The 72,089-nt window shown below is 45.6% G+C and overlaps 1 protein-coding gene across 1 annotated transcript; it reads left to right on the top strand.

Moving 5' to 3' along the window:
• The first annotated feature begins 45,437 nt into the window (after positions 1-45,437).
• On the top strand, positions 45,438-69,804 carry LOC143809970 (uncharacterized). The gene is made up of 4 exons (XM_077292915.1): positions 45,438-45,829; positions 66,426-66,571; positions 66,648-66,788; positions 68,915-69,804. Exons 1-4 carry the CDS (start codon positions 45,779-45,781, stop codon positions 69,303-69,305), a joined length of 729 nt encoding a protein of 242 aa, XP_077149030.1. The 5' UTR covers positions 45,438-45,778; the 3' UTR covers positions 69,306-69,804.
• Positions 69,805-72,089: the final 2,285 nt, after the last annotated feature.

Raw genomic sequence — 72,089 nt, 5'->3', positions numbered from 1 at the left:
GGCGGGACCAGTTTTGGGTCATATGGGCGGAGTTTTCGGGTGTTTGATTCACCCTTTCCTTACCCGCTGGCTGCATGCTGGCCGCAATATTGGATTGAAGTTCATTCTCTGTCCTCCGGAGTACACGCCAGCGTAAGGCAATATTGCCCTGAAAACCCCGCCCATATGACCCAAAACTGGTCCCGCCAAATTCAGGTGACAGGTTCCCTTTAATCACCATCATGATACAATAATCAAGCTATTTAAATAGAAAATAAAATATATTTATTGGAATACAATTTTAGAACACAAAAAAACTTTAATAAATTGTAAATATGCAATAAACTATGTAGTAAGTGGGGAAAAATGTTTTCAACAAAAATGTACTTAATAACATTTGTGCAGTATATGAATTTATTTTGAGAAATAGTATCGCCTCCATCAGATCCTCCTTCATAGATGACCTCAAATCTGATCTAATTATTTTAAGGCATAAGAACAACCTCTCCACACTAACTTGGGTTGGTGGCAAAGCAGTAACCACATGGGCAACAACTCTAAGAATTCAAGGCTATAAAGTTATTACCTCATTCACAGTCAGTTTTGAGGAATGGTTGAAATCTTCTACTTGTTTGAGAGCAAGCAAAAAATGTTGCTGAAATATGGTCAATCTGATTTCTATGGAAGTGCAATCTTTTTCCTTGTGGCGACGCTTTGCCTTCTCCATGTTGTCCAAATACTTTTCAAAATTAAACTCCTATGGTAGTTATAGCACAGGCAAGACCCAAGTCCTCTTGCTCTTGGCAGTCCTGTAGCCCACTGATCCTAACTGCTACTTCAGACAGAGCTTCTTTTCCTTTAGTAAGCTGTTGATCATCCAGCAATATACGATGACTCGAGTCCACATAAACAGCTGCCAGAAGAATGTTATTTTCTAATAGCAGTGTCGTAGTAACATAGTAACATAGTTATTAAGGTTGAAGGAAGACTTTAAGTCCATCTAGTTCAACCCATAGCCTAACCTAACATGCCCTAACATGTTGATCCAGAGGAAGGCAAAAAAAAACCATGTGGCAAGAGTAAGCTCCACATTGGGGAAAAAAATTCCTTCCCGACTCCACATACGGCAATCAGTTCCCTGGATCAACGCCCTATCAAGGAATCTAGTATATATATAACCTATACAGCCGTAATCAATAAGCACCAATATATCTTGTAGCTGAGGGTAAAAATCCGTCCCTAAACACCCCAAGGGTGCCCAACCAAGAGGACAACTCCAGTTAGATAGAACCAAAGAAGAAAGGAGTACAGATGTCCAAAAAACCATATTTAAAACCAATTATAAACTTTATTACACAGACTCAATACTAAACAAATCCATGATAATCATAAATATATATGCAGTAAGCAATATATATGCACAGAGGTGTCAAGGGGAATAACACGGTAGGCCAGGTTACAGATGAGTCACAAAAGTTCATCCCCAGGGAAGAAAGCAAATAAATGTAAACATAGCGGCACATGGAACACAGTATTGAATTAAATATCAGGTAGTCCCCAAATAACAGGAAGATAGTGCCAAAAAACCTGGCCTACCGTGTTATTCCCCTTGATACCTCTGTGCATATATATTGCTTACTGCATATGCAGCGCCCCAGAGTCCTGGTCGTTGCAGTATTGTGGCTCCGCCGCTAAGGGGGGCTATGGTACGTCTGATGGCTCTGAAGGAGTTCATCTGACCAGGTATCACATACACCAATACATTTCACAGTCGGGCCTCCAGGGGGAGCTAAGGGTGCTATTTATTAGGCCACTCCTCACCGTGTGGGTAAACTGGGGGTCAGGCAGGAAGTTAGTGGAGAAAGCTGACTGGGTTGGAACCAGGCAACACCTTGTGGCAGAGGGTGTTGTGGGGAAGATTCAGTAGGGTCCCTGTCAGGTTTGGGACCCTGACAGAGGCCTGGCAACAAGAAAGAACGTCACGGGACCGTGCCTGCTCAGCATAGTGGCGGTGCCCTAAGAAAGGATCAGAAGCGAGATATATTGTGCTGAGTGAGAAACGAGATCAAAGCAAGAAGGAGAATACCAGTAGGAGTCGTGCTGTAAGACCGAGGCAACATCCTACTGAGGCGCACAACCGGCGGCCGGAAAGCCGAGGAAGTATTCATATATCTAGCTCCAAGCAATACTTCAAACCAACGGCAGGACAGTCAGTCACAGGCGGGCTGTCTCACCTAAATCACCTATGCAGACTTAGGGGGCAACCTGTGGAGAGGGGCGACTCTAGGGTCCCGGAAGAGCTCTGAGCCTACCCGTCATACGGGTGCGTCCCAACCATAACACCGGGAGGGACGGAGGATTAGCAGAACATCATCTAATTGAGTTGTTGTGAGGGAACACGAGAAACAGACACAACAGTTGTGGGGACTATCCCGTAAGCACAGCAGGGGAGGACCAGAACACATAGCGCTAGCAGGAAGGCACAGATTTCCACCTGCAAGGAGAACTCTGGAGGTGCCATCGGACCGGCCGGACTTGCGCAGCCTGGTGAACCGTATTCCGGACTGAGGACCCAGAGACCTTCAGTAAAGAGGTAAAGAGACTGCAACCTGGTGTCCTCGTTATTTACTGCACCGCACCACCACCACTATCTACATCTATCACTGTACGCCCCTCAGCAGGGTCACGGACCGGGTCTAACCACCGTGACAACCCCAGAGCAGAGACTCAGAGGCCTGGTACCGGGTACCCCTCGGCCCTGCGGCTGTGGAGGCGCTACACATATATATTTATGATTATTATGGATTTGTTTAGTATTGAGTCTGTGTAATAAAGTTTATAATTGGTTTTAAATATGGTTTTTTGGACATCTGTACTCCTTTCTTCTTTGGTTCTATATATATAACCTGTAACATTATACTTTTCAAGAAAGGTATCCAGTCCCCTCTTAAATTTAAGTAATGAATCACTCATTACAACATCATACGGCAGAGAGTTCCATAGTCTCACTGCTCTTACAGTAAAGAATCCGCGTCTGTTATTATGCTTAAACCTTCTTTCCTCCAGACGTAGAGGATGCCCCCTTGTCCCCTGTCTCAGGTCTATGATTACAAAGATCATCAGAAAGGTCTCTGTACTGTCCCCTCATATACAGTACAGACCAAAAGTTTAGACACACCTTCTCATTTAAAGATTTTTCTGTATTTTCATGACTATGAAAATTGTACATTCACACTGAAGGCATAAAAACTATGAATTAACACATGTGGAATAATACACTTAACAAAAAAGTGTGAAACAACTGAAATTATGTCTTATATTCTAGGTTCTTCCAAGTAGCCACCTTTTGCTTTGATGACTGCTTTGCACACTCTTGGCATTCTCTTGATGAGCTTCAAGAGGTAGTCACTGGGAATGGTTTTCACTTCACAGGTGTGCCCTGTCAGGTTTAATAAGTGGGATTTCTTGCCTTATAAATGGTGTTGGGACCATTAGTTGTGTTGTGCAGAAGTCTGGTGGATACACAGCTGATAGTCCTACTGAATAGACTGTGGATTTTTTTCTCTCCTACAACAGTAGTGTTTCAGAGTGAGATTTCTGGTACCTAAAAAAGGGAGATCAAATGCAGTTATAGGCTTCTCATGTTTGTTCTTTTTTGAGTTCATAATCTTACAGAACTTTTTCCACTAAGGCCTGGAGAAACTGGCTGGTGTGATGAACTTTAGTATCTTTTACTGCCAGTGTCTTGGTAATAATTTTCTTGTTGTCACAAACAAATTGAACATTGATAGCAAAATAGTTCACTCTGTGACATGTGCAGGCATCCATTTTAAGAAATATAAAACGTCTCTTAGGAGTCTTTTTAAAATCTTAATTTTGGTTAAGGGCTTCTTCAATTTTCTGATACTTCTCTTTCCAGAGAAACACCAAGTTTGTGGACCATTTCGCCATTAACAGCAGTAAAAGCAGGTCGTGCGAATAATGATAATGGTACACTGTCGTTCACAACAAGTTCTATGAGCTGTCTTTTAAACATCTGCTGCCATTGTTATTTGTTACAGTAACTTTGCCACTTACAAAATATCTTGTAACTGATGTTTGAGACGCTTTTTCCTCCTCCTTTGCATAGCGTGAAGTGCTGACAATGTTTTTTTTGTGTTGCTGTGATATTTCTCAGTCACAACTTTGACAATTTCTGCGTGTAGGTATTGTAAATGTCTTTTAAGATTGGAAGCTCTCGTAGAAGCATTTTTATTACTGCCTGAGTATGCACTGATTTTGAGCTCACAGTATTAGTATTCATCTGTCATACACTGACACACAAAATATTTTTCATCTTGAGTCAACGTGAAATGCTCAAATGTAGCTGACTTCATAGGATGTTTGTTAGGCATTTTGTAATCATATAAATTCGCTTTCAAAATAATTTTGTCTTATGAAAAAAATAAGGTATATTATGATGCCTGCAAGAATAGAGAATCATGTCTAATTTTGGATAGAAATAAACAAACTTTGCATAAATCAACAGTACAGATGATAACAAATAAAAAGTTTGTAATATTTTGTTATTAGATAGCTTTACTCTGAACTTTGAATCTCAGGCATTTCTCAGGCTACAGCTCAGTAAATGTTTCACATCATGATTACAAGTTTGTGCTGAATCATACCCCAGAAAGAAACTGAAACTGCTAGCAGATCTGACAAGAGGAAGAGCATCAGGACAGCTAACCTGTCCAAACATGATCTCATAGGAAAAGCAAACTAAAACATATTAGATATGCTTCAAGAAGCACTTGTCTTAATCCTGTTTACACTAGCAGTTCTTGAGATGTGTTCAGGGCTCCAGGCATTCCTTATTAGTGCCTTTTTGCTCTGACCTGTAGAGGATGAGCTTTACTGCTGAGCATTTACATAAAGTGCAGCACAGATTCATCTCATACTTAAAGCCGAGATCCTTAGATCAGAAATAGAACAAGCATTTATAGGACATTTCATAACTTTTCCGAGTTATGGAAATACTACATTTAACCCCGTAAGCCCCGAGGGTGATTTGCACGTTAATGACCGGGCCAATTTTTACAATTCTGACCACTGTCCCTTTATGAGTTTATAACTCTGGAACGCTTCAACAGATCTTGGCGATTCTGACACTGTTTTCTTGTGACATATTGTACTTCATGATAGTGGTACAATTTATTTAATATAACTTGCGTTTATATGTGAAAAAAATGGAAATTTGGCGAAAATTTCGCAATTTTCCAACTTTGAATTTTTATGCCCTTAAATCACAGAGATATGTCACGCATAATACTTAATAAGTAACATTTCCCACATGTCTACTTTACATCAGCACAATTTTGGAACCAAAATTTTTTTTGTTAGGGAGTTATAAGGGTTCTAAAAACTGCACCCCTCAAGGTGCTCAAAACCACATTCAAGAAGTTTGTTAACCCTTCAGGTGTTTCACAGGAATTTTTGGAATGTTTAAAAAAAAATGAACATTTAACTTTTTTTCACAAAAAATTTACTTTAGCTCCAATTTGTTTTATTTTACCAAGGGTAACAGGAGAAAATGTACCCCAAAAGTTGTTGTACAATTTGACCTGAGTACGCTGATACCCCATATGTGGGTGTAAACCATTGTTTGGGCGCATGGCAGAGCTCGGAAGGGAAGGAGCGCCATTTGACTTTTCAATGTAAAATTGACTGGAATTAAGATGGGACGCCATGTTGCGTTTGGAGAGCCCCTGATGTTCCTAAACATTGAAACCCCCCACAAGTGACACCATTTTGGAAAGTAGAACCCTTAAGGAACTTATCTAGATGTGTGGTGAGCATTTTGACCCAACAAGTGCTTCACAGAAGTTTATAATGCAGAGCCGTAAAAATAAAAAATCATATCTTTTCACAAAAATGATCTTTTCGCCCCCAATTTTTTATTTTCCCAATGGGAAGAGAAGAAATTGGACCCCAAAAGTTGTTGTGCAATTTGTCCTGAGTACGCTGATACCCCATATGTTGGGGTAAATGACTGTTTGGGCGCATGGCAGAGCTCGGAAGGGAAGGAGTGGCGTTTGACTTTTCAATGCAAAATTGACTGGAATTGAGATGGGACACCATGTCGCGTTTGGAGAGCCCCTGATGTGCCTAAACAATAAAAACCCCCACAAGTGACACCATTTTGGAAAGTAGACCCCCTAAGGAACTTATCTAGATGTGTTTTGAGAGCTTTGAACCCTCAAGTGTTTCACTACAGTTTATAACGCAGAGCCGTGAAAATAAAAATTCTTTTTTTTTTTTCACAAATATGATTTATTAGCCCCCAGTTTTGTATTTTTCCAAGGGTAACAGGAGAAATTGGACCCCAAAAGTTGTTGTCCAATTTGTCCTGAGTACGCTGATACCCCATATGTGAGGGAACCACTGTTTGGGCGCATGGCAGAGCTCAGAAGGGAAGGAGCGCCATTTGGAATGCAGACTTAGATGGATTGGTCTGCAGGCGTCACGTTGCATTTGTAGAGCCCCTGATTTACCCAAACAGTAGAAACCCCCCACAAGTGACCCCATATTGGAAATTAGACATCCCAAGGAACTTATCTAGATGTGTTGTGAGAACTTTGAACCCCCAAGTGTTTCACTACAGTTTACAACGCAGAGCCGTGAAAATAAAAAATCCTTTTTTTCCCACAAAAATGATTTTTAGCCCCCCAAATTTTTATTTTCCCAAGGATAACAAGAGAACTTGGACCCCAAAAGTTGTTGTCCAATTTGTCCCGAGTACGCTGATACCCCATATGTTGGGGTAAATCCCTGTTTGGGCGCATGGGAGAGCTCGGAAGGGAAGGAGCACTGTTTTACTTTTTCAACGCAGAATTGGCTGGAATTGAGATCGGACGCCATGTCGCGTTTGGAGAGCCCCTGATGTGCCTGAACAGTGGAAACTCCCCAATTCTACCTGAAACCCTAATCCAAACACACCCCTAACCCTAATCCCAATGGTAACCCTAACCACACCCCTAACCCTGACACACCCCTAACCCTAATCCCAACCGTAAATGTAATCCAAACCCTAACCCTCATTTTAGCCCCAACCTTAACCCTAACTTTAGCCCCAACCCTAACCTAACTTTAGCCCCAACCCTAACCCTAACTTTAGCTCCAACCCTAGCCCTAACCCTAGCCCAAACCCTAGCCCTAACCCTAACCCTAATGTTGTGAATTCCGTCTGGGTTCCCTCTGGTGGCCTTTAGCGATACTGCGGGTCTGGAGCTGGGCCCAGCTGCCTCATTTCCTGCTATGCTGGTTCCTATTTAACTCCACCTGGACCTTTACTTGTTGCCTGCTGTCGTTGTATTCAGTACTGGTTCTGACCTCTCCTGGATTTTCCTGGTGACCTGTCTATTTCTGAGAAGCTAAGTCTTGCTAGTTCTTTTTGCTCATTGTTTCCTTGAATATGTTTCTCAGTATATGATTTGTTCAGTCCAGCTTGCTTATATGTGATTTTTCGCTTGCTGGTAGCTCTGGGGAGCAGAAGTGCGCCCCTCACATCGTGAGTCGGTGTGGGGGTTCTTGTACTTTCTGCGTGGATAGTTTTTGATAGTTTTTGTACCGACCGCACAGATCCCTGCTATCTTCTGTCTATTTAGTGTTAGCGGGCCTCATTTGCTTAAACCTGTTTTTCATTCCTACGTTTGTATTTTCCCCTTAACTCACCGTTATTATTTGTGGGGGGCTGTCTAAACTTTGGGGTTATTTCTCTGAGGCAAGTGAGGCTTTGCTTTCTCTCTAGGGGTAGCTAGTTTCTCAGGCTGTGAAGAGGCGTCTAGGTTTTTAGGTAACGCTCCACGGCTGCCTTTAGAGTGTGTGGATAGGATCAGGATTGCGGTCGGTATAGTTCCCACATTCCCGGAGCTTGTCCTACTATTCAGGTTTACCTATCAGGTCAGTTTGGTGATCCTACCACCGGATCATAACAGTACAGCAGGCCCGTAAAGAATTAATGCATCGCAAAAGAGGGATAAGAGAAATCCTGAGTTCATTTTTTTTTTTTCCTCTGCAGTGTGTCTAGCCTCTCTCCTCCCCTTAATCTCTGGGTGGTTCAGAATTCAGCTGCAGCTATGGACCTTCAGAGTCTGTCTTCTAGTGTGGATCATCTCACTGCTAGGGTACAAGGCATTCAGGATTATGTATTCCGCAGTCCTATGTCAGAGCCTAAGATACCTATTCCTGAGCTGTTCTCCGGAGACAGATCTAGGTTTTTGAACTTTAAAAATAATTGCAAATTATTCCTTTCTCTGAGACCTCGTTCCTCTGGTGATCCGGTTCAGCAAGTTAAAATTATTATTTCTTTGTTGCGTGGTGACCCTCAAGATTGGGCATTCTCTCTGGCGCCGGGAGATCCTGCATTGCAAAATGTGGATGCGTTTTTTCTGGCGCTTGGAGTGCTTTATGAGGAACCTAATCTGGTAGAACAAGCAGAAAAGGTTTTGCTGGCTCTCTCCCAGGGTCAGGATGAAGCAGAGGTTTTCTGTCAGAAGTTTAGGAAATGGTCTGTGCTCACTCAATGGAATGAGTGTGCCCTGGCAGCGATTTTCAGAAAGGGTCTTTCTGAAGCCATTAAGGATGTTATGGTGGGGTTCCCCACGCCTGCGGGTCTGAATGAGTCAATGTCTTTGGCCATTCAGATTGATCGGCGCTTACGGGAGCGCAAACCAGTGCACCATCTGGTGGTATTTTCTGAGCAGAAGCCTGAGTCTATGCAATGTGACAGGATTCTGACCAGAATTGAACGGCAAAATCACAGACGTCAGAATGGGTTGTGCTTTTACTGTGGTGATTCTGCTCATGTTATCTCAGATTGTTCTAAGCGCATAAAAAACTTTGCTAAGTCTGTTACCATTGGTACTGTACAGCCTAAATTCATTTTGTCTGTTACTTTGATTTGCTCTCTGTCATCCTACTCAGTTATGGCTTTTGTAGATTCAGGTGCTGCCCTGAATTTGATGGATTTGTCTTTTGCCAGGCGCTGTGGTTTTATCTTGGAGCCTTTGCAGTTCCCTATTCCACTGAAGGGAATTGATGCCACGCCATTGGCCAAGAATAAACCTCAGTACTGGGCTCAAGTGACCATGTGCATGACTCCTGCACATCAGGAGGTGATTCGCTTTCTTGTGTTACATAATTTGCATGATGTTGTCGTGTTAGGTCTGCCATGGCTGCAGGCTCATAATCCAGTCCTGGATTGGAAAGCAATGTCTGTGTCAAGTTGGGGGTGCGGGGTTCTTTTTTGTGGCCAAGAAGGATGGCTCTCTGAGACCCTGTATAGATTATCGCCTTCTAAATAACATCACGGTCAAATTTCAGTATCCTTTGCCACTGTTGTCCGATCTGTTTGCTCGGATTAGGGGGGCCAGTTGGTTCACCAAGATAGATCTTCGTGGAGCGTATAATCTTGTGCGTATAAAGCAGGGCGATGAATGGAAAACAGCATTCAATACGCCCGAAGGCCATTTTGAGTACTTGGTGATGCCTTTTGGGCTTTCTAATGCCTCTTCTGTGTTCCAGTCCTTCATGCACGACATCTTCCGAGAATATCTGGATAGGTTTATGATTGTGTACCTGGATGATATTTTGGTCTTTTCTGATGATTGGGAGTCTCATGTGAAGCAGGTCAGGACGGTATTTCAGGTCCTGCGAGCCAATGCCTTGTTTGTGAAGGGCTCTAAATGTCTCTTCGGAGTCCAGAAGGTTTCCTATTTGGGCTTTATTTTTTCTCCTTCTACCATTGAGGTGGATCCAGTCAAGGTCCAGGCTATTTATGACTGGACTCAACCTACATCGGTAAAGAGTCTTCAGAAGTTCTTGGGTTTTGCTAATTTTTACCATCGCTTCATCACTCATTTTTCCAGTGTGGTTAAGCCTTTGACGGATTTAACCAAGAAGGGTTCTGATGTGACGAATTGGTCTCCTGCGGCCGTGGAGGCCTTTCAGGAGCTCAAACGTCGGTTCTCTTCGGCTCCTGTCTTGCGTCAGCCGGATGTCTCTCTGCCCTTCCAGGTCGAGGTTGATGCTTCTGAGATTGGAGCTGGGGCTGTCTTGTCACAGAGAAGCTCTGATGGCTCTGTGATGAGGCCATGTGCTTTCTTTTCAAGAAAGTTTTCGCCTGCCGAGCGGAATTATGATGTTGGTAATCGGGAGTTGTTGGCAATGAAATGGGCATTTGAGGAGTGGCGACATTGGCTAGAGGGAGCCAAACATCGTGTGGTGGTCTTGACGGATCACAAGAATTTGACTTATCTCGAGTCTGCTAAACGGCGAAATCCTAGACAGGCTCGATGGTCGCTGTTTTTCTCCCGTTTCGATTTCGTGGTTTCATACCTTCCGGGTTCAAAGAACGTGAAGGCTGATGCTCTTTCTAGGAGCTTTGTGCCTGACTCTCCGGGAGTTTCTGAACCGGCTGGTGTCCTCAGAGAGGGGGTGATTTTGTCTGCCATCTCCCCTGATTTACGACGGGTACTGCAGGAAGTTCAGGCCAATAGACCTGACCGTTGTCCACCGGAGAGACTGTTTGTCCCGGATAGATGGACCAGTAGAGTCATTTCCGAGGTTCATTCTTCGGTGTTGGCGGGTCATCCTGGGATTTTTGGTACCAGGGATTTGGTGGCTAGGTCCTTTTGGTGGCCTTCCTTGTCGCGGGATGTGCGTTCCTTTGTGCAGTCCTGTGGGATTTGTGCTCGGGCCAAGCCTTGCTGTTCTCATGCCAGTGGACTGCTTTTGCCTTTACCTGTCCCGAAGAGGCCCTGGACGCATATTTCCATGGATTTTATTTCGGATCTTCCAGTCTCTCAGAAGATGTCTGTTATCTGAGTGGTTTGTGATCGTTTTTCTAAAATGGTCCATTTGGTGCCCTTGCCTAAGCTGCCTTCCTCCTCCGATTTGGTTCCACTGTTTTTTCAGAATGTGGTTCGTTTGCATGGTATTCCTGAGAATATTGTGTCTGACAGAGGATCCCAGTTTGTGTCCAGATTTTGGCGGTCCTTTTGTGCTAAGATGGGCATTGAATTATCTTTTTCATCGGCCTTCCATCCTCAGACGAATGGCCAAACCGAACGAACTAATCAGACCTTGGAGACTTATCTGAGATGTTTTGTTTCTGCGGATCAGGATGATTGGGTGACTTTTTTGCCATTGGCTGAGTTCGCCCTCAATAATCGGGCTAGTTCTGCTACTTTGGTTTCGCCTTTTTATTGCAATTCTGGTTTTCATCCTCGTTTTTCCTCAGGTCAGGTTGAGCCTTCTGACTGTCCTGAGGTGGATTCTGTGGTGGATAGGTTGCAGCAGATTTGGAACCATGTGGTGGACAATTTGACGTTGTCACAAGAGAAGGCTCAGCGCTTTGCTAACCGCCGTCGCTGTGTGGGTCCCCGACTTCGTGTGGGGGATTTGGTATGGTTGTCTTCTCGTTATGTTCCGATGAAGGTTTCCTCTCCTAAGTTCAAGCCTCGTTTCATCGGTCCTTATAAGATTTTGGAAATCCTGAACCCTGTGTCATTTCGTTTGGACCTCCCAGCATCATTTGCCATTCACAATGTGTTCCATAGGTCATTGTTGTGGAGATATGTGGTGCCTGTGGTTCCTTCTGTTGACCCTCCTGCTCCGGTCTTGGTCGAGGGAGAATTAGAGTATGTGGTGGAGAAGATCTTGGATTCTCGTGTTTCGAGACGGAAGCTTCAGTACTTTGTTAAATGGAAGGGCTATGGTCAGGAGGATAATTCCTGGGTTGTCGCCTCTGATGTCCATGCGGCCGATTTGGTTCGTGCCTTTCATTCGGCTTGTCCTGATCGGTCTGGGGGCTCTGGTGAGGGTTCGGTGACCCCTCCACAAGGGGGGGGGGGTACTGTTGTGAATTCCGTCTCGGTTCCCTCTGGTGGCCTTTAGCGATACTGCGGGTCTGGAGCTGGGCCCAGCTGCCTCACTTCCTGCTATGCTGGTTCCTATTTAACTCCACCTGGACCTTTACTTGTTGCCTGCTGTCGTTGTATTCAGTACTGGTTCTGACCTCTCCTGGATTTTCCTAGTGACCTGTCTATTTCTGAGAAGCTAAGTCTTGCTAGTTCTTTTTGCTCATTGTTTCCTTGAATATGTTTCTCAGTTGTTTCTCAGTATATGATTTGTTCAGTCCAGCTTGCTTATATGTGATTTTTCGCTTGCTGGTAGCTCTGGGGAGCAGAAGTGCGCCCCTCACATCGTGAGTCGGTGTGGGGGTTCTTGTACTTTCTGCGTGGATAGTTTTTGATAGTTTTTGTACCGACCGCACAGATCCCTGCTATCTTCTGTCTATTTAGTGTTAGCGGGCCTCATTTGCTTAAACCTGTTTTTCATTCCTACGTTTGTATTTTCCCCTTAACTCACCGTTATTATTTGTGGGGGGCTGTCTAAACTTTGGGGTTATTTCTCTGAGGCAAGTGAGGCTTTGCTTTCTCTCTAGGGGTAGCTAGTTTCTCAGGCTGTGAAGAGGCGTCTAGGTTTTTAGGTAACGCTCCACGACTGCCTTTAGTGTGTGTGGATAGGATCAGGAATGCGGTCGGTATAGTTCCCACATTCCCGGAGCTTGTCCTACTATTCAGGTTTACCTATCAGGTCAGTTTGGTGATCCTACCACCGGATCATAACACCCTAGCCCTAATCCTAATGGGAAAATGGAAATAAATGCATTTTTTTAATTTTATTATTTTTCCCTAACTAAGGGGGTGATGAAGGGGGGTTTGATTTACTTTTATAGAGTTTTTTTATATCGGATTTTTATGATTGGCAGCTGTCACACACTAAAAGATGCTTTTTATAGCAAAAAAGTTTTTGCGTCTCCACATTTTGAGACCTATAATTTTTCCATATTTTGGTCCACAGAGTCATGTGAGATCTTGTTTTTTGCGGGACGAGTTGACGTTTTTATTAGTAACATTTTTGGGCACATGACATTTTTTGATCGCTTTTTATTCCGATTTTTGTGAGGCAGAATGACCAAAAACCAGCTATTCATGAATTTCTTTTGGGGGAGGCATTTATACCGTTCCATGTTTGGTAAAATTGATAAAGCAGTTTTATTCGTTGGTTCAGTACGATTACAGCGATATCTCATTTATATCTTTTTTTATGTTTTGGCGCTTTTATACGATAAAAGCTATTTTATAGAAAAAATAATTATTTTGGCATTGCTTTATTCTGAGGACTATAAGTTTTTTATTTTTTTGCTTATGATGCTGTATGGCGGCTTATTTTTTGCGGGACAAGATTACATTTTCAGCGGTACCATGGTTATTTATATCCATCTTTTTGATCGCGTGTTATTCCACTTTTTGTTCAGCGGTATGATAATAAAACGTTGTTTTTTGGCTCGTTTTTTTTTTTTTCTTACGGTGTTCACTGAAGGGGTTAACTAGTGGGACAGTTTTATAGGTTGGGTCGTTACGAACGCGGCGATACTAAATATGTGTACTTTTATTGTTTTTTTTTATTTAGATAAAGAAACGTATTTATGGGAATAATTTTTTTTTTTCTTTATTTAGCAATTTATTTATTTTTTTTACACATGTGGAATTTTTTTTTTTACTTTTTTACTTTGACCCAGGGGGGGGGGGACATCACAGATCGCTGATCTGACAGTTTGCACAGCACTCTGTCAGATCAGCGATCTGACTGACAGGGCTGCAGGCTTACCAGCGCCTGCTTTGGACCCGGAAGTACTCCCTGCAGTACCCGGATGCAGCCCCGTGGCCATTTTGGATCCGGGGACTGCAGGGAGGAGACGCTCGGTACAAGGTGAGTACATCGCCTTGTACCGATCGTCTCAGGGAAGCACGCAGGGAGCCCCCTCCCTGCGCGATGCTTACCTGTACCGCCGGTACACTGCGATCATGTTTGATCGCAGTGTGCCGGGGGTTAATGTGCCGGGGGCAGTCCGTGACCACTCCTGGCACATAGTGCCGGATGTCAGCTGCGATAGTCAGCTGACACCCGGCCGCGATCGGCCGCGCTCCCCCCGTGAGCATGGCCGATCGCATATGACGTACTATCCCGTCACTGGGAATTAAGTCCCAGGTCACCTTGACGGGATAGTACGTCATATGGGATTAAGGGGTTAAATACTGTACCCAATTTATTATATATTTTAGGAGTCTGAATCTGTCCATTTTATACTGACTCTGACTCCATCAAAATGAACAACAAGTCTGACTCCACGACTCTGACTCCAACTCCACAGCCCTGCTTATTGCTGGGGCATATAAGAATACATTCCAAAATATTTAGCAACTCTTAATCTTTGTCCCAAAAATTGCCCATAATCATTTAGTAGTGTTTGCTGTCAATAAATCCTGGGAAATCCACGTTCAACAAAGACAGAAAAAACACCCTTTGTTTCTGGCCTTCAGTAATTTTGCAATTGCTCTAAAAGTGGCAATGTGTCCTTCCTTATCCCTTGACTTGATTAAGCAGTGCAACCAAACAATAAATCCAGGGATTTGGTGCAGCCCACATCCCCCCATCTAACTCTAAATATTGCAAAGTTTTATATCTGATTCATTAAGTCCTAGGGTATTTTTCCTCCGTCTTACGCATTGTATTTAGTGCCTAAGAATATGCAGCATTTTACAGTACTAGCATAATCAATGACATTTCTGAAATCTCATATATGTGCTGTCTTTTTTTATTCCCTGTGTATTTTCAGCCATGCAGTGATTTTTACAAGGTAGAGAATATTAATTATTTCAGCACGTTTGCAATAGAAAAGGCAAGTAAAAATACTTAAAAAAACATGGCAAAAACAAGCATATTGTATGCAGAAGTGCAGCATGTGAACATACTTTAATAATACAAGCAACAGTCTAGTAGGCTACTGCGCGACATCAAGGTAACTCATGTACTAATATCGGTATCGGGTTCTTTCAGCTGATATGAAACCCAGAAAGTTCCCCAAAATCACCAGACATATAGTTGCAATCCGTGGCGGACACTGACAGCTTTGGGCCCCTGTGCAAGAAATGTGTCTGGGCCCCCCTCCCTGCCCAGCGTCATACATCCCAAGTTTTGAAGATGGGAAAAAGTGTGCGGTGCGCAACATGTTAGGCCGTGCCTCTGGCCACACCCATTCATAACTAGTCACACCCATATCCACGCCCCAACCACATCCATTTAGCACTGCTGATCACACTGTTTTATAAAGAATAATTATAAACAAAAAAATATGGCCACACAGTGCTCCATACTGTATATTGGCTGCACATGATGCTCCATACTGTATATTGACCGCACATGATGCTCCATACTGTATAATGGCCGCACATGATGCTTCATACTGTATATTGACCGCACATGATGCTCCATACTGTATAATGACTGCACATGATGCTCCATACTGTATAATGACCGCACATGATGCTCCATACTGTATAATGACTGCACATGATGCTCCATACTGTATAATGACTGCACATGATGCTCCATACTGTATAATGGCCGCACATGATGCTCCATACTGTATAATGACTGCACATGATGCTCCATATTGTATAATGGCCCCACATGATGCTCCATAGTGTTTAAAAGTTTAAAATGGGGCCCCAAATGCTAGCATATTGCACATCATACAGAAGCATTTTGGTTGTATTTACCTGTGCTGATCTCAGGCCGCTAAACGAGTGTGATTGACAATACTGAAGTCATGGACGCTTGTTTCCCTGCCTCTTTCCACCATCTGAGAAAGAATGAAGGGGACAGAACGATCACTAATAGATCACTACAGATCACCATACAGCATCATGTTATCAGCAGCATATCTACAGTTTACACCAGGCGATGTGCTGCTGAGAACAAGGATTTTTATTCCAGCATAAACAATCCAATCACCCAATGAATATGCAGCATTTTGCTTGTTTAGTATAATACACCCCATAGTCCTCCATATAGTATTATACACTTCCCATAGTCCTCCATATAGTATTATACACTTCCCATAGTCCTCCATATAGTATACAGCACTGACCACAGTAGTATACAGCACTGACCACAGTAGTGTACAGCAGAGCCCACAGTAGTGTACAGCAGAGCCCACAGTAGTGTACAGCACAGGCCACAGTAGTGTACAGCACAGGCCACAGTAGTGTACAGCAGAGCCCACAGTAGTATACAGCAGAGCCCACAGTAGTATACAGCAGAGCCCACAGTAGTATACAGCAGAGACCACAGTAGTATACAGCAGAGCCCACAGTAACAGCACAGGGCTCAGTAGTATACAGCAGAGCCCACAGTAGTATACAGCAGAGCCCACAGTAGTATACAGCAGAGCCCACAGTAACAGCAGAGGGCTCAGTAGTATACAGCACTGCCCACAGTAGTATACAGCAGAGCCCACAGTAGTATAAAGCACAGCCCACAGTAACAGCACAGGGCTCAGTAGTATACAGCACTGCCCACAGTAGTATACAGCAGAGCCCACAATAGTATACAGCATGCTCATCCCCCCTTCCCTCCCCTCCTCTCCTCTCCTGAGAATAGCCCCACAGTCCAGTAAAAAAAAACAAAAAACACAAGCTCCTCACCTCTCCACACGTGCCCGCGCTGCTCCCTGCTCCTGTGTCAGTGGCTGCCGCTGCTCTGCCTGGGACACAGTGAGTGCGCGCGCACCCGCTGTGTCACAGGCAGAGCGGGGAATGATGGGAGAGGGGGCGTCGTCAGGTGACGCTCTCTCCTCCATCATTGCATTGAACTGTACCGGCAGACGCCGGTATAGTTCAATGCGGCGGGGGAGTCGGCGCTGGCGGCAGGCGGGCCCCCCTGCCTCACAGGGGCCCCATAGCGGCTGCGTGACTTGCCGCTAGCTGGGGGCCCCTGGGGGAGTGGGGGCCCCAGGCAGCTGCCTGGTCTGCCTGCCTCTAACGCCGGCCCTGCCTGCAAGGGCCCCCCTCCACTTCCGGGCCCCGGTGCGACTGCACCGGTTGAACCGACGATAGGTCCGCCCCTGGTTGCAATACAGTAAAACACAATTTCTCATGATCACCTTTTAATTTCTTGTTTCAGAGTATGTAAATTTCATCAGATCTGCCAAGGCTCTCCATGCCTCTGCTAAGTGCCTGCAGTGCTTTGTTATAATTTTTGGACAAAAGGATTCTGATAAAAGCCCATTAGCTCCAAGTAGTAGAAGTACTTCTAAAAAGAAGCATACAGGAGCTGCACCTAAGAAAGAGAAAAAGGTACAGTGTCTTGCGAAAGGATTCACATCCTTGGCTTTTTACCTATTTCAGTACTTTACAACCAGTGTTTAAATATTTCCGTAATCCGATTTGTGTGTGATACATCAGCACTAAATAGTCTAAATTGGTGAAGTAAGAAAAATATAGATATAAATTAAATTAACGGGATCAAACTAAAATTTGGCATGTGCATATCTATTCACCCCTTTTGCTATGAAGCCCCTAAAAAGTTCTGGTGCCAGCAATTACATGCAGAAGTCACATGCTTAGCGAAATGAAGTCCACCGGTGTGTCACATGGTCTGTCAGTATATACACGCCTTTTCTGAAAGGCCACAGAGGCTACAACATCATTAAGCAAGAGGTACCACTAACCAAACAACACCGTGAAGACCAAGGAGATCTCCATACAAGTCAGGGACAAAGTTGTTGAAAAGTACTGTGAGCAGGTAGCGGGATGCAGTAACAGACAGGAGGCAGAGCAAGAGTTAACGTTGATTTTTTTTATTTGAACGGGAATACTCCACGCAGGGAGGAGAAAGGAGAGACAGGGGTATGGCAAATGATATGAGCACAATAGGTGTGCTGAGGGAGGTAACAATGGCAATAAGTATAGCAACTGTTCATTAAAGGTTAACTTATAAGTCCGACGGCTTCCTGACTGCAGAGTACTAGGTTCAAACAGTGGTGCCAACACTGTTAGCACGTGATGAATCCAGTGTCACCCTGCAGGCATCTATGATCCGGTTCCTCGCCGTGACAGTGTGTCTTCGACGTCTTGAGCGGAGTTGTGGGTCCAGGATTCAGGTTACAGAGTGAAGTGCAGTCTCTAACATTGCTGGAGCTGGACAAAGCTTGGCAGAAGTATGTGGGGGAGAGAGAGAACAGTTCTCAGTGAGTCACCCAGTCTTTCTTAGGCAGCACGCACGCGGTATTTACTGACCCGTAGTGTTGGGTACCTTCAGCAGCAGGAGCCAACGGCAGTTCCGGTCCCAGCACAAGAGAGGTACCCCAGTCCGGTACTTCTTCTTACAGTACAAGTTAGGATTGAGTTATTAAAAAAAACAATCTCTGATGATTCCCCGAAGCACCATCAAATTAATTATCATCAAATGTAAAAAACATGGTACCACAACAATTCTGCCAAGAGGGGACTGCCCACCAAAACTTTATAGAAGAGTGGGCAGAAAAAAGCCTTTATTTACACACAAAAATTGTAGGGCTTGCTTTGAGTTTGCCAAAAGACATGTGGGAGACTCCCCAAATGTATGGAGGCAGTTGCTGTGGTCAGATTAAACCAAGATCAACTTTTTGACCACCAAGGTAAACGCTATGTCTGGTGCCAAACCAATATAGCTCATCACACCAAGAACACCATTCTCACAGTGATACATCGTGGTGGCAGCATCATGATGTGGGGATGTTTTTGGCAGCAGGGACAGGGGAAATGATCTAACTCGAAGGGAAGATGGATGGTGCAAAATACAGGTATATTCTAGAGCAAAACATGTTTCAGTCTGTCAGTGATTTGAGACTGTCTTGTTGGAAGGTGAACCTCCGTTCCAATGACCCAAAGCATACTACTAAAGCAACACTCGAGTGTTTTAAGGGGAAACATGTAAATCTTGTAGAGTGGCCTACTAAAAGTCCAGACCTTAATTTAATTGAGAATCTATGGTCAGACTTGAAGATTGCTGTTCACCAGTTCAAACGATCTATCTTAAAGGAGCTAGCTGAGGCAGTTTTACCTTGAGGAATGGGCAAAAATCCCAGTGACAAGATGTGGAAAGCTCAGAGACTTATACAAAGCGACTTGCAGCTGTAATTGCCGGAAAAGGAGGCTCTACAAAGTACTGACTTTAGAGGGGTGAATAGTTATGCACACTGAAGTTTTCAGCTATTTTGTCCTATTTGTTGTTACCATCACTAATAATAATAATTTTTATTGATATAGCGCTAACATATTCCACAGCACTTTACAATTAAAAGGGGAAATGTACAGACAATAAAAAGAATAAATGTAACATATTTCAACAGTTACAGAAGGAGTGAGGGCTCTGTTCACAAGTATAAAACGAAAACCAAGTGTTCACAGTTATAGACATGTTCTTTACATGAGCTGATGCAAACCAAACCCTAAACAAAAATGAAAGCTGTGAAATTACAGGTTGTTAGGTAGCAAAACACAAAAAATGCCAAGGGGGTGAATACTTTCACAAGCCACTGTATATAGTTCCAAAACTCTTTCTTTTAATCCCTTCACGGCATGTTAGGTCTTCCCCTTGGATGTGTGCTCCGGCACTGAGCCCACATCTTTTCTGGCACATCTCAGCTGATTTGAATAGCTGACATTTGCCCTTAACAGCCGCTAATGGAATCATGATCATCCCGCAGCTGTTAACCTGTTAAATGCCTGTTAACATGATCATGCTGGAAGAGCTCATAACGGTTGGCATTCATAGCAAGTGAGCATTTCTGCTACACAGAGCAGGGCTACAGCACAAGTGATCGGATGATCGCAGCTTCTAGCCTCCGAAAAATGTTTTTTAAAAATATTTAAAAAATATGAAAGTTTAAATCTCCCTCCATTCTCCTCATCTAATATATAAAGATGAATGTATGTGTGTGTGCGTGTGCGTGTGTGTATGTGTGTGTGTGTGTGCATGTGTGTGCGTGTGTGTGTGTGTGTGTGTGTGTGTGTGTGTGTGTGTGCGTGTGTGTATGTCCGGGATTGGAATCGGCACCGTCGCAGCTACAGCCACAAAATTTTGCACAGTCATACGTCTGGACCCCGAGAGCGTCAGAGGCTATGTTGTGAGGCGAAATTTTAACCCCGCGCATTCCAATTCACCAAATAATTTTGCCCCTATCTACATAATGGGGAAAAAGTGAAAGGAAAAGTGTTGGAGGCAAATTGACAGCTGCCAGATGTGAACAAGGGGGACTTAAAGAATGAGAGCGATGGCGCCAAAGAGTATGTACCATACAGTTGCTAAGGTGGGGCCCCGACATGGGATTCTCATCACACACGGGGATATGAACACACACACAAAATGCGCCACACAATACTACGTGCTTGAACACATATACCACCCTCAGCACATATTTCACCACACATACACCAACCTCGACACATAAAAGTCGAAACTCAAAAGTCGCCACTCAAAACTCGCCACGCGCAAAGTTTGCCACATGCAAAACTCGCCACATGCAAAACTCGCCACATGCAAAATTAGCCTCACGCAAAACTCGCCACACGTGCAAAACTCACCTCATGGAAAACTCACCACACGCAAAACTTGCACACGTGGAAAAATTGCCACATGCACAAAAGTTGCAACGCATGCAAAAGTTGCCTCACACAAAACTTGCACATACTCAAAACAAGCACCACACATAAAACTCGCCACGCGCAAAACTCGCCATTCGCAAAACTTGCTGCACACAACTTGCTACACTAACTTGTCACATGCAACTCGACACACAAAAAGTTGCTACACGCATATCGCCACACAAAACTCATCTCACAAAAGTCTCTACATGCATATCGCCACACGCAACTCAACACACACAACTTGACACATGAAACTCGCCCTAAAACACACACAAGTCTGGTATTATCCTTCAAAAATAAAAATCTGATTAATAAGCAAACTACAAGAGCAACAAATGTACCATATAGGAAATAAGGCAGCTGTCAGTCACATGACCTGTCTATTATGTGTATGTGTGAGCTAATATATACTGCCAGTGTGGAGGGCTTCCTGTTGGCTGGGATTTATCAGGCTGCCAATAGCAACCAATCACAGCTCAGCTTCTATTTTGCTACAGTTAATTAATCTGAGCTCTGATTGGTTAATATAGGCAACAAAGGACATTCGCAGTATAACAACGCTTGTGTGAGGTAATAGCATGTCAGTTAGGGTGTGTTGGTGGAAAGGCTGATGTCAGTCACATTACCTCTATATGAGAGGATATAGAAAGTGCCAGTTACAGACTATTTTTACCACAATAATGCCTCATAAGAAAAGGAATTCCATGGCACGAATGTCAGCTGATGCGAAAAGAAAAGCTGCATTACGGGCAAATGAAAAATGTGAAGACCGAGAAACAAGGCTGACACACATGAGAACAGCAGCTGCTTCCTCGAGGGCCAATGAACTTTCTGAGGAGAGGGAAGCGAGACTTGCAGACATGAAAACAAGAGCTGCTTCCTCAAGGGCTTTTTAATAATTACATTGCTATCTATTTGTTTTGTGGTTTTTGTGTGCAGAATAAATTTTTGTTAACACATTCTATTTTGCTAACAGCAGTTATTAACCCAGTCGAAGGCGGGTAGTACAGCTAGTTCAAAATAAAACCATTTAAAAAATACACATATTTGGTATTGCCACGTTCAGAATCGCCCGATCAATCAATATATAAAAATAATTAATCCGATTGGTGAATGGCATAACGAGAAAAAAAGGCAAAACACCAGAATTACATTTTTTATTTGGTCGCAGCAACATTGCATTAAAATGCAATAGCGGGAGATCAAAACATCGTAGCTACACGAAAATGTGGGTCTTGGAAAATGACACAATTTTTATGTGTTTTTTTTTTAACAAAATTTGGATTTTTTCACCACTTAAATACAAAAGGACCTATACATGTTTGGTACCTACAAACTGATATTGACCTGAAGAATCATAATGACAGATCAGTTATAGCATTTGGTGAACATTGTAAAAAAACAAACAAAAAAGAATTGCGGAATTGCACTTTCTTTGCAATTACACTGCAGTTGAAATTTTTTTCCTGTTTTTCAGTACATTTTATGGAAAAGCAATTGTGCTGTTCAAAAGTGCAACTCGTCTCGCAAAAAACAAGCACTCACTTGGCCATATTGACAGAAAATTAAAAAAGTTATGGTTCTGGGAAGGAGGGAAGCGAAAAGCAGAAACGCAAAAAAGACAATGGGCTGTGGCGTGAAGGGGTTAAAGACTATCCTTAAGTACTTCTCCTTAATGATGATGAAAGCCTTTGCAGCATTGATGTAAAAGTTACAGTTTTCCCAAATATATATATCAGATGTAAACCATCCAAGTTTTTCTAGTTTTGAAGTCACATCTGCTTTGGTATAAATCATAATTATGATCCTTTAATGGGGTTTCTCTATTGTATTTTGTCATCCTCACATGCTAGTTGGTACAGATGAGCTGCTGTGAAGTGCCAAGTGCTGCCAAGTGAATGTCCCATTGGCCACACTGTTCAGACATTACAGGCATAGCTAATCAACATACCACTAAAGATTATGTGATTATGTCCTATTAATATTAACTCTTCATCTATCTTAATGAAATAGTGCCATCTGGTGGTTATAATATTAAATGCAACATCAGCTCTTAAAGGAGTAGTCTCTGAAAGGTAAATAAACAAGTTTCATAAACTATATGAGCAAAGATTGTACATGCTAAGATCACTGCTGAGGCCTGTTATTGGCTGCCGCAGTCAAGTGCAGCTAGAGGACATCATTGTCATAGAAACGTATACAAAGACTGGTGTGGGCAACTGAAATGTTGACAGTAGGGTAGCTGGGGATTTAGTCCTTTAATGACCAAGCCTTAAAAAGCCTTCAAAACTTTCATTTTATAAGATATTAAAACATTTGGTATGCCCTAATACATATTGTATTATGCACTAGAAGCATTAGTTCTTGAGAAATGTATTCCTCATTGCAGCAAAAGGAGTTTGTACAGAACCATAACGTAAAATTGACCATAACCCATTGTTCATACAGATTATTTTCTGGAACAAGTTGGAAAATTCATGCTAGGAAACAGTTCATGATCAATCCTTAAGAAAAGTATTGAATATAATGGTCATTGCTATGACTGTAGAGTGCACTTGGTATCACAAGAAAACCTGTAAATGTTTGTGTATATGGCTTGCTTATGTGTGAGTAAGCGGCAGACGGAGCTCTGAAATATCCAGAATGCACCTTAGCTAAAAAACTGATCGTACCCACTCTGTTCCAACTTGCATGGGTTATAGGTACACAAGGACAGGCTCTACTTTTTTTTTCCCTTGAGTAGATCAATCTAATGTTTTTTTTTTAATCCTAAACTCCTAACAAGGCTATAGCAAAGAAGGCCAAAATGGCTGAATAATCTTGTTAGGCTTCAGTTATGAGTCTCTAGCATACCTCCCAATTTTTAAGATCGTAAAGAGGGACAGATCATGCGGTACGCATAGGGAAAAGCGGCATATTTTGGCCACGCCCCTGGCCAATCTACAGTGCCTAAAAGTAGTATTCAACCCCCTGCAGATTTAGCAGGTTTAATAAGATGCAAATAACTTAGAGCCTTCAAACTTCAAACAAGAGCAGGATTTATTAACAGATGCATAAATCTTACAAACCAAAAAGTTTTGTTGCTCAGTTAAATTTTTATAAATTTTAAACATAAAAGTGTGGGTCAATTATTATTCAACCCCTAGGTTTAATATTTTGTGGAATAACCTTTGTTTGCAATTACAGCTAATAATCGTCTTTTCTAAGACCTGATCAGGCCGGCACAGGTCTCTGGAGTTATCTTGACCCACTCCTCCATGCAGATCTTCTCCAAGTTATCTAGGTTCTTTGGGTGTCTCATGTGGACTTTAATCTTGAGCTCCTTCCACAAGTTTTCAATTGGGTTAAGGTCAGGAGACTGACTAGGCCACTGCAACACCTTGATTTTTTGCCTCTTGAACCAGGCCTTGGTTTTCTTGGCTGTGTGCTTTGGGTCGTTGTCTTGTTGGAAGATGAAATGATGACCCATCTTAAGATCCTTGATGGAGGAGCGGAGGTTCTTGGCCAAAATCTCCAGGTAGGCCGTGCTATCCATCTTCCCATGGATGCGGACCAGATGGCCAGGCCCCTTGGCTGAGAAACAGCCCCACAGCATGATGCTGCCACCACCATGCTTGACTGTAGGGATGGTATTCTTGGGGTCGTATGCAGTGCCATCCAGTCTCCAAACGTCACGTGTGTGGTTGTCACCAAAGATCTCGATCTTGGTCTCATCAGACCAGAGAACCTTGAACCAGTCAGTCTCAGAGTCCTCCAAGTGATCATGAGCAAACTGTAGACGAGCCTTGACATGACGCTTTGAAAGTAAAGGTACCTTACGGGCTCGTCTGGAACGGAGACCATTGCGGTGGAGTACGTTACTTATGGTATTGACTGAAACCAATGTCCCCACTGCCATGAGATCTTCCCGGAGCTCCTTCCTTGTTGTCCTTGGGTTAGCCTTGACTCTTCGGACAAGCCTGGCCTCGGCACGGGAGGAAACTTTCAAAGGCTGTCCAGGCCGTGGAAGGCTAACAGTAGTTCCATAAGCCTTCCACTTCCGGATGATGCTCCCAACAGTGGAGACAGGTAGGCCCAACTCCTTGGAAAGGGTTTTGTACCCCTTGCCAGCCTTGTGACCCTCCACGATCTTGTCTCTGATGGCCTTGGAATGCTCCTTTGTCTTTCCCATGTTGACCATGTATGAGTGCTGTTCACAAGTTTGGGGAGGGTCTTAAATAGTCAGAAAAGGCTGGAAAAAGAGATAATTAATCCAAACATGTGAAGCTCATTGTTCTTTGTGCCTGAGCTACTTCTTAATACTTTAGGGGAACCAAACAGAATTCTGGTGGGTTGAGGGGTTGAATAATAAATGACCCTCTGAAAAAACTTTTCACAATTTAAAAATAAATAAATAAACAAAGAAATAACATTCTTTTTTGCTGCAGTGCATTTCACACTTCCAGGCTGATCTACAGTCCAAATGTCACAATGCCAAGTTAATTCCAAATGTGTAAACCTGCTAAATCTGCAGGGGGTTGAATACTACTTGTAGGCACTGTATGCCCCATTTACCATTTATTTCTACCTTGGCAGGAGGAGATGTCAGAGGGGCGGTAGTAGTGAAGGAAATTCAGAAGACGCCCAGTAGTGCAGAGTGTAGACCCAAATCGGGGACTGTCCGTTGTATTCGGGATAGTTGGGACTAGAGATGAGCGGATCTTTGGTCCACCTTCCAGGTCAGTGCTACCTAGCAGCTTGACGAGAGGCTACAAATGTCAGACCTTGTGGCGTCCCCAGCGCGGCTTTTGATCACCCACAGCCGATGCAGTGTCATCTGTGTGGTCTGATCATCTCTGTGGATTCAGTTTTTGTTCATTCAGTTCCAGTTGGAGTCACCAGAACTTTCTCATCTTTATGTAGCTTCACTATATAACATCTGGCTTTTTTTTGTGTCTGTAAGGCCGTGTTCACACATTGCAGAAATATTGTGTATTTTGTTTTCTGCAGAATCTGCACCAAACTACACAATAACACTCTTCTCCCCCTTATTTGATGCGTTTCTGATACAGATGTGAAGCCACGTTTTTAATGTGTCTTTTATAGTACAGAAAAGTTTTGATTCTGCACTTAAAAAAGTGACTGCCGTTTTTTACATGCGTTTTTTTAGGCTCCACATAGACGCATCTAGAGAATAAACAAGCCCAAACAGGAGGCCTAACACCCAGTAATGCCACAGACCATTTCTGAGCGCTTGCATTGGGGTTTCCGTATAAATCTCTGAAATACATGATTCAGATGGAGCCTCTGGCGAAAGATTCTCTATACTGAAGCAGAATGAGGCATAGTGGATGCTGTCTGACCTGTGATCCAGCGGTGTCCGTCTTTTTAGGATTACATAAAAGTGCCGTCGGCCACCGTTTTGTGCACGTCTGAAAAGGACACCGCTGAACAGAGGCCAGACGGAGTCCACAGTAACTCTGGTGCCTCATTATAGTGAATGGATCCCTCGGGGGTTTAATCTGAAGTGCTCAGCGTAGAGCGCCGGATACATGTGATCATAAATGCTATGTAAAATGTTCCCAATAAAAGCTTCAACTCAATCCACAAAAAAGCAAGCCCCCACTCAGGTCTGACTACTGTTAATGGAAATATAGGGGCTTCCAAGTTACTGATAGCACAAAGGCTCTGGAAAAGCTAAATGGCTCCTTGTCCCCCTAAAGAAATTCAGCAAATTCTCCGCTCACAAATCCAAATGCCCCGCCTCCCTTCTGAGCCCCAGTGTGCCTAAACCACATTTAGATTAAAATGTATAAAGCGGTCTGGAAGGAGCGCTGATAACAGAGGCCACCGTGGCATAGGTTGGAGTTTTTTAAAAAAAAACTTTAATCACAACGCGTTTCAACAGCCAATTGCTGTCTTCTTCAGGTGAAATGAATAAAAAAAACCTTTTCCCAGCCTGATACCATTCATGTGCGCTTCCCTCTCTCTTTGTCTCCATAAACCACATTTAGCACCTACATGTTATGCTTTTCTGTAGTGATACGAGCCCGCCTAACTTACGGGTGCATGTCTCCAGAAGCATGAGCTGGGCATAGAGTACTGGTAACTACAACAGGAGTTTCAATTTTCACTCAGCAACATCCACTGCTGCTTGTTTCTGGAAAATGCCCATGGAGTCAAAATCATTACTACACCTGTAGATAAATTCTCAAAGGGTTATAATTTCCAAAATGGGGTCACTTGAGGGGGGGATACTGCTCTTCTAGCAATTAGGGACTCTGTATGGAGTCTGCAAACTATTCTAGGAAAATTTGTGTTCCAGGAGGCAAATTGCGTTCCGTCCCTCCAGAGTCTCTCTGTATGGTAGTACTGTACAGCCACATATGGGGCATTGCCACGTTCAGTAGAAAATGTGGGTCAAATTTTGGTGCCATTTTTACCCATCTCCCAGTATGAAAATGTAAAACTTGGGGTTAACACACAATCTTGGTTGTAAAAATGTAAATTATTTTATCTTCACTGCTCAATGGTATAAAAGTCTGTTACACCTGTGGTGTCAATGTAAACACTGCAACCCTAGATTGAAAGGTTTAGTTTGTAAAAAGGGGGCACGTATGGGGGGTTCTGCTGTGTTAGCACCTCAGGGACTCTGCCAATGTAACATGGCACCCTCAAACAAGTGAAGCAAAATCTGCACTGTAATATGGCGCTTCTTCCCTTCTGAGCTTTGCACTGTGCCTCAAAATTAGTTTTTGATGACATATGTGCGATCAGTGAACTCAGGAGAAATTGCACAACAAATATCGCGGTCCGTTTTCTCCTGTTATCCTTGTGAAAATACAAAATCAGTGAGAATCAGCTGACACCGGCCCGCAATCGGCCGCGCACCCCCTGTATGCGCGGCCGATCGCTGAGACGTGCTATCCCATCCATTGTCATACGGGCCCAGGGCACAAGGACGAGATAGTACGTCAGATGGCGGAGAGGGGTTAAACTTACCCTACAGCATTTTTTTTTTTTGGCCATTACTGAGATCCACAGACAAAGCCAGCAGGGCACATGTCCTACAAGTGTGTTGTGCACTACTTCTATTGTGCTCCATGCACGCATATGCGCATGCTGCTGTATTCCACCTTTTCATTTACTGCTGTGGTGATATGAAATTGTCTGCACACCTAAGGCACATTAAAAAAAAATTAGAATTTTTCAGTTGCAAAACGTTAGACAGCCCACCGTATCACACTTCGTCATTTTGTTGGGTTGAAATTAAGCTGTCTGCAGATCTCGTGCACATAACAAAAAAATGTTTTCTGTTGCTAAACATCATACAGTAGGAGACCTGACTTTTAAATAGTTTGCTGCATCTAATGTGTTATAAAGGCCTGATCCAGAGGCCAGAAAAAAATATTCTGTTCCTAGTGTCATACAGTAGGGGACCTGACTTTAAAATAGTTTGCAGCATCTAATGTGTTATAAAGGCCTGATCCAGAGGCCACAAAAAAAATTCTTGAGTGCCTAACGTCATAAAGTAGGGGACATCTGACTTTCAAATTGTTTGTAGCATATCTTCTTTGTCATACAGGCCTCATCAAACACGCCATATTTTACCTTGGAATTTACTGTCGCTGAAATTCTGCTATTTGCAGAGGTGGTGAAAAGCCTAAAACCAAATTTTTTGGTGCAAATAATGTGCTCCTTCTACAGTATCTGAGAAACATTCTTGGAAAAAAGTGAGGCCATGGTGGAAAGGGAATTAGGCTTGGTGTTCAAAGTGTACGTGGGGTAAGTGGTAAGGTTAGTGAACCAACAATGTCACGTCCTATGCAAAGACATTTGACAACTTTTGTTACAGGACGGGCTACTCCGCTACCTTTCTTTGGCAGACACACAGCAGTACGCCTTGTTGATGAGGCTCAGAAAGAGCATGTGCTTGAGTGGATGGCAAGTGCAGCTTCACGTGGCCTCTCTTCCTCTTCCTCCACCTCAACATCACACCCAGTACAGTCCACAGAGGTGGCACCCAAATTCTCCTTGCTTCCCCCCGCGTCCCAACTCTCCAACCGTACAACTGACTGTACGGAACCACAGACGGGCAAGTCTGAAGAGCTGTTCAAACATTCTGTGCCAAGGTCTTTAGAAGTGTACTCTAAAGCTTCACAGAGTCAAGAGGAGGAAATCTGCATCGATGCTCAAACTTTCTTTAGCTTGGATCCGGGCAGGACGAAGTAGGGTCAGAACAGCATCCTGACCCTCATCATCAGATGTTAACCCCTGGGGGGAAAGGTGATCCAGATGAAACTCAGATATCTGAGGCTCATGCGGACTGTACTGTGCTGTCAAGACAGGAAGAGGAGGAGGGTGACTCCATGGTCGAGGAATGTGATAACACAGAGGATGATGATGTGTTCTATCCCAGTTAGCGTGAACCTAGAGGCACACAGCTGAGTAGGTTATCTGAGGAGGAAGTTACATTGTGCTGTATGTCGCAGACATGACGTGATGCAGCCACGACAAGCAATACATCCTCAGCCACAACTGTGGCTGTGAACAGCAGCGTCTGCGGGTCTGCAGCTCACAAGGGTGGCAAGAGTAGCCTAGACTGGGCCTTTTTAAACACTGCAAAGGATGACCCAACTCACGTAATCTGCTAAATTTGCAAAAAAAAAAACTGAGTTGAGGTCAAAAGTGCAATAATTTGACTATTACATGTATGAACCTTCACATGCGCAATCAACATGCGTTACTGTGGGCATCCCACTGCACAAAAATGCAGACCAGCGGACCTCATCAACCATCAGCCGCATCTGCTGCTTCTTCCTCTTCCTCTGTTACCATGCCAATTATTGAGATGCAGGTTTTTGACCGCAGAACCTCGGGTTCTTTACCCGCTCCAGTCGCGCTGAGAGCCCACCGTCATCTGTAACGGAAGTGGACATGCTTGCTGCTTTTGACCAATTTCAGAGAACGAGCATACCACAACTTTCTCAATCTGCCTGCACCTCCCTCATGGTCCAGCAGTTTGTCCGGTTCATTGCACTGTGCCCTCTCTCAGCACTGGAGCCAGCCCACGGTTCTGCAGTTGTGGTCACGTAAAAGATTGTTTCCTCCTATGCATGTGTAGGGGATATGATATTATGTTTTTGCCATATATCATCTGTTTGTATATATTTGTAATATATATACACATTGGTACTGCTACACATTTGAGTGTATTACCATTTGTGTATAAGGATACTGCTACACATCATGTGTATTACTCCTCTTGTAAGTTTATGTTTGTATTAATGTATAAGGTTATACCCTTTTATTGTTGTCAGGATAATGTGTGCATTATGCCTCCTGTTAATGTATATTTGTGCTTAGTGGATAGGATAAGTGCAGTAAGAAGTTAGGCCACTTGATGGGGCATTATAGGATAGGCCATGTAGTACAGTGTTAGTTAGGAATTTAGGACAGTATATGGTTAACAGTAGGAGGGGCTGCTGCTTGGTAAGCCAAGAAATAGTTCCTGGAATAGTTCAGTAGGGCGGAAGCACCCAGAGGGTCCACATGGGCTATAAGCCCAGGACACAGCAGCAGCTCTGCACCGGTAAAGTGGGGCCTAGCCATCCACAGCAGAAGGAAGAAAATATAGCAAGCTTGTACAACAGAGTGCCCAAGGAAACGTCAGGATGTGGCAGCTCTTGGCATGGGTGGAAACTCTCAGGTCTGGGACAGAGCGGTCGGGGAACCTCACAGAAGCAGTGAGTACAGACAAAAGGAACCTGGCACCTACACATAGCACAGCATAGAAGGGTAGTTTACTCTCCGAGTGTCAAGTAATTAATGAACTTGTGTCTGGGGCGAAGCAGACTGAGGGATGCTTAACCGTAGCAGAGCTGTACAGAGAGTATTCAGAGGAGCCTTCAGGGACGGTCCGACCCGGGCCCGTGCTATGTAACCATAAGAGAGGTGCAGGGAAAGAAAAGGAACAATGCACTGTGATGTTGTGAATGCTGTAAAGACCATGGATGTGCTGAGTAAAGATAATTTTGTTCAAGTTACTTTGGACTGTGTCTCAGTTAATAAAAATTTGCCTGGAGTGGGTCTCCCGCATCCAATGGAAGATCCAGAAGGAGCTGGACCTGAAGACACAGGTATGCTGACCAAGGGTGATTATTTTTCTGTGAGGGGAGGCCAGGACACAGAAGCACAGGTGTCCTTGGCCAAGTCTACAGTCCGGGCCGACCCTTACACTTGGCAAAGTCGACAGGATCCGAGTACCTCGCAATGTGGAGAACCTGCAAAGAAAAGAGATAATGATATTGTGTGTGCGACTGCTGTGTCCCTGAAAGATGACAAGGAAAAAGGAGCAAGTAGTTGCTGTATTTAGAGAATTGAAAGAAGAAGATTTTCAGAATATTGATGAAACACTGGATTTGAATGTTAAAGATTCTGTGACAACACCGGACTTGACTACCAAATTGGACATTGGCTTATTTTGTGAGAAAGTCTGACACCATTATCGTGACTAAGATGGCGGCTGTGGAATTGGTGGGAAATGGTGGTAAGGAAGAAGATGACCAACGTGATCTCATCCTTCGTGGGCGTGACTGCACTGAGATGTCGCGAAAATCTGCCAGACGACATCCCTGGTATTGCCCTCGGAGGGCGCGGTGAGTGCCATTGGCCCCTCGTTTCCTGAAGCAAATTGCCAGAAAATGGGTGGAGCGGCCAGAAGTGACCCCACCCTGGAACAGGTGGGGCCCAGAAGACTATTCCCTGGGCAGCTGCGGTGGCCTGAGCCGCATTCAATGTAATCAAGAAGAAGAGTAGGCCCGACCCGGACGACAGAGGGGAGTCGCCAACGAGTCCTGGACTCACCGTTTCCCTTGTCTTGCGGAGGAGCAGTGCCGGCGGCCACCGGAACCAGAACACCAACATCGGGAGCCAGAACCTCTTCTTGTGGAGCTTCAACGTCCTCTGGAGCAGGAACCTCATCGCCGAGAACCAGAAGCAAGTCATTGGGAGCTGGAGGCCGGCGGACCGGAAACAGCAACCCCCTCGGAGGAGCCCGCACCGGAAGTGAAGGTCGAGCCGGAACTTCAGTCAACACCGGAGTGTGCAGCCACAACTGCGGAAGGATACAGCGGGCCCCGGGGCAAGCGCGGTCAGCGACAACAAGCAGGAGAGGGTGAGTGCACCACGACCCTTGACCCCGGATGGATGGTCCTTGCCTCAGCCCACCGCTGCGGGACCTGTTGCCCAATCCCTCACCCCTGATGACTGGTCAGCGTCTCGGCCCCATACCCCGGAGGCTGGGCCTACCTTCAGCAAGGCCAAGTCCCTGGGGGCCTCGCATTTCCATCACCCAGTGAAAGGCCCCTTTTCATTCCCCGGGGAGGCCGCATGGAGTGCGGAGGATCACCTGGAATTATATGTGGGCCTGGAGCAGGGGCAATTGGCCCCCTGTTTCCCGGTTAATGAATGGCCGGGTTTTGCCCCTCTCCTGTCAATGGGGTGATAGAAGGACATGACACCTGAGGATGCAGGGTCGTCTACTGGAGTACGGGCACAGAGCCCGATGTGGAGTGGAGCGGCACGGGATGCGTACCGCTGAAGATAAAGTTTTGCTGTCTGTATGTCTTGTTGCACCTAAACAGCTTATGGAAGGACTGTTCTGCGTCCTACAGGGTAGAGGAAAAGCCCTGATATTTTCCCTTCAAATGATGGGGGAGTTACATGGCCAAAATTGGTCATAAGGTGTAACGCCCACAGGGCGTGGGGAAATATAGTGGACTCACTAGACCACTGATGGAGCAGTGGTAGCTGTATACCCGGTACACAAGAGACAGGAGAATGTGCTTCCAAAAAGCAAAGGTATTTATTTAAATGAAAAACAAACAGAAAGAGTTGCCTGAGAGAAGAACCCTCTGGACCACAACACAGAACCATGTAGTGGAGCACCGGGCAAGGTGTACCCCTATACAGGGATTCCCCCGTCACAATACCAGATGGCCAAAATGCCGCAGTACCCGGACCAGAGGGACGACCCATACAGACCGTAAAAACAAGATGGTGGAACTCAGGCTCAGTCAATGAAGAGGATCCTGGAAGCTCTGTGAAGTTTTTGGAAAGGCTGATCCAGCCGGCAGCCAAATCAGGATGGTTCAGTGAGGAGCAGCTTAGCCTGCCTGGAGTGGAAACCGGAGAGTCCAGGAGGATCCAGAATAGAGAACTGCCAGCGGAGGATACTGAGGAGACAGAGGGATTAGCAACCAAAATTAAAACTATACAGAGCACAGCAGAGTGTGGCCTGAGCAGAAGGCCACAAACAATGGAATGAACACATTGCCCAAGCACCTCCCTTACGGGGAGGGTGCTTTTTATACACAGAGCATCACAACACAGACAGCCCTAATAACGAACAGGTGTCCTGCTGTTTCAAGTATGTGCAGGAAGCAGGGCGCGGCTCCTAAGAGCATTTCCAGGAGACCTGCCAAGAGGATGCAGGTTCCTAGCAGAGAAAGAAGCCGCTGATCGTCTGGAGCCACGGACAGGGTGAGTAAGGCTGTGTGATAGGCGCCGGTCTCCCTGCACAGCGGAGACTGGACCTGCGGCTGAGGGCATGACAGTACCCCCCCTCTTATGCCCCCCCCTTCTTCAAACCTGTCAGGAACCTTCTAAGAAGAACTGGGGCATTAATGTTCTCCTCAGGCTCCCAGGATCTCTCCTCAGGACCGTATCCCTTCCAGTCAACCAGAAAGAGTGACCTGCCCCCTCTTTTCTTCATGGCCAGGATGTCCTTCACTTCATAAACATCCTCGGAACTGACAGGAGAAGGAAAATTACCTGGATCCTGGGTGAAGCGGCTGAGAACAACTGGTTTTAGCAGGGAAACATGGAAAGAGTTATGGATCCGTAAGGAGGCAGGCAATTTCAAACGATAGCACACATCGTTGATTTGGTGGAGTACTTCAAAAGGACCAATGAAACGAGGAGCCAGCTTATAAGAAGGGACTTTAAGTCGGATGTGCCTGGAAGACAGCCATACCTCATCTCCAGGATGGAAAGGTGGAGGATCCAGACGTCTCTTATCCGCATGTTCCTTGGTTCGAACCGATGCCTGCTCCAGCGAGGTCCTCGTCTCAGTCCAGACTTTTGTGAAGTCCTTGGCCAGGGACTCAGCTGCAGGATTGCCGGAAGCAAGAGGCAGTGGAGTCGGGATCTTAGGATGCTGTCCATAAACAATGAAAAATGGGGAGTTAGAGGAGGACTCACCGACATGATTATTGTAGGAAAACTCAGCCCATGGCAGCAGGTCGGCCCAGTCGCTGTGGTGACCATTCACAAAGTGTCGCAGATAATTGGTGAGGACTTGATTCACTCTCTCCACTTGGCCATTAGATTGTGGGTGATAGGCCGAGGAGAAGTCCAGGGTGACATCCAACAGTTTACAGAGGGATCGCCAGAATCGGGAAATGAATTGGACTCCTCTATCGGACACAATGTGAAGTGGAAGTCCGTGAAGACGAAGGACATGCTGAATGAAGAGCTCTGCGAGTTTAGGAGCGGAAGGAAGACCAGACAGTGGAGTGAAATGTCCCATCTTGGAGAACCGGTCTATAACAACCCAGATTACTGTACAACCAGATGATGCTGGCAGATCTGTGATGAAATCCATGGCAATGTGTTGCCAGGGAGCAGACGGAATCGGGAGCGGAAGGAGGTGACCGGCTGGCAGTTTCTTGGGTGTTTTATTACGAGCACAGGAGGGACAGGCTGCAACAAAGTTCAGAACATCTTGGCGCAAGGTGGACCACCAGTAGTGTCGAGAAATTAGTTGTAACGTCTTCTTTTGACCAGCGTGTCCGGCAAGCTTAGAAGAATGACCCCAGCGTAGAACTCGCTTCTTGTCCCTTTCAGTTACAAGGGTCTTACCAGGAGGGAGCTGCGACAGCCTGACTGGAGCCACCGTGATCATCTTGGACGGTTCAATGATATGTTGAAGCTCCTCTTCAAGGTCGTCTGACACGAAGGACCTGGAAAGCACATCTGCTTTGATATTCTTCTCTGCAGGACGGAAATGGAGAGAGAAATTGAACCGAGCAAAGAATAATGACCAACGAGCCTGGCGAGTATTGAGCCTTTGAGCAGACTGAAGATAGGACAGATTCTTATGATCAGTGTAAATGATGACTGGATGAACTGCGCCTTCAAGCAGATATCGCCATTCTTCTAAAGCTAGCTTAATTGCCAGTAACTCTCTATCGCCAATTGAGTAGTTACGCTCACAGGGTGGAAATGCCTTGGAGAAGAAACCACAGGTCACCATCTTACCGGTAGGCAGTTTTTGTGTGAGGACTGCTCCGGCTCCGGATGACGAGGCGTCCACTTCAAGAAAAAACTGTTTGTTGACCATAGGCCGATGAAGAGCTGGTGCAGTTGAGAAGGCTTGTTTGAGAGAGGCGAAAGCTGATTCGGCCTCAGGAGGCCAATCCTTAGGTTTGGCACCTTTACAAGTCAGGGCAGTGAGTGGTCTTACCAGAGAGGAGAATTGGGGAATGAATTGCCGATAGTAGTTGGCGAATCCAAGGAACCGCTGAATGGCCTTGATTCCCTCAGGTTTTGGCCACTTTAACATGGCAGAGACCTTCTCTGGATCCATCTCGAGACCTGTATCGGAAATAATATAGCCAAGAAAGGGTAAAGACCTCCGTTCAAACAGACATTTCTCAAACTTTGCGTAGAGACGATTCTCCCTCAATCTTTGAAGAACGAGACGAACATTCCTCCTGTGAGTTGGTAAGTCAGGAGAAAACACCAGGATGTCATCCAGGTAGACCACCACACAAACATAGAGCAGGTCACGGAATACATCATTGACAAACTCCTGGAAGACGGCGGGTGCATTGCTTAACCCGAAAGGCATGACCAGATATTTGTAGTGACCATCACGCGTGTTGAAGGCGGTTTTCCACGCATCCCCGGATCGTATCCTGATGAGGTTGTAAGCCCCACGGAGATCCAACTTGGTAAAGATCCTGGAACCTCGAAGCCGATCAAAGAGCTCTGGAATTAAGGGAAGAGGGTATCTGTTTTTTACCGTAATTAGGTTGAGACCACGGTAGTCGATGCATGGGCGAAGAGACCTGTTATGACCCCAATGGCAGAGGGTCTCAGAAATAATTACTAAGTCTGCAAACACAAAAAACCAGCTCATAGGGCAGTGGTAACTGAGCTGACCATATATCTAATCCTAGCACCACAAATAGCAGCAGCCGGGGAACGTGCCTACGTTGGTTCTAGACGTCTCGCGCCAGCCGGAGAACTAACTAACCCTAGAAGGGAAAAGAAAGACCTTTCTTGCCTCCAGAGAAAAGACCCCAAAAGTTGGATACAAGCCCCCAACAAATAATAACGGTGAGGTAAGAGGAAAAGATAAACGTAAGAATGAGCTAGGTATTTAGCAAAGAGAGGCCCACTAGCTAATAGCAGAATATAGTAAGATGACTTATATGGTCAGCAAAAACCCTATCAAAATATCCACGCTGGATAGTCAAGAACCCCCGAACCGTCTAATGGCCCGGGGGGAGAACACCAGCCCCCTAGAGCTTCCAGCAAGGTCAGGAATCACATTTAGTACAAGCTGGACAAAAATGAGAGCAAGCAAATAACCAAAAAACAAAGAAGCAGGACTTAGCTTAATTTTGCACGAACCCGGACCAGCAGACAGGAGCAAACAGAAAGGATCTGATTACAACGATGCCAGGCACTGGACTAAGGATCCAGGAAGCTTATATAGCAACTCCCCTGGACTAACGACCCAGGTGGGTGCCAAACTGAGGAAAGACAATCCCAGAGTCATATCACTAGTAACCACAAGAGGGAGCCAAAAAGTCTAATTCACAACAGAGACCCATCTTTCTTCTTGACGAAGAAGAACCCAGCTCCAGCTGGGGAGGAGGATTTCTGGATAAACCCTCGAGCCAAATTCTCCTTGATGTAATCGGACATGGCTTGAGTTTCAGTAGGAGAAAGAGGGTAGATCCTACCTCGAGGCGGAGTAGATCCAGGGATTAGATCGATGGGGCAATCGTAAGGCCTGTGCGGTGGAAGTGTCTCGGCTTCCCTCTTGTTGAATACATCTGCGAAGGACCAGTAGGCAGACGGTAACCCGGGTAAAGCTGCCGGAGGCTGTGGGGTAGAACCAGGCCGTACTGATTTGAGGCAGTGTTCGTGACAAGACTGACCCCATCGAAGGACATCTCCAGACCGCCAATCCAGGACAGGTTCATGGAGGCGCAGCCACGGAAGACCTAGAAGGAATGGTGGAGAAAGATTCGGTAACACATAGAAGGAAATTTTCTCCCTGTGGAGTGCCCCGATTAGAAGCTCCACTTCTTCGGTGATACCGATAATGGCATCTTTCAGGGGTCTACCATCTACGGAGGCGATGCGCCAGGACCGCTGCAGTGGAACAATTGGAATCCCGAATTGCCTGGCCACAGCTTGCTGGATGAAATTTCCACCAGATCCAGAGTCCAGATAGGCCGACTCGGAGAACCGCACCTTCCCGAAGACCACCTGTATGGATATGGTTAGCGGGAGAGAAGAGTCATTCTCATCTTGGGAGGTCTCCCTTACCTGTCCTAGGCAGACGAGTTTTTCTGACCTCTCAGTTCCACTGCATTGACCGGAAGTGGAGCGTCCACTGTAACGATATGGATTCCTGGAGGGAATCTCCTCCTGCTGATTCCTCTTCACCTTTACGCGGTCAAGCTCCACGGGCTCATCCTTAAAGACCGGAGCAGGACAAGGCGGAAACCGAGGTTTCGGTGAAGAAGATGCTGGATGAGGAAATTGCTTCTCGAGAAGCCTCTCTCTGGAGCGCTGCTGAAGACGCAGGTCAATCCGAATGGCAAGGGATATGAGATCATCCAGGGTTTCGGGTAGGTCCCTGCCTGCCAATTCATCCTTGATTCTTCCAGATAACCCTCGCCGGAAGACTCCGACCAGGGGCTCATTGGTCCACTGGAGCTCCGAAGCCAAGGTGCGGAAACGGATGGCATACTGACTGACAGAGAGAGAGCCCTGTTGCAAATCGAAGAGAGACTCCATGGCAGATGTGGCACGACCAGGCTCATCGAATATCTTGCGGAACGTGACCAAGAATACCTGCAGATTAGACACGATGGGATCATTCCGCTCCATTAGGGGGTTGAACCAAGCTAAAGCCTCTCCCTCCAGATGAGAGGCAAGGAAAGCCACCTTGGCCATGTCTGTCTGAAAATGCTGAGGCAAACAATGAAAATGCAGCAAGCATAAGTTGAGAAATCCTCTGCACAACTTGGGGTCACCATAGTAGCGAGGAGGCTTGCAGAGACGAGGACAGGGTCTCATGGTGGGCTCAACCGTCGGATGCTGTACCTTAGTTAACCGGTCATCCACAGAGGTCATGAAGTCCAACAAGCGGGTCTGCGTCTCATGTTGGCGATTGACTTCCAGACGGAGCTCTGCTAGCTGGGTCACGTTGGTGGACTCGGCAGCCTGTAGGGTAGATAAGCGGGTATCCAGAGTTTGCATGAATGAAATTAGCTGATCCTGACTCTGACAAAGCGTAGCCAGCTCTCTCTGGACTGAGTATCGGGTATCAGCTGAGTCCATGGCTTGGGCAAACTGTAACGCCCACAGGGCGTGGGGAAATATAGTGGACTCACTAGACCACTGATGGAGCAGTGGTAGCTGTATACCCGGTACACAAGAGACAGGAGAATGTGCTTCCAAAAAGCAAAGGTATTTATTTAAATGAAAAACAAACAGAAAGAGTTGCCTGAGAGAAGAACCCTCTGGACCACAACACAGAACCATGTAGTGGAGCACCGGGCAAGGTGTACCCCTATACAGGGATTCCCCCGTCACAATACCAGATGGCCAAAATGCCGCAGTACCCGGACCAGAGGGATGACCCATACAGACCGTAAAAACAAGATGGTGGAACTCAGGCTCAGTCAATGAAGAGGATCCTGGAAGCTCTGTGAAGTTTTTGGAAAGGCTGATCCAGCCGGCAGCCAAATCAGGATGGTTCAGTGAGGAGCAGCTTAGCCTGCCTGGAGTGGAAACCGGAGAGTCCAGGAGGATCCAGAATAGAGAACTGCCAGCGGAGGATACTGAGGAGACAGAGGGATTAGCAACCAAAATTAAAACTATACAGAGCACAGCAGCGTGTGGCCTGAGCAGAAGGCCACAAACAATGGAATGAACACATTGCCCAAGCACCTCCCTTACGGGGAGGGTGCTTTTTATACACAGAGCATCACAACACAGACAGCCCTAATAACGAACAGGTGTCCTGCTGTTTCAAGTATGTGCAGGAAGCAGGGCGCGGCTCCTAAGAGCATTTCCAGGAGACCTGCCAAGAGGATGCAGGTTCCTAGCAGAGAAAGAAGCCGCTGATCGTCTGGAGCCACGGACAGGGTGAGTAAGGCTGTGTGATAGGCGCCGGTCTCCCTGCACAGCGGAGACTGGACCTGCGGCTGAGGGCATGACATAAGGACTTTTTTTTGTGTGTATGTTTTGACCTGGAGGACTGCGAGCCGGGTGTACATTTATATGGAGCCTGTGGACTCTCCTTGTTTTCTTGCACCGTTGTGCCCATTCTGCTGGAAAAGCAGGACCTTATTTAGGAACTGTGTTCCAGGGTACATTAGTACCACTTACAAAGGAAGGGGGTGAAACATCTCCCTTTGAAAAAAAGGAAAAGTTGTGGACTTGACTCATACTGAGTCCCCTTGGCTGTTTTTAATATTGTTCTTCGTATGATGGATATACTGTATATTAAAATTTTTACAGTGGTTGGGGACAACCATATTAAAAGGAAGGGGGAATGTAGGGGTTATGATACATTGCGGTTATGTTTTTGCCATATATCATCTGTTTGTGTATATTTGTAATATATACACATTGGTACTGCTACACATTTGAGTGTATTACCATTCATGTATACGGGTACTGCTACACATCATGTGTATTACTCCTCTTGTAAGTTTATGCCTGTATTAATGTATAAGGTTATACCCTTTTATTGTTGTCAGGATAATGTGTATATGGGCAGCACGGTGGCGCAGTGGTTAGCACAGCAGCCTTGCAGCGATGGAGTCCTGGGTTCAAACCCCACCAAGGACAACATCTGCAAAGAGTTTGTGTGTTCTCTCCGTGTTTGCGTGGGTTTCCTCCAGGTTCTCCGGTTTCCTCCCACATTCCAAAGACATACTGATAGGGAATTAAGATCCCCATCGGGGACAGCGATGATAATGTGTGTAAAGCGCTGCGGAATATGTTAGCGCTATATAAAAATAAAGATTATTATTATTATGCCTCCTGTTAATGTATATGTGTGCTTAGTGGCTAGGGTAAGTGCAGTAAGAAGTTTAGCCACTAGATGGGGCATTATAGGATAGGCCATGTAGTACAGTGTTAGTTAGGAATTTAGGACAGTATATGGTTGACATTAGGAGGGGCTGCTGCTTGGTAAGCCAGGGAATAGTTCCTGAAATAGTTCAGTAGGGTGGGAGAACCCAAAGGATACACATGGGCTATAGGCCCAGGACACAGCAGCAGCTCCACACCGTTAAAGTGGGGCCTAGCCATCTGCAGCAGAAGGAAGAAAATACAGCAGGCTTCTACAGCAGAGTGCCCAAGGAAACATCAGGATATAGCAGCTCTTGGCATGGGTGAAAACTTTGAGGACCGGGACATAGAGGCAAGGCCGGCGTTTGGCACAGGCAGACGCCTGGGGCCCCCACCTACGAGGGGGCCCCCTGCATCTGCAACCCCTGTATGAAGTGCCCAAAGGGTTTTCAGCAGTGAATGATGCTGTGCATTGCTCTGTAGTCCCAGAACGTGTCTCCCAAACCCCCCTTGAGACCCCCTCAGTGCAGTGATTTACTCACTGTGGTCCCAGAGCTCTGTGCTGTTTGCTTTAGGATCAGGTTTCACAGTCACATACTGCAGGGATCAGCATTGGCTCTGACCAGTCACTAAATCATTGCTTGTAATCTGACAGGGCGACCTCCTGTCACTACTGTCTGGATGACACAAGACAGGAATATTGTCTGCTGAATCAGGCTATTTATTATATAAAAATAAATTCCCACGTGAAATAATAACCATACACATATATACAGTAGTACAGGTGTGCATAGGAATCAGCGTTTTTGGTGCATTTTTTTTGCAGCCAAAACCTGCTCTCTTGGCAGTAAAAACACTGCTTTCAAAGCACCCATTTTTTAGGGTATGTGCAGAGGATCCGGAAATGGCAGCCCTGCGTGTTACCAGCAGATTTACGGTGGAATTACAGCGTTTTTTGTGCAGTTTTCAACAGCGTTTTTACACCTGTGGATTCCAATTATGGAGCAGGTGTAAAACGATGCGGAATCTGCACAAAGAATTGACATGCTGCAGAAAAAACAACGCAGCGTTTCCGCGCGATATTTTCCGCAGCATGTGTACGGCGGATTTTGTTTTCCATACGTTTACATGGTGCTGTACAACGCATGGAAAACTGCTGCAGATCCACAGCAAAATCTGCAACGTGTGCACATACCCTGAGAAACCCGTCACCACTTTGGAATTTATCACCCTCCTGGTTTTGGCTTACACATACTGATGTGAAATACTGACCAAATACTGATCGTATGAATGTGGTCTTAAACATACTGTAGACAAAGCAAACATCCTCACTCCAAAAAAAAGCTGAAAAAAGTGTGAAGAACACCACTAGACAAGCTGAAAAACAGGTGTTTTGAACGCAACATTTTTACTGCTAATAGAAAAGGTTTTGGCTACTGAAAAAAATGCTGCATGTGAACATAGTCTTACTCTGAAACGCTATGTCTATCTGTGTTGTTACATAGGACTGCATGTGATATATACTAAATTATCTGTACTCAGAGAGTTATCACTGTATTATCTGTGGTGTTAAAAAAAAAAATTAAGAGGGGGTTGGGGGAACGCTTTGTCTTGGGGCTTGGGCCCCCAATCTTTTCTGACCCTAGCAATGCCCCTGCGTACAGCTAATAGTGGCAGACCTGTTGGCTGATATAGGCCCCTAAAAATGGGGGCCACAGTATGAGCACTGGCTCCAGGTCCCTCCACCAACTGTATCCGCATCCTGCTCATGAAATGTAACTTAAATGTTTGTGTGATTTTACAATGTTAGCATTTGGGGCCCCACTTTAAATTTTTTCCTAGGGCCCCACTTTGTCTAAAACCGGCCCTGCATAGCGGTCGGGGAACCTCACAGAAGCAGTGAGTACAGACAAAAGGAACCTGGCGCCTACACATAGCACAGCACAGAAGGGCAGTTTACTCTCTGAGTGGCAACTGATTCCGGTAATTAATGAACTTGTGTCTGGACTGGAGAGCTGCATATGGTGGAAATAGCGGGGGTGGTGGTGGACATGGCAGATTGAGAGAGGGTTAGTGATGGGATTCTTGATGTTGGCCTACATACAGTGTTTCCTACCAAGAACCTTGTGATTTCCTGACTGCTTTGGCCTTGCGACGATACCTCCATATTTGCTGCTGGTGGTGTCCTAAGCGGTGGGCTTTTACAGTGAGGCAATGTAGCGTTGCTGACTACCTTCATTCTGAGCGGGTGCACCAACGGTACGGGACGTTTGGTAGTTAGTCCAGGCTTGCAAGTGCATGCTGGTAAAATGTCTACGCATGCACGTCGTATTTAAATTTTGGACATTCTTCCCTCTGCTAAAGGTCTTTGAGCATTTCTTACAGATAACTTTGCACTGATCATTCGGATCTTGGTTAAAAAATTCCCACACTGCACTCTTCCTACTATTGAATACCTTTTCAGGCATTGCAAGCTGTGCTACTTTCACCGGATGGCCAAGCTGTCCTAAAAGTGTTTTTGGTTTTGTCAAACGTTTTTGGCCACATACGGGCCTGCCAGATGAAAGCTGTTGCGATGTAGATGCCTGCTGCGGATCATCCTCCTCCGCTTCAGAGCTACTGCCAGCGGCACCCTGTTCCCCCAATGGCTGCCAATCTGGGTCAACAACTGGGTCATCTATCACCTCCTCTTCAATGTCATGTGCACCTTCCTCTGTGTCACCGTGTAAGGTGCTATAGCGTTCGGGACGGGGCACCATAGTGTCATCAGGGTCAGATTCTGGCTCAGTACACTGCGAGGGCAATGTAGTGATCTGAGTCAATGGAACAGCATAATAATCTAGCTGTGGCTGTGCATCTGTGCACTCCATGTCCGATTCATCTTGTAATGGGCTGTTAACTATTTCCCTTTCTGACCCTGGCACGGTATGTGTAAAGAGCTCCATAGAGTAAACTGTAGTGTCGCCTGCCGCATCCTTCACTTTTGCTTTGGGTGAAGGACACAAGGAAGCGACTTGTTCCTGACCGGGAGCATCCACTGACGACTCGCTGCTTTTATATTTCGAACTTTCTGAAGAGGAGGCGAAAGAGCTAGAGGCTGAGTCAGCAATGAAAGCCAAAACTTTTTCCTGCTGCTCCGGCTTTAAAAGCGGTTTTCCTTCTCCCAGATAAGGGAGCCTTCGAGGCCTTGTGTAGCCAAACGATGACGCTGGCTCAACAACTTGAGCCTTAAGGTACTGTCACATTAAGCGACGCTGCAGCGATATCGACAACGATGCCGATCGCTGCAGCGTCGCTGTGTGGTCGCTGGAGAGCTGTCACACAGAGAGCTCTCCAGCGACCAACGATGCCGAAGTCCCCGGGTAACCAGGGTAAACATCGGGTTACTAAGCGCAGGGCCGCGCTTAGTAACCCGATGTTTACCCTGGTTACCAGTGTAAATGTAAAAAAAACCAAACACTACATACTTACATTGCCGTGTCTGTCGCGTCCCTTGCCTTCAGCTTCCCTGCACTGTGTAAGCGCCGGCCCTAAAGCACAGCAGTGACGTCACCGCTGTGCCCTGCTTTACGACCGGCACTGACACATTCAGTGCAGGAAGCTCTGAGCAGCAGCGCGGACGCCGGGGGACGTGACAGACATCAGAGGGTGAGTATGTAGTGTTTTTTTTTTTACTTTTACAATGGTAACCAGGGTAAATATTGGGTTACTAAGCGCGGCCCTGCGCTTAGTAACCCGATATTTACCCTGGTTACCATTGTAAAACATTGCTGGCATCGTTGCTTTTGCTGTCAAACACGACGATACACGCCGACCTGACGACCAAATAAAGTTCTGGACTTTCAGCAACGACCCGCGATATCACAGCGGGATCCAGATCGCTGCTGCGTGTCAAACATAACGATATTGCTATCCAGGATGCTGCAACGTCACGGATCGTTGTCGTTCTCGTTGCAAAGTCGTTTAGTGTGAAGGTACCTTTAGGTGCTATTTTGCTTTTCTCACTACCACCAGATGCTCCACCACCACCACCACCACCATCATTACCAGCTGGCAACGACCACCCACGGCCTCTTCCACCAGACTTCCTCATTTTTGGGAAAATGTAACCAAACTAACAACCATTATATGGTACTGTAAAACAAGGTAGAAGGTGTATATAAACTTGTTGAGAATTTAAATCTCCCTTTTTTGAGGGGGGAGACTGCAGCAAAACTCAGGCCCAGTGTAATACACTACACAATTTAAGTGGCAGAAAGTGGCTGGCAGATATACGACAAACAGAACTGACGTAGATCCACTTAGTGGCAATTTAAATCTCCTTTTTTGGGGGGAGACTGCAGCAAAAAACAGGCCCTGGGTATTACACTATACAATGTAAGTGGCAGAACGTGGCTGGCAGATATACGACAAACAGAACTGACGTAGATCCACTTACTGGCAATTTAAATCTCCCGTTTTTGGGGGGGAGACTGCAGCAAAAAACAGGCCCTGGGTATTACACTATACAATGTAAAAGGCAGAACGTGGCTGGCAGATATACAACAAACAGAACTGACGTATATAAACTTGTTGGCAATTTAAATCTCCCTTTTTTGGGGGGGAGACTGCAGCAAAAAAACAGGCCCTGTGTATTACACTACACAATGTAAGTGGCAGAACATGGCTGGCAGATATACGACAAACAGAACTGACGTAGATCCACTTAGTGGCAATTTAAATCTCCCTTTTTTTGGGGGGAGACTGCAGCAAAAAACAGGCCCTGGGTATTACACTATACAATGTAAGTGGCAGAACGTGGCTGGCAGATATACGACAAACAGAACTGACGTAGATCTACTTAGTGGCAATTTAAATCTCCCTTTTTTGGGAGGGAGACTGCAGCAAAAAACAGGCCCTGGGTATTACACTATACAATGTTAAAGGCAGAACGTGGCTGGCAGATATACAACAAACAGAACTGATGTATATAAACTTGTTGGCAATTTAAATCTCCCTTTTTTTGGGGGGAGACTGCAGCAAAAAACAGGCCCTGGGTATTACACTATACAATGTAAGTGGCAGAACGTGGCTGGAAGATATATAAAAAAAATAAAAGGACTGTACTACAATTTCTATCTCCCTACAATGATCTCAGGACAAGTATGGCAGCCAGCAATAAAAAGGACTGTTGCACACAAAAGTGTGGACAAATAAACAATTTAAGGGTACGTTCACACAGGACTTTTTTGCTGCGTATTTTTGCTGCGTTTTTTTATGCTAATTTTCAGCTGCTTTTTACAGTACCAGCAAAGCCTATGAGATTTCAGAAATCTCATGCACACACATTGGGTTTTTGTTTGATCAGTATTTTCTGCTTTGCTGCGTTTTTTGGACATAGGGCATGTCACTTCTTTCAGCGTTTTTGCTGCGTTTTTGCAGCGTTTTTTCACCCATTGACTTGAATGGGTGATGGAAAAAACGCTGCAAAAACGCATGTAGCATTATTTGCTGCGTTTTTTGTGCAGAAAAATCATGGCCAGCAGGAAGTGATCTCACAGCCAAGAGCTTAGGGGTGCGGTTAGTGAAGTGTGAAGAGCCATTGTGAGCCATTGTGAGGTGTGAAGAGCCATTGTGAGATGTTCTGATTGTGATCTATTGTGAGGGAGTTCCTGGTAGTAAGGTGTGAAGAGCCATTGTGAGGTGTGAAGAGCCATTGTGAGGTGTCCTGATTGTGATCTATTGTGAGGGAGTTCCTGGTAGTGAGGTGTGAAGATCCATTGTGAGCCATTGTGAGGTGTGAAGAGCCATTGTGAGGTGTCCTGATTGTGATCTATTGTGAGGGAGTTTCTGGTAGTGAGGTGTTAGCCATGTCTTGGTATAGGAGGATGAGCATTAATGTTTCCCAACTAATCATGGAGGTAATATTTTTTTTTAATTTGTGATATCTATCTATCCGATTGTTTGCAATGGTACACTTTGCGATGCTCATGTGCTGTTATGTACATGTTCATGTGTTCTGCATGTGTATGTTTGTATCTTCCTTGTCATGAATGTTGGCTTCATTTCATCTTGCATTTGGTAATAACTTTTTCATTTATTTTTCCAAGGTGGAAGCAATGCCTGTAATTTGGGATGTAGCTTGCTCAAACTACAGTGACAGTCAAAAAAAGGCCGATGCATGGCATGTAATTCGCCGTAAATTGTTCCCCCGCTGGGATGAAGGCGATGCTAAGCTCCACTGGGGTCACTCAACTTTATTATCATGCACAAATAGACAAAAAAACGCACCAAAACCGCAGAAAAAACGCATCTGTAAGCAGCTGAAAATTGACATAAAATACGCAGCAAAAATACGCAGCAAAAATACGCAGCAAAAAAGTCCTGTGTGAACTTACCCTAACTGTGCAGAAAGCAGCAACAGGATTTTTGCTTTTAAAAAAGCAGTTGGTTTGCACAGCGGCGTACAAACAGCAATGCAGCTATCAGGGAGCCTTATAAGGCAGCCTAATAAGCTACAGAGCCGATGCACAAAAATCTAGCCTCCACTGTCCCTGCAAAACAAAGGTGGTGTTGGACAGTGGAAATCGCTACACCACAAGCGGTTTGGGGGTTAATCTTCCCTCCCTAACGATATCCCTGCTTCTGATGAAGCTGCAGCAACCTCTCTCTATGCTGAGATCGGCAGAAGTAAGATGGCGGTCGGCGTGCACGCCCCTTTATACCCCCTGTCACGCCACAGAAAGCAAGCCAATCACTGTCATGCCCTTCTCTAAGATGGTGGGGACCGAGACCTATGTCATCACGTTGCCCACACTCTGCTTCCTCCTTCATTGGCTGAGAAATGGCGCTGAAAGCGTCATTCGAAACGCGACTTTGGCGCGAAGATCACCAACCTCATGGACGATCCCACACTGGGATCGGGTCGGGTTTCATGAAACTCGACTTTGCCGAAAGTCGGCGATTTTTGAATTTGTCCGATCCGTTTCGCTCAACCCTACTTGTAAGTGCATCTCTGCCGCTGTGTTCCAAATATCTAATCTCTAATGGAAATAAAGAATCTTCTTCTAATTAATATCAGAGAGAACAAATGACAGCAATACACAACATAATCCCCAAGACCAATAATACCACATACAGGAAAGAAATACCGCGACATGATGACCAGACCACATATTACCACCACAGTGACCTTATAATACCACATACAAGGAACAAATACCAGCACACCATGACCAGACCACATATTACCACCACATAGTGACCGAATAATACTACATACAAGGGACAAATACCACCACACCATGACCAGACAACATATTACCACCACATAGTGACCGAATAATGACATATTACCAGCATATAGGGACCAAACAATGCCACATACAAAGAGAAATACTGCCACACCGTGACAAGAACCACAAATTACCACCACATAGTGACCAAATGCTACAATACAGATCATGAATACAAACCACAATACTAACAACACATATTACCACCAGTGACATTATACAGATGAGCTCTGTATATAGTGTCAGGGTACTGGTAATACAGTAATCACCGGTGACATTATACACAGAAGCTCTGTATGTACAGTGTCAGTGTACATGTAATACAGTGATCACCAGTGACATTATACACAGGAGCTCTGTATATAGTGTCAGTGTACAGGTAATACAGTGATCACCAGTGACATTATAAACAGTAGCTCTGTATATAGTGTTAGTTTACAGGTATTACAGTGATCATGAGTGACATTATACACAGGACCTCTGTATAAAGCATATAGTGTACAGGTAATTCAGTGATCACAGTGACATTATACACAGGAGCTTTGTATATAGTGTACAGGTAATACAGAGATCACCAGTGACATTATACACAGGAGCTCGGTATATACAGTAGAGTACAGATAATACAGTAATCACCAGAGTCATTATACACAGGAGCTTTGTATATAGTGTGTCCTGATTCTCAATGGCGAGAGAACATAGCCCAGCATATATGAGAACTAGCTCTTGGAAGATGGAAACTATACTGACCATGAACTAAACCTGCCGCACAACTAGAAGTGGCCGGGTAGCATGCCTACGTTTTTTTATCCCTAGATGCCCAGCGCCAGCCGGAGAACTACCTAATCCTAGCAGAGGAAAAGACAGTCCTGGCTCACCTCTAGAGAAATTTTCCCAAAAGGCAGACAGAGGCCCCCACATATATTGGCGGTGATTTTAGATGAAATGACAAACGTAGTAGGAAAATAGGTTTAGCAAAAATCGAGGTCCGCTTACTAGATAGCAAGAAGACAGAAAGGGCACTTTCATGGTCAGCAGAAAACCCTATCAAAACACCATCCAGAAATTACTTTAAGACTCTAGCATTAACTCATAACACCAGAGTGGCAATTTCCGCTCACAAGAGCTTTCCAGACACAGTAACGAAACAGCAGCTGTGAACAGGAACAAAATGCAAAAACACACAAGGACAAAAGTCCAACTTAGCTGGGAGTTGTCTAGTAGCAGGAACATGCACAGAAAGGCTTCTGATTACATTGTTGACCGGCATGAAACTGACAGAGGAGCAAGGTTATATAGCGACTCCCACATCCTGATAGGAGCAGGTGAACAGAGGGGATGATGCACACAAGTACAATTCCACAAGTGGCCACCGGGGGAGCCCAGAATCCAATTTCACAACAATAGTGTCAGTGTAGAGATAATACAGTGATCACAGTGACATTATACACAAGAGCTTTGTATGTAGTGTACAGGTAATACAGTGATCACCAGTGACATTGTACACAGGAGCTCTGTATATAGTGTACAGATAATACAGTGATCATCAGTGACATTATACACAGAAGTTCTGTATATAGTGTACAGGTAATACAGTGATCACCGGTGAAATTATACACAGGGAGCTCTGTACACAGTATATAGTGTATAGTCTGCGTGTACATGTAATACACTGACTCACCAGTGACGTCTGTAGTTGAAGTCCATTATCTTCACTTTTCTTCTTCAACAAGCACAGACTGCCATCACTTCTTCCAGCCAGGACTTGTCTCTGCAAAAAATAACACACAGTCATCAACAGCTGATCGCTTCCAGAGCACTTTCCCCACTTTTTCCCCAACTTCTACACTATGTCAGCTGAAGAAAAATGGAACATAGTGAGGCACTGCACACTAAAAGGACCTCCTGTTCCCTCCATGGAAATCAATTTATTAAAAAAGTAATTTTCACAGTAGTAATAATGCCCCTAATTGGATCCTAAAGAAATTATCTTCCCCACTTGTCACCATAAACTAATATAGCATGTTCCTCATTCTGGTCCCCAAACAGTAATTAAGTCCCTCTTTATTTAATAATCTCACCCAGCCTGGCACCCTTTATTTTATAATATGCCCCAGCCTGGCCCCCCATGTCCTTTGTCTAGCCTGGCCCCAATATCTGCAGCCTGGGCCCCAGCTATCCATACAGGACCCCATATGTCCCTTGTCCTGCTTCCCCATGTATCTATCCTGCCCCCCCATACATCCAACATGGTCCCTTGTCCTGGCTTACATATATCAATCATGGCCCCATGTGCTACTCCCCACCATATATACATCCTGGCCCCTTGTGCTGCTCCCCCCAAATATATTCATCCTGGTCCCTTGTGCTGCTCCCCCTATATAGCAATCATGGCTCCATGTGCTGCTCCCCCATATATACATCCTGGTCCCTTGTGCTGCTCCCCACCATATATCCACCCTGGTCCCTTGTGTTGCTCTCTCGCCCCCATATATCCACCCTGGTCCCCTGTATTGCTGTCTCTCCCCCCATATATCCATACTGGTCCCTTCTGTTGCTCTCCCCCCCATATATGCACCCTGGTCCCTTGTCTTGCTCTCTCCCCCCCATATATCCATACTGGTCCCTTGTGTTGCTCTCCTCCCCATATATCCATAATGGTCCCTTGTGTTGCTCTCCCCCCCACACACATATATCCACCCTGGTCCCTTGTGTTGCTCTCCCCCCATATATCCACCCTGATCCCCTGTGTTGTTCTCTCCCCCCATATATCCATACTGGGCCCTTGTGTTGCTCTCCCCCCCATTATATCCATACTGGTCCCTTGTGTTGCAATCTCTTCCCCCATATATCCACACTGGTCCCTTGTGTTGCTCTCTCCCCGTCATATATCCATACTGGTCCCTTGTGTTGCTCCCCCCCATTATAGCCATACTGGATCCTTGTGTTGCCCTCCCCCCATATATCCACCCTCGTCCCTTGTGTTGCTGTCTCTCCCCTCCCATATATTCACACTGGTCCCTTGTATTGCTCCCCCCCCCCCCTACAAATCCATCCTGGGCCCTTGTGTTGCTCTTTCCCTCCCATTTATCAATACTAGTCCCATGTGTTGCCCTCCCCCCCATATATCCATACTGGTCAATTTTGTTGCTCTCTCCCCACATATATCCAACCTGGTCCCTTGTGTTGATCTCTCTCCCCCTCATATATCCATACTGGTCCCTTGTGTTGCTGCCCCCATATATCCATACTGGTCCCTTGTCTTGCTCTCTTCCCCCCATATATCCACCCTGGTCCCATGTGTTTCTTTCTCTCCCCCATATATTCATACTGGTCCCTTGTGTTGCTCTCTCTCCCCCATATATCCACCCTGGTCCCTTGTGTTGCTCTCCCCCCTATATGCACCCTGGTCCATTGTGTTGCTCTCCCCCCATATATCCATGATGGTCCCTTCTGTTGCTCTCCCCCACACACACATATATCCACCCTGGTCCCTTGTGTTGCTCTCCTCCCCATATATCCACCCTGGTCCCTTGTGTTGCTCTCCCCCCATATATGCACCCTGGTCCCTTGTGTTGCTCTCCCCCCATATATCCATGATGGTCCCTTCTGTTGCTCTCCCCCACACACACGTATATCCACTCTGGTCCCTTGTGTTGCTCTGTCCTCTCCCATATATCCATACTGGTCCCTTGTGTTGCTCTCCTCCCCATATATCCATACTGGTCCCTTGTGTTGCACTCCTCCCCATATATCCATACTGGTCCCTTGTGTTGCTCCCCCCCATTATAGCCATACTGGTTCCTTGTGTTGCCCTCCCCCATATATCCACCCTGGTCCCTTGTGTTGCTGTCTCTCCCCTCCCATATATCCACACTGGTCCCTTGTATTGCTCTCCCCCTACAAATCCATCCTGGTCCCTTGTGTTGCTCTTTCCCTCCCATTTATCAATACTAGTCCCTTGTGTTGCCCTCCTCCCCATATATCCATACTGGTCAATTTTGTTGCTCTCTCCCCCCATATATCCAACCTGGTCCCTTGTGTTGATCTCTCTCCCCGTCATATATCCATACTGGTCCCTTGTGTTGCTCCCCCCCCATATATCCACCCTGGTCCCTTCTGTTGCTCTCCCCCACACACACATATATCCACCCTGGCCCCTTGTGTTGCTCTGTCCTCTCCCATATACCCATACTGGTCCCTTGTGTTTCTCTCCTCCCCATATATCCATACTGGTCCCTTGTGTTGGACTCCTCCCCATATATCCATACTGGTCCCTTGTGTTGCTCCCCCCCATTATAGCCATACTGGTTCCTTGTGTTGCCCTCCCCCATATATCCACCCTGGTCCCTTGTGTTACTCTCTCTCCCCTCCCATATATCCACACTGCTCCTTTGTGTTGCCCCCCCATATATCCATACTGATCTCGTGTTGCTCTCTCTCTCCCATATATCCACCCTGGTCCCTTGTGTTGCTCTCCCCCCATATATGCACCCTGGTCCCTTGTGTTGCTCTCCCCCCATATATCCATGATGGTCCCTTCTGTTGCTCTCCCCCACACACACGTATATCCACCCTGGTCCCTTGTGTTGCTCTGTCCTCTCCCATATATCCATACTGGTCCCTTGTGTTGCTCTCCTCCCCATATATCCATACTGGTCCCTTGTGTTGCACTCCTCCCCATATATCCATACTGGTCCCTTGTGTTGCTCCCCCCCATTATAGCCATACTGGTTCCTTGTGTTGCCCTCCCCCATATATCCACCCTGGTCCCTTGTGTTGCTGTCTCTCCCCTCCCATATATCCACACTGGTCCCTTGTATTGCTCTCCCCCTACAAATCCATCCTGGTCCCTTGTGTTGCTCTTTCCCTCCCATTTATCAATACTAGTCCCTTGTGTTGCCCTCCCCCCCATATATCCATACTGGTCAATTTTGTTGCTCTCTCCCCCCATATATCCAACCTGGTCCCTTGTGTTGATCTCTCTCCCCGTCATATATCCATACTGGTCCCTTGTGTTGCTGCCCCCATAGATCCATACTGGTCCCTTGTCTTGCTCTCTTCCTCCCATATATCCATCCTGGTCCCATGTGTTTCTTTCTCTCCCCCCCATATATTCATACTGGTCCCTTGTGTTGCTCTCTCTCCCCCATATATTCACCCTGGTCCCTTGTGTTGCTCTCCCCCATATATCCACCCTGGTCCCTTGTGTTGCTCTCCCTCCCCCCATATATCCATACTGGTCCCTTGTGTTGCTCTCCCCCCATATATGCACCCTGGTCCCTTGTGTTGATCTCTCTCCCCGTCATATATCTATACTGGTCCCTTGTGTTGCTGCCCCCATAGATCCATACTGGTCCCTTGTCTTGCTCTCTTCCCCCCATATATCCATCCTGGTCCCATGTGTTTCTTTCTCTCCCCCCCCATATATCCATACTGGTCCCTTGTGTTGCTCTCCCCCCCATATATGCACCCTGGTCCCTTGTGTTGATCTCTCTCCCTGTCATATATCCATACTGGTCCCTTGTGTTGCTGCCCCCATAGATCCATACTGGTCCCTTGTCTTGCTCTCTTCCCCCCATATATCCATCCTGGTCCCATGTGTTGCTCTCCCTCCCCCCATATATCCATACTGATCCCTTGTGTTGCTCTCCCCCCTATATATCCATAATGGTCCCTTGTGTTGCTCTCCCCCCCCAATATATCCATACTGGTCCCTTGTGTTGCTCTCCCCCATAATATCCATACTGGTCACTTGTGTTGCTCTCCCCCCATATATCCACCCTGGTCCCTTGTATTGCTCTCTCTCCCCTCCCATATATCCACACTGCTCCTTTGTGTTTCCCCCTCCCCCCCATATATCTATATTGGTCCCTTGTGTTTCTCTCCCCCCCCCACAAACATATATGCACCCTGGTCCCTTGTGTTACTCTCTCTCCCCTACCATATATCTACACTGGTCCTTTTGTGTTGCTCCCCCCCATATATCCATACAGGTCCCTTGTGTTGCTCTCCCTCCCACAAACATATATCCACCCTGGTCCCTTGTGTTGTTCTCTCTCCCCCTCCCATATATCCACACTGGTCCCTTGTGTTGCTCTCTCTCTCCCCATATATCCATACTGGTCCCTTGTGTCGCTCTCCTCCCCACACACATATATCCACCTTGGCCCCTTGTGTTGCTCTCCCCCCACACATATATCCACCCTGGTCCTTTGTGTTTCTTCCTCCCCCCCATATATCCATACTGGTCCCTTGTGTTGCTCTCCCCCCATATATCCATACTGGTCCCTTGTGTTGCTCTCACCCCCCATTATATTCATAATGGTCCCTTGTGTTGCCGTCCCCCCATATATCCACCCTGGTCCATTGTGTTGCTTTCTCTTCCCCCCATATATCCACCCTGGTCACTTGTGTTGCTCTTGTGATGCCCGCCAGGGCCGTGGGGTACTTGGTACCAGGTCCGGTACTTAAAGGGGATGTCTCACGGCGGTGGTGCTCTGGTCCGTGGCCCTGAGCACCCAAGTTAAAGGGAAAGGTCTTTAAAGGGATTATGTGAATACACCATGTTCCAAATTTATTATGCAAATGATATTTTTCTTGGATTTTCCTAAATGGTTGGTGCAAATGACAGTCAGTCTAATAAAAGTCATCATCCGTTAGAGTATACATCGAATTTTATTGAAGAAACCTCCCAATGATAACAGTATAATCTCCAAAATGAATAAAAACTCAAAATGCACTGTTCCAACTTATTAGGCACAATAGAATTTGATATGTTTTATAAAGAACTGAAAATGCTCATTTGTTGAATTTGCAGCATTGGGAGGTCCCATACACTGAACAAAAAAGCTATTTAACTCCAAAACATCCTAAAAGGCCAAGTTACATGTTAACATAGGAACCCTTCTTTGATATCACCTTCACAATTCTTGCATCCATTGAACTTGTGAGTTTTTGGAGAGTTTCTGCTTGTATTTCTTTGCATGAAGTCAGAATAGCCTCCCAAAGCTGCTGTTTTGATGTGAACTGCCTCCCACCCTCATAGATCTTTTGCTTGATGATACTCCAAAGGTTCTCTATAGGGTTGAGGTCAGGGAAAGATGGTGGCTACACCATGAGTTTATCTCCTTTAATGCCAATAGCAGCCAATCACTCAGAGGTATTTTTTCAGCATGAGATGGTGCATTGTCATGCATGAAGATTTTGCTCCTGAAGGCACGTTTCTGCTTTTTATACCATGGAAGAAAGTTGTCAGTCAGAAACTCTATATACTTTGCAGAGGTAATTTTCACACCTTCAAGAACCTTAAAGGGCCCTACCAGCTGTTTCCCCATGATTCCGACCCAAATGTGACTCCTCCACCTCCTTGCTGATGTTGCAGCCTTGTTGGGACATGGTGACCATCCACCAACCATCCACTACTCCATCCATCTGGACCATCCAGGGTTGCTCGACACTTATCAGTAAACAAGACTATTTGAAAATTAGTCATCATGAATTTCTGGGCCCACTGCAACCGTTGCTGCTTGTGAACACTGTTTAGAGGTGGCCGAATAGTAGGTTTATGAACCAAAGCAAGCCTTTGAAGGATCCTACACCTTGAGGTTCGAGGGACTCCAAAGGCACCAGCAGCTTCAATTATCTGTTTGCAGGTTTGTAATGGCTTTTTAGCAGCTATTCTCTTAATCCGATGAACTTGCCTGGCAGAAACCTTCCTCATTATGCCTTTATCAGCATGAACACGTCTGTGCTGAGATTCAGCCACAAATCTCTTAACAGTACGATGATCACGCTTAAGTTTTCGGGAAATATCTTATGTTTTCATCCCTTGACCAAGGCATTGCACTATTTGATGCTTTTCGGCAGCAGAGAGATCCTTTTTCTTTCCCATGTTACTTGAAAACTGTGGCCTGCTTCATAATGTGGAACATCATTTTTAAGTAGTTTTCCTTTAATTAGAATCACCTGGAAAACTAATTATCACGTGTTTAAGGTTGATTTCAGTGATCCATTGAGCCCTGAGACACAATACCATACATGAGTTTATTTAAAAAACAAAACAATTAAATCTTTATGACACTTAAATCCAATTTGCATAATAATTTGGAACACGGTGAAAAGTTTGTGTTCGTGACGCCACCTGTGGTTCACAGTCAGAGGTGACCGACGCTGCTTAAAGGGGTCTTCTGGGGTGATGTTGCGGCAGCAGAGATGGTATGGCTTCCCACAGGTGAAGCTGGCTCCCCAGGGCTCCCGGTATGTAGATAGAGATGGTGAATGATGTAGCAAGAAACGGAAGACACAGGTTTGCAGTCTCTCTACCTGGTTTACTGATGAATTAAGGCAACAACAGTCCAGGCTCCCGGGTTACAGGTACAGGAATGGTCCAGCCAGCTTGGAAGCGAGTTGGGAGTCCCCCTTACCAGGTTGGGTTAGGAGCCTTCCCTCTAGCACTGTGGTGTAGTCCCTTGCTGCTTAAAGGCTCTCACAAGGTCCCCACGTATTCTCTCTGTCCTCCAGGTTGGTAGGACACTACCCGTACGACAGGTAGCTTGAGCCTTTTTACAGGGTCTCTATCACGACCCGGGCTCTATGCGCTACTGTGTACTCAGGTGTAAGGGTGGACAGGTGACTTGTAATCCAGCTGTCCTGGCGGTTTCTGCTGTGAGACGTGGAGTCCCCCACAACCTCGGTCTTCCGGCTACTGGTGTCTGCGCTCAGTAGGAAGGGAGCCCAATCGCAGCTAACTCCCCAGTTCTTCACTCTCCTGCGCTCCACTTCCCCTACACGCTCACTACAATCTGTTCTTCTTTCTCTTCTCTCTTTCTAGGAGCTGCAGCACCTCTCGTGGCTGCACAGCCCCTTCAGTCTTCCTGACTTTCACTGTCTGACTGCTCTCTTCTTTGTCTCTCTGACAGCATACCAGGGCCTACTGGCTGCTTTATCACTTGTGTCTGGGTGGACTGATGGCATTTGGTAGTTGGCCTGGCCTGCTGCTTCTGCAGGGACTGAGATTGGTACACATTTTCTGCAGTCCAGAGCGTACCACCCTATGTCGCCGATATGGCGGGTATATGTCACTCTGTCACCGGGGTTCAGGTCCCTGTTCGGGTGTCCTTCCATTAATTGGGATTCCACATCCCTCTGGTTAACAAAGATTTCGTTGATCATTCCAGTGTCTTTTATGAAACCCCAGCCTCTTTGCTGATTGAAGACCACTACTTCTCCCTGCCGCAGTGGTCCTCTTTCTGCCCAAGGGATTTTACATGTTCGGGCCTTTCCTTCCAAGTTCCTTTCCTCAAAGGCTGCTTTCTGGGCCAGGGATTCCTCTCTTTCTCCTCCCACCGTCTGCAATGCTCCTGCCAGGTTATCATGGGGATCTCCCCTTGCAATACGATCATGTCCTTCCCCGCGGTTCCCTCTTCAAACACTACAGGTCCCGGAGAACTAACCTAGGGCACACTGGTTGGAATAAGTGGGGCTGCCATTTGACCCAAGCTGCTGTCTCCCCAGTCCCGGTGTAGCTGATGGCGTACTCCTCCAGGCCTTGGAGTCGGTGGGACTGGTAAAGGGCCCACCAGGGTGTCATCCGGCGTAGGGGTTGCTGCTGGACTGAAGGCCGGGGTACCCTCGGTGTATAGTGACATTTCACAGAGGAACCAAAAACCCTGGTCGGGGGTGTACAGTGGTGGGAGTGACTCGGGTCTAGCTGTCAGGCCTTCTGCCACCAAGGTCAGGGTCATGCCCCTTACCTCACCTTCCGGAGCTTCTTTTCTGCTCTGGGCCGGACAAGGCTGCTGACGGTCATCTGGCAAGGCTCCCGATGAAGGCCTCCTTCCACCCGGCCACAGCCTCCAGCTGCGTCTGCACGAGCTGCCGGGTAAGTTCTTCCACCTCTCTCCGCAGGGGATCCGGATTCAGCTTCGGTGACAGGTACGGTTCTTGCAGGTCCTGGCTGGGGGAGTCCTCCTGCTTTCCGGTACTTCCTCCTTGGTCTGATTTCCGGCGGGCTGCACATGTAATCCAGCTGTCCTGCCAGTTTCTGATGTGAGACGTGGAGTCTCCCACAACCTCGGTCTTCCAGCTAATGGTGTCTGCGCTCAGTAGGGAGGTAGCCCAATCGCAGCTAACTCCCCAGTTCTTCACTCTCCTGCGCTCCATTTCCCCTACACGCTCACTACAATCTGTTCTTCTTTTTCTTCTCTATCTCTTTCCAGGAGCTGCAGCACCTGTCGTGGCTGCACGGCCCCTTCAGTCTTCCTGACTTTCACTGTCTGACTGCTCTAATCTATGTCTCTCTGACAGTCCGACTGACTTCACTTTCCCTCCAGACCAGAATATATATCGGGGAGCCACCCACAAGCTGGATAATAATAATAATTTTTATTTATATAGCGCCAACTGTTGTGAATTGTGTTCTTGGGCTCCCTCCAACAATGAGTTAAACGGATCTCAGAAGAAGGGAAAGAAAGTGCTGAGCCATTTTTTTTTTCTGTACTCTGTTGTGTTTTTTTTTCCCTCTTTACCTCTGGGTGGTTCAGGAGTTTGGCGCTGACATGGACATTCAGGGACTTGCTTCTCGTGTGGATCAACTTGCTGCTAGAGTACAGGGTATTTCTGATTATATCGTTCAGACTCCAGCTTTGGAGCCTAGAATTCCAACTCCTGATCTGTTTTTTGGGGACAGGTCTAAATTTCTGAGCTTTAAAAATAACTGTAAACTGTTTTTTGCTCTGAAGCCCCGTTCCTCTGGTGATCCCATCCAGCAGGTTAAAATTGTCATATCTCTGTTGCGTGGCGACCCCCAAGATTGGGCATTTGCCCTGGAACCTGGGAATCCGGCGTTGTTTAATGTAGACGCCTTTTTTCAGGCGCTTGGGTTATTGTATGATGAACCTAACTCTGTAGAGCATGCTGAGAAAACCTTGTTGGCCCTGTGTCAGGGTCAGGAGGCAGCAGAGTCATATTGCCAGAAATTTAGAAAGTGGTCTGTGTTGACTAAATGGAATGAGGATGATTTGGCGGCAATTTTCAGAAAGGGTCTTTCTGAATCCGTTAAAGATATCATGGTGGGGTTCCCCACGCCTGCTGGTTTGAGTGATTCTATGTCTCTGGCCATTCAAATTGATCGGCGCTTGCGTGAGCGCAGAGTTGTGCACACTATGGCGTTGCCTTCCGAGCGGAGTCCTGAGCCTATGCAATGTGATAGGATTGTGTCTAGAGCTGAACGACAAGGATTCAGACGTCAGAATGGGTTGTGTTTTTACTGCGGCGATTCTGCTCATGTTATTTCTGATTGCCCTAAGCGTGTCAAGAGAATCGCTAGTTGTTACCATCAGTACTGTACAACCTAAATTTCTGTTATCTGTGACCCTGATCTGCTCATTATCGTCATTTTCTGTCATGGCATTTGTGGATTCAGGCGCCGCTTTAAATTTAATGGACTTAGAATTTGCCAGACGTTGTGGGTTTCCCTTACAGCCTTTGCAGAGTCCTATCCCTTTGAGGGGCATTGATGCTACACCATTGGCTAAAAATAAACCTCAGTTTTGGACACAGTTAACCATGTGCATGGCGCCAGCCCATCAGGAAGATTGTCGTTTTCTGGTGTTGCATAATCTGCATGATGTTATTGTGCTGGGGTTTCCATGGTTACAGGCGCATAATCCGGTGTTGGATTGGAAATCTATGTCTGTGACTAGTTGGGGTTGTCAGGGGGTTCATGATGACGTTTCTTTGATGTCAATTTCCTCCTCCCCCTCTTCTGAAGTTCCTGAGTTTTTGTCAGATTTCCAGGATGTTTTTGATAAGCCCAAGTCCAGTTCCCTTCCACCGCATAGGGACTGTGATTGTGCTATTGACTTGATTCCAGGCTGTAAGTTCCCTAAGGGTCGACTTTTCAACCTGTCTGGGCCAGAACATGCCGCCATGCGGAGTTATGTTAAGGAGTCTTTGGAGAAGGGGCATATTCGGCCATCTTCTTCTCCATTGGGAGCAGGTTTCTTTTTTGTTGCCAAGAAGGATGGCTCCTTGAGACCCTGTATTGATTATCGCCTCTTGAATAAGATCACGGTCAAATTCCAATACCCTTTGCCTTTGCTTTCTGATCTGTTTGCCAGGATTAAGGGGGCTAGTTGGTTTACTAAGATTGACCTTCGAAGGGCATATAATCTTGTTCGTATTAAGCAGGGCGATGAATGGAAAACTGCGTTCAATACGCCCGAGGGCCATTTTGAATATCTTGTGATGCCATTCGGACTCTCTAATGCTCCATCTGTGTTTCAGTCCTTCATGCATGATATATTTCGGAATTATCTTGATAAATTCATGATTGTATATTTGGATGATATTTTGATTTTTTCGGATGATTGGGAGTCTCATGTGAAACAAGTCAGGATGGTATTTCAGATCCTTCGTGATAATGCCTTGTTTGTGAAGGGGTCTAAGTGCCTCTTTGGAGTACAGAAGGTTTCTTTTTTGGGCTTCATTTTTTCTCCTTCATCTATAGAAATGGATCCGGTTAAGGTTCAGGCCATTCATGATTGGATCCAGCCCACATCCGTGAAGAGCCTTCAGAAAATTTTGGGCTTTGCTAATTTTTATCGCCGTTTCATTGCCAACTTCTCCAGTGTGGTTAAACCCCTGACCGATTTGACGAAGAAAGGCGCTGATGTGACGAATTGGTCCTCTGCGGCCGTTTCTGCCTTTCAGGAGCTTAAACGCCGATTTACTTCTGCCCCTGTGTTGTGTCAGCCGGATGTTTCTCTTCCTTTTCAGGTTGAGGTTGACGCTTCTGAGATTGGGGCAGGGGCCGTTTTGTCTCAGAGGAATTCTGATGGTTCCTTGATGAAACCGTGTGCCGTCTTCTCTCGAAAATTTTCGCCTGCGGAACGCAATTATGATGTCGGTAATCGTGAGTTGTTGGCTATGAAGTGGGCATTTGAGGAGTGGTGACATTGGCTTGAGGGGGCTAAACATCGTATTGTGGTCTTGACCGATCATAAGAATTTGATTTACCTCGAGTCTGCCAAACGGCTGAATCCTAGACAGGCCCGATGGTCCCTGTTTTTCTCCCGTTTTGATTTTGTTGTCTCGTATCTTCCGGGTTCTAAGAATTTTAAGGCTGATGCCCTCTCTAGGAGTTTTTTGCCTGATTCCCCTGGGGTCCTTGAGCCGGTCGGCATTCTGAAGGAGGGGGTGATTCTTTCCGCCATCTCCCCTGATTTACGACGGGTTCTTCAGGAATTTCAGGCTGATAAACCTGACCGCTGTCCAGTGGGGAAACTGTTTGTTCCTGATAGATGGACTAGCAAAGTGATTTCTGAGGTTCACTGTTCTGTGTTGGCTGGCCATCCTGGGATTTTTGGTACCAGAGATTTGGTTAGTAGGTCATTTTGGTGGCCTTCTTTGTCACGGGATGTGTGCTCCTTTGTGCAGTCCTGTGGGACTTGTGAGCGGGCCAAACCTTGCTGCTCACGCGCCAGTGGGTTGCTTTTGCCTTTGCCGGTCCCTGAGAGGCCTTGGACGCATATTTCTATGGATTTTCAGATCTTCCGGTTTCCCAGAGGATGTCGGTTATCTGGGTGGTTTGTGACCAGTTTTCTAAGATGGTTCATTTGGTACCTTTGCCTAAATTACCTTCCTCTTCTGAGTTGGTTCCGTTGTTTTTTCAGCATGTGGTTCGTTTGCATGGCATTCCGGAGAACATTGTGTCCGATAGAGGTTCCCAGTTTGTATGGCTGGGCATTGAATTGTCTTTTTCTTCCGCATTTCATCCTCAGACAAATGGCCAAACCGAGCGAACTAACCAGACTTTGGAAACTTATTTGAGATGCTTCGTGTCTGCTGATCAGGATGATTGGGTGGCTTTCTTGCCATTGGCCGAGTTTGCCCTTAATAATCGGGCTAGTTCTGCTACCTTGGTTTCACCTTTTTTTTGTAATTCTGGGTTTCATCCTCGTTTTTCTTCGGGGCAGGTTGAGCCTTCTGATTGTCCTGGGGTGGACTCTGTGGTTGACAGGTTGCAGCAAATTTGGGCTCATGTTGTGGACAATTTGGTTTTGTCTCAGGAGGAGGCTCAGCGTTTTGCTAACCGTCGGCGGCGTGTGGGTTCCCGGCTTCGGGTTGGGGATTTGGTCTGGTTGTCTTCCCGTCATGTTCCTATGAAGGTTTCTTCCCCTAAGTTCAAGCCTCGGTTTATTGGTCCTTATAGGATTTCTGAGATTATCAATCCAGTGTCTTTTCGTTTGGCCCTTCCAGCCTCTTTTTCCATCCACAATGTTTTTCATAGATCTTTGTTGCGGAAATATGTGGTACCCGTCGTTCCCTCTGTTGATCCTCCTGCCCCGGTGTTGATTGATGGGGAGTTGGAGTATGTTGTTGAGAAGATCTTGGATTCTCGTTTTTCTAGGCGGAGGCTTCAGTATCTTGTCAAGTGGAAGGGTTATGGCCAGGAGGATAATTCTTGGGTTGTTGCCTCTGATGTTCATGCTGATGATTTGGTTCGTGCCTTCCATTTGGCTCGTCCTGATCGGCCTGGGGGCTCTGGTGAGGGTTCGGTGACCCCTCCTCAAGGGGGGGGTACTGTTGTGAATTCTGTTCTTGGGCTCCCTCCGGTGGTTATAAGTGGTAGCGCTGCTGTCTGTCCTTCACAGCAGTTATCAGGTGTGTCCACTCTGGACTGGGCTATTTAGTCTGGCCTCACCCTTTAGTCAGTGCCAGTTGTCCATTGTATTCTGGAGGATTCACATCCCTTCATGGTTTCTCCTGCTTCCTGGTCTTTTCACCAAGATAAGTTCTGCTTGTTTTGCAGCCCACATGTTGTGGGCCTCATTGTTCAGTGCATTTCATGTTTTTTCTTGTCCAGCTGAATCTGTGTAAGGATTTATGCAGTCAAGCTGGAATCTCTGGAGAGGCAGATATACCCTCCATATCTTTAGTTAGATGTGGAGTTTTTTGTATTTTCTGTGGTGGATATTTCCTAGTATTTTAATACTGACCGCATAGTTCTCTGTCCTATCTTTCCTATTTAGCTAGATTGGCCTCCTTTGCTAAATCCTGTTTTCAGCCTGTGTATGTTTTTTTCCTCTCCTCTCACAGTCAATATTTGTGGGGGGCTGCCTATCCTTTGGGAATTTTCTCTGAGGCGAGATAGTTTTCCCTTTTCTATCTATAGGGTTAATTAGTCCTCCGGCTGTGTCGAGGTGTCTAGGATCAGTAGGTACATCCCACGGCTACTTCTAGTTGCGGTGTTAAGTTCAGGGTCTGCGGTCAGTACAGGTACCACCTTCTCCAGAGTACGTCCAATGCTACTCCTGGGCCACCAGATCATAACAGCCAACATATTCCGCAGCACTTTACAATTAAGCGGGGAATTACAATTAAGCTGGATCAGAGCTCCCCCTTCTGGCCTGGAGTATGAATATGTTGTATGCTTGTGATTACCTGATAAGAGATATCATTCCTCGCTTCAAAGCGTGACATCCCTCTCCCCATGAGGAAAGCAATGCCACTGTGACAACCAGGAACCTGGGGTGTCACACTCTCTCTCCCCCTCCCATATATCCATACTGGTCCCTTATGTTGCTCTCCCCCCACACACATATATCCACCCTGGTCCCTTGTGTTGCTCTCTCCCCCCATATATCCATACTGGTCCCTTGTGTTGCTCTGTCCCCCCCCTTATATCCATAATGGTCTCTTGTGTTGCTCTCCTCCACACACATATATCCGCCCTGGTCCCTTGTGTTGCTCTCCCCCCTATATATGGATACTGGTCCCCTGTGTTGCTCTCTCCCCCACCCCATATATCCATAATGGTCTTGTGCTGCTCCCCCCCATTATATCCATACTGTTCCCTTGTGTTGCCCTCCCCCCATATATCCACCCTGGTCCCTTGTGTTGCTCTCTCTCCCCTCCCATATATCCACACTGGTCCCTTGTGTTGCTCTGCCCCCCCATATATCCATCCTGGTCCCGTGTTGCTCTCTCCCCCCCATATATCAATACTGGTCCCTTGTGTTGCTCCCCCCATATATCCATACTGGTCCCGTGTGCTGCTTTCTCCCCCCATATATCAATACTGGTAACTTGTGTTGCTTTCCCCGCCCATATATCCAAACTGGTCCTTTATGTGGCTCTCTCTCTCCCCCATATATCCATACTGGTCCCTTGTGTTGCTCTCTCTCCCCCTATATATCCATACTGGTCCCTTGTGTTGCTCTCTCTCCCCCATATATCCATATTGGTACTTTGTGTTGCTCTCCCCCCAATATATGCACCCTGGTCCTCTTCCACTGCAGGTCCGACGCGCTCCTATTAATATTGCCGCCGACCTAGCAGAGGCCGACGGCTTACTTGTGTGCGCCCGTCGCTTGCGGCGCATGACACTGACATCATACGCCGGTGACGACAGGCGCACACTAGTCAGTGCGCGCGAGCCCCTCCACAGTCTATGTACCACAAGGAGAAAGCTACAGACTATAACAGAGATCACCGCAAAATACAAATAATTTTTATTGAGAACAAAACAGACCATAAAAACATTTAAAAAGTCATAAACATGACATATAGAAAACCCTGATGGCTCATAATAAAGCCATAAGCTCCCCCTCAAAAAGCCAAAATACACAAGTACAAGTGACTAAAGATTAAATACAAATATATTGAACCAAATATCAATCCATATCGTGCATATTATGCTGTCTAATGGATAGATTATTTTGCCACACCGAATACCAACTATGTAGAGTATGCATGTATGGATGAAATGCACAAATGTAATAACTGAGTCAAATGATAAATAGTTAACATACATATAAAGAGAAGTATAATGCCACTGAACCAAAAAATCCTGTTCTGCCGTAGAACTATTGACAGTGAGAACTCACCATATAAGGGAACCCATACTCACAATAAAACATAGGTAAGCAAATAGATCCATGACCCAAAACAGGTAAACAGGTAAAATACCCCAGTGTTACGAGTACTATATATTAGATGTAGATACGGCAAAACACCAATGGTGCTGAGTCAGCCCCTGACGAAGCCACCTTGCGGTGGCGACACGTGTCGGGCATCTCCACAGGCTCCCCCACTCTATGGCCGCACCATTAGTGTTTTGCCGGGTCTAGATCTAATGCACCACTGCACGATCAGCACTATCCTCACCTACTGTATCCTCACCCATCCCTTGTAGATTGTGAGCCTTCGCAGGCAGGGTCCTCTCTCCACCTGTACCAGTTGTGACTTGTATTGTTCAAGATTATTGCACTTGTTTTCATTATGTATACCCCTCCTCACATGTAAAGTGCCATGGAATAAATGGCGCTATAATAATAAATAATAATAATAATATTATTATTTTTATTATTATTATTATTATTATTATTATTATTATTATTAAAAGTCATCCCTTTTTGTTTTTATTTTGGCCCCATTTTTTTTTTAACATTTGTCCCCAAAATAAATTTTCATTGGTGGCCAGTGGTTACCTGTTGAAATAAATTATAATTACGTGTCCCCGCCGATCACCACCTAAAATAAAAAAAAACATATACTCACCTACATATCGAATTCCCCAAATCCCTCGTTCACCTTAAGAAAAAGGAAAATAACAAACCACAAAAGATACCTACTCTCCGTAGAATCCAAATTAAACGAGTGTCCCACGATGATATAGAGTTTAGAGCAGCCACATAACATGTGGCTGCTCTAAACCACTGGCGCCGATACAACGAACGGGGCCGTAAAGTGACCCTGTTCATTGTATAACGAGTTCACCCGAATGCAGCTCGCGCAGCTCGGGTGAACTCATGCGGTACTCACTGTGGCTGCGTGGACTCCCCGGCTGTCCTGAGGTGAACTCAGGAGCGTGGGAAATTTTCCCATGCTGTAAACCATCCTGCATTGGTTTACAGCGGGCTGGTCGCATTAGCACCGATCCTGTTGTAAGCCTGTTAACCCTTTCTTTGGATTAGCTGTGTAATAAATGTTGTCAAAAACTTGGTGTCATTATTTCATTAAAAAATGTTTTCCATTAACGTGTGTCTTTCTTTTAACCCTTTACTATTCTACGGTTAATAATGGATAGGTGTCTTATTGATGCCTCTCCATTATTAACCCGGCTTAATGTCACCTTCCAATAGCAAGGTGACATTAACCCATTATCACCCTATATGCCACTGCTACACGGCAGTGGGATGAGAGGCTAAGTGCCGGAAAAGGCGCATCTTATATATGCGCCTTTTCTGGGGTGGCTGGGGGAGATTTTTTTTAGCTAGGGAGGCAAAAAACAATGGTCCCTCTCTAGGCTATTAATATCTGCCCTCACTCACTGGCTTTCCCTCTCTGGCGGTGAAAATTGCGCGAGAGCCCACAACCTTTTTTTTTTCCACGATTATAGCCTTAAATTTAACACCTCCAAATTTCCAAATTTTTCCTAACACAAGCTAAAACATTTATTAAAGCCTTACCTAAAAAAATGGTTTTGAAATGACATGGTTTACTGTATGTAAACCATGTGTCATATCATGTCAGGTTCTGTAATGATTTTTGCGAAAGGGTTAGGGTTGGGGCTAGGTTTATGGCTTAGGGTTGAGGATAAGGGTTAGGGCTAGCGTTGGGACTAAGGCTAGGGTTGGGATTAGGGCTATGGTTGGGATTAGGGGTAGGGTTAGGGGTGTGTTGGGGTTAGGTTTGGAGTTAGAATTGGGGGTTTCCACTGTTCAGGCACATCGGGGGCTCTGCAAACGCGAGTTGCCGTCTGATCTCAATTCCAGCCAATTCTGCGTTGAAAAAGTGAAACGGTGCTCCTTCCCTTCCAAGCTGTGCCATGCAACCAAACCTATGTTTACTACCACATATGGGGTATTCGAGTACTCAGGACAATTGTGTCCGACTGTTATGTGTTTATCAGTTTCTCCGTTATGTGTCGAAAATATCATCACGATTCTTACCGTAGATTCTGTTGAAAGAGCTGTGTAGGGAGGGTTGTGTGTGTGTGTGTGCGCGCGCGCGCACATGTGTACATGGATTCATACATATCTACATCGGTTTTGCGTGTGTGTTTCAGTGTGGATATATACAGTATGTATATATGTGTGTAAATGTGTATGTGTATATATATATATATATATATATATATATATATATATTTTGATTTTTTTGAATCCACAATTAATTTGATAAAATTAATTGACTTGTATCTTAAACATTGCAGATCAAAAAACACCCGGAGGCCTGGGATCATGCTAGTGAAGAATATAAGGGCTCATATACAAAACGCGATGTCTGGCCGGTCATTGTGATGGAAATGTATCCCCACTGGCCTCAGCTACCTAAAGCGGGAAAAAAAATGATTTCTAAGTATTTATTAATTTGAATTTGTGTACTTTTTGGAAATATAGATTTTGGAAATCATTATTTTTTTGTTTCATTTCAGTGGACGACGTAAAGAAAAGGTGGAGATCTGTGACAGGCTGATGAAGTCACTGAGGACACAAAGCGGCAGCCCGCCAGCCAAGAGGAGGGTGCCGTACGCAGACCAGCTGCAGTTCATTTTGACAAGCAGGAATTTGCGGAGGTAAATTATATATATATATACAGTACAGACCAAAAGTTTGGACACACCTTCTCATTTAAAGATTTTTCTGTATTTTCATGACTATGAAAATTGTATATTCACACTGATGGCATCAAAACTATGAATTAACACATGTGGAATTATATACTTAACAAAAATGTGTGAAACAACTGAAATTATGTCTTATATTCTAGGTTCTTCAAAGTAGCCACTTTTTGCTTTGATGACTGCTTTGCACACTCTTGGCATTCTCTTGTGAGCTTCAAGAGGTAGTCACCGGGAATGGTCTTCCAACAATCTTGAAGGAGTTCCCAGAGATGCTTAGCACTTGTTGGCCCTTTTGACTTCACTCTGTGGTCCAGCTCACCCCAAACCATCTCGATTGGGTTCAGGTCTGGTGACTTTGGAGGCCAGGTCATCTGGCGTAGCACCCCATCAATTTCCTTCTTGGTCAAATAGCCCAGATGGAATAGCATGCCGCTGCAAGATGCTGTGGTAGCCATGCTGGTTCAGTATGCCTTCAATTTTGAATAAATCCCCAATAGTGTCACCAGCAAAGCACCCCCACACCATCACACCTCCTCCTCCATGCTTCACGGTGGAAACCAGGCATGTAGAGTCCATCCGTTCACCTTTTCTGCGTCACACAAAGACACGGTGGTTGGAACCAAAGATCTCAAATTTGGACTCATCAGACCAAAGCACAGATTTCCACTGGTCTAATGTACATTCCTTGTGTTCTTTAGCCCAAACAAGTCTCTTCTGCTTGTTGCCTGTCCTTAGCAGTGGTTTCCTAGCAGCTAGTTTACCATGAAGGCCTGCTGCACAAAGTCTCCTCTTAACAGTTGTTGTAGAAATATGTCTGCTGCTAGAACTCTGTGTGGCATTGACCTGGTCTCTAATCTGATCTGTTGTTAACCTGCGATTTCTGAGGCTGGTGACTCGGATAAACTTATCCTCAGAAGCAGAGGTGACTCTTGGTCTTCCTTTCCTGGGGCGGTCCTCAAGTGAGCCTGTTTCTTTGTAGCGCTTGATGGTTTTTGCCACTGCACTTGGGGACACTTTCAAAGTTTTCCCAATTTTTCGGCCTGACTGACCTTCATTTCTTAATGTAATGATGGCCACTCATTTTCTTTACTTAGCTGCTTTTTTCTTGCATAATACAAATTCTAACAGTCTATTCAGTAGGACTATAAGCTGTGTATCCACGAGACTTCTGCACAACACAACTGATGGTCCCAACACCATTTATAAGGCAAGAAATCCCACTTATTAAACCTGACAGGGCACACCTGTGAAGTGAGAAACCATTCCTGGTGACTACCTCTTGAAGCTCATCAAGAGTGTGCAAAGCAGTCATCAAATCAAAAGGTGGCTACTTTGAAGAACCTAGAATATAAGACATAATTTCAGTTGTTTCACACTTTTTTCTTAAGTGTATAATTCCACATGTGTTAATTCATAGTTTTGATGCCTTCAGTGTGAATTTACAATTTTCATAGTCATGAAAATACAGAAAAATCTTTAAATGAGGTGTGTCCAAACTTTTGGTCTGTACTATATATATATATATATATATATATATATATATATATATATATATATATATATATATATATATATATATATATATATATATATATAAAAAAGTGAGACATGCGGACGGCACCAGGCTGTATCGACACAAGCGTTTTTCTTTATCACCAAAGTTCATTGGTCTCAAATATTCAATAAAATGCAGGCATCAGAGGGGGTGCTCAACATGAAAATAGCAACAAATGTCCATAGAAATTGAAAAGAAATGTGGCACTCACCCCAAGGCACTGCTGAATTAGTATCCTTTATTCATCTTTAAAATGGAACAAACGTCATACGGAGAGGCGGCTGGGAACGGGGAACGTTCCCCGTTCCCAGCCGCCTCTCCGTATGACGTTTGTTCCATTTTAAAGATGAATAAAGGATACTAATTCAGCAGTGCCTTGGGGTGAGTGCCACATTTCTTTTCAATTTCTATATATATATATATATATATATATATATATATATATATATATATATATATATATATTTATCTCCAATGTTTCAAATAGTCTTTTATTAACATGGCTTTTTTGTTCCTTCTACAGAACTGAAGGCAATATAAGGGCCCAAAAACCAGAGGCCCATGAAGGCAACGGCCTGGAGCACAGTCTTGGAGAGGAGGTCGAGGACTTTCCATTGTGCTCCACACCATATCCTCCGGGGTCCAGGCCTTCATCCGCTATGTCATCCGCTATGTCTGAAGCTGGTACGGCATCCTCCTGTGCGGATGCCAGTTCGTCCTCTGCGGTGGAAGTGGCGTCGGTGTCTAGTGATGCTGCTCCTGCCTCTGGTGCTGTGTCAAGATCTGCTGGTGGCGTGTCAAGGCCCACTGGGATGGGGGCTGGTTCTGTCTGTCCCGTGACATTGAGAAGGGCGGCACCCAAGGGAAAAAAGATTAAGGCTTCGACTAGTGTGGTTGAAACACTCACTAGTTGAACCATCAATCTGATCGACAATTCTTCTCAGCAAGGTGAGCTGGACAAATTCGGATCATTGTTAGCTGGCCGCTTAAGGTCCATGCCACGGGATAGGCAGATCATCTACATGTCAGCAGCCAATGTTCTTTTAATGGCTGTTGGCATCCCATCCCCTATACCCCCGCCACCAGCCATAATAACGGGGATTATGAATTTATTTAAAGCCCAAAGTGTGCCTCCACCACCAGCAGCAGTTGCATCGCAGCGTTTTGGGCAGGCGGCAGCATACAGGCCCAACGCTGCTGAAGTCTACAATTATGGCCGCCCACCAGCACCTCCAACAACTGGCCATCATGCAATCTCCCCGAATAGTAGCATGTCCTCACAAGACCTGTTTCTGGGGTATGGGTACGAGCCGGAGTACCAGCAGTTTTGAGGATTTCTGTCACCAACAACCAGCCCGGCCATCCCAACACCCCCCCCCCCCCACTTCCCTGCCCTGTTGACAGGTGGTTATATCGTCCATTCTTGATGAACATGTTTGGACAATGTTTGTCCTAATTTTTTTACTATATAAGTCTAGTTAAGACTTTTGGTATATATGTTTCTTACATATCTAATGTTTTTTTTTTAAAAATTGTTATGGAAAACTGTGTCTGTGGTCATTTTTTTTTTAAATAAAAGGAGTATATGCTTAATTAGAGTTTGGGTACTGTGGGTAATGGGAACAGGAAAAGTGGAAGTCACAAAGAGTCAAAAACTCATGTGTCTGGCAGTATGGGGGCACTGTATCTGGCAGTATTATGGAGCAACTGTGGCAGCATTATGGGGGCAAGGTGTCTGGCAGTATGGGGGCACTGTATCTGGCAGTATTATGGGGCACTGTGGCAGTATTATGGGGCACTGTGGCAGTATTATGGGGCCACTGTGGCAGCATTATGGGGGCAATGTGTCTGGTGGTATGGGGGCACTGTATCTGGCAGTATTATGGGGCCACTGTGGCAGCATTATGGGGGCAATGTGTCTGGCAGTATGGGGGCACTGTATCTGGCAGTATTATGGGGCCACTGTGGCAGCATTGTGGGGGCAATGTGTCTGGCAGTATGGGGGCACTGTATCTGGCAGTATTATGGGGCAATGTGGCAGTATTATGGGGCACTGTGGCAGTATTATGGGGCCACTGTGGCAGCATTATGGGGGCAATGTGTCTGGTGGTATGGGGGCACTGTATCTGGCAGTATTATGGGGCCACTGTGGCAGCATTATGGGGGCAATGTGTCTGGCAGTATGGGGGCACTGTATCTGGCAGTATTATGGGGCCACTGTGGCAGCATTGTGGGGCAATGTGTCTGGCAGTATGGGGGCACTGTATCTGGCAGTATTATGGGGCACTGTGGCAATATTATGGGGCCACTGTGGCAGCATTGTGGGGGCAATGTGTCTGGCAGTATGGGGGCACTGTATCTGGCAGTATTATGGGGCCACTGTGGCATTATGGAGGGCAATGTGTTTGGCAGTATGGGGGCACTGTATCTGGCAGTATTATGGGGCACTGTGAAAGTATTATGTGGCCACTGTGGTAGCATTATGGGGGCACTGTATCTGGCAGTATTATGGGGCACTGTGGCAGTATTATGTGGCACTGTGGCAGTATTATGGGGCCACTGTGGCAGCATTATGGGGGCAATGTGTCTGGCAGTATGGGGGCACTGTATCGGGCAGTATTATGGGGCACTGTGGCAGTATTATGGGGCACTGTGGCAGTATTATGGGGCCACTGTGGCAGCATTATGGGGCACTGTGGCAGTAAACAAAATGAAGAGGGGTTGGACTAGGAAATGACCTCATAGGAGCCTCTTTTTTTTAACCCAACGTTATTTGTGCTCAAAACGCTTTAAAAACACTTAGAAAAAACGCATGAAAAACGGATGAAAAACACGTAAAAAACGCATCAAATCCACATTTGTGTTTTTCCTGGGATGGGTGTGCGGTTTTGATCAAAAAAAAAATCTGCTTGTATTCTGCAATGTGGGCACATAGCCTAAGGCTGCTTTCACACATCAGTTTTTTGCCGTCAGGAACAATCCAGCGAATTTAGAAAAAAATGTATCCAGCAAAAGTTACCACCTGATCTGTTTTTATTTTTCATAGACTTGTATTAGCGATGGATGGCCTCACGTTTCATCCGATTTTCTCCGAATCCGTCGAAAATTGTTTTTCTGGCGGTCGGGGAAAATGGACATAGTAACTTTTTTGTGTCCATCGAAAAAACGGACAGAGACAGATCCGTCCCTTGCTATAATGGAACCCTATGGTGCCGGAACCGTCAAATGACAGAATCCAGTGACGGATTCCGTTTTTTAAACTAAGCATGTGTTTTCCATTCTGGGATCTCTCTCTCCCCCCTGGATCAGCTAGTCGGATCCGTCGAAAAAGCGGATCCGTCGCATCAGTTTTTCACAATTTGCGACGGATCGTTTTTTTTCAAAATTCGCCGGATTGAGCCTGACTGCAAAAAACTGATGTGTGAAAGTAGCCTAAGACGGGCGGTATGCATACCACTTCTCCTGTGTGGCATGCATCTTCCTAGAAATGCTCCTCCAGACAATTACTGGAATAGTATTTCTGGAGCACAAAACACTGAGCTTCGTAATGAATTTGACATGCAGTTGTGACCATTCCCGTCCTGGTCTCCTCCCCAGCATCACCCATTTCAGTAGAACCAATTTAAACTGGCATGAAATGTTGCAAAAGTTTTGCGCCACAACGCGTTGTGTAAAAATGTTGCAACTTTACAAGCTTT

This window comes from Ranitomeya variabilis, chromosome 2 (assembly GCF_051348905.1).
Source record: "Ranitomeya variabilis isolate aRanVar5 chromosome 2, aRanVar5.hap1, whole genome shotgun sequence".
NCBI lineage: Eukaryota > Metazoa > Chordata > Amphibia > Anura > Dendrobatidae > Ranitomeya > Ranitomeya variabilis.
Note: the sequence above shows the minus strand (reverse complement) of the source record. Positions and strands in the feature narration are given on the sequence as shown.

What these genes read in the sequence shown, in the direction of transcription:
- LOC143809970 (XM_077292915.1), top strand. Translation starts at nt 45,779, where the DNA reads ATGTCTTGGTATAGGAGGATGAGCATTAATGTTTCCCAACTAATCATG. An exon ending in GGAAAAAAAATGATTTCTAA is followed by an intron (nt 66,572 to 66,647) that starts GTATTTATTAAT and finishes GTTTCATTTCAG; the next exon opens with TGGACGACGTAAAGAAAAGG. An exon ending in ACAAGCAGGAATTTGCGGAG is followed by an intron (nt 66,789 to 68,914) that starts GTAAATTATATA and finishes TTCCTTCTACAG; the next exon opens with AACTGAAGGCAATATAAGGG.